The sequence below is a fragment of the Chroicocephalus ridibundus genome, chromosome 5 (genome assembly GCF_963924245.1).
Source record: "Chroicocephalus ridibundus chromosome 5, bChrRid1.1, whole genome shotgun sequence".
In the NCBI taxonomy this organism is placed as follows: Eukaryota; Metazoa; Chordata; class Aves; order Charadriiformes; family Laridae; genus Chroicocephalus; species Chroicocephalus ridibundus.
The window spans coordinates 63,272,512-63,344,600 of NC_086288.1; positions in this window are offsets into that span (position 1 = coordinate 63,272,512).

A 72,089-nucleotide genomic window follows, 5' to 3' on the forward strand; every position below is an offset into this window, starting at 1 on the left:
AATGCAGCTTATTTTTGGATTCGCTTTTTATGACTATTACTTGAACTCAATCTGGACAGCACATACCCAATGCGTATAAAATACCTTCATTTACAACCTCTGACTTTTCACCAACATTTTTTTGAAAATATTACTGAAATAAATGAAACATGTCACAACAGAACTCACCTCTTTTCCTGTAACAATAACACTGAAGATTAGACACAAAAGAAGCAAAAATAAGGATAATTTCAAAACTATGTTTTAAGTAATTTTTTTCCAAAAGTGTTTTTAGTGTTTACTTCTAAACACTTTTTTCCTCTATGAATAGATTCTGAGGGGAATAAAAGTTGCATTTTACTGCTTTTGATGTTGGAATGAGATAGGTGGGCTTAACTTTCACTGTGTGTGACTTACGTTATGGACTAGGATCCAAATAATGACATTACTGGGTCCCTATTCACATATATAATAAGGAACGTGGAGAGGATAATTTCAATAAGACCTCCATACGTGTGGTTGCAACCACCTATGTTGAGGCAAATATTACTTCTGTGCAAAAAAAATTAGTCCTCAATTAATGTACCCAGCTCCCTCAGTATATAACTGAAGTAGTTATAGGAATAGGAAATATTTTTCTTAGAATACTTTGGCCACAGAATGTATAAAAATGTCTGAAACATGTTAAAGAGATTTGCCTGGAAAGTCATTTTTCGAGCTTACATTATCAGTAAGAACATTCCTTAAAATAATTTAATCTGTTTTCTAATTTATCTTGAAGCTATTTAACAAGGACAAAATCAGGATAAAAAATTTGAAGAAAGTATGTGCTTCTTTGACCATTCCTTGTACTGAAAAATACCAAAAAACCCCTGTATTAGTAATTATTAGTACATAAGGTATGTGGCATTTCTGCTCTCTGATTGTATTAGTGTACCATCTATGAATTTTGAATTTTGTTTGATATTGGAAGCAGAAATAATAATCTAACAGATTAAAAAAAAAATCCCCTGAATCACTTTAAATGTTGTTTCTTTCTTTCTTTTATATTATATAATCTAATATTACTTGTCTGAGTGTTTATTCATAAAAGAAATCATATATTTATAGGAGGTGAAATGTTACTTCACAACACAACTGAGGAACAATATTTCAAAACCTTCTAACTGTCCTCTTACTGAGGCAATAAATGAGTCAGGTAAGAGATCTGACTGCACACTACAAAGACAATATATCCAAATGTAATTAATTACTTTGCAGAAACATTACAAGAGTAATTAAATATAAGTGCTGATTCTGGCCAGTGTATCTTGCCACAGTCTGCTCCAAGCTTCTGGGTTTTAATAATAAAAGTTTGAACAGATTTAAAGTTACCTTCTCCTGTCTATCTACAGTGTATAAATTTAATTTTTTAAAAGTCATAGTTAAAAAAGACCAGAATACAATAATCTTTTGGACCAATTATTATTAATCAATATATCTTGAATTTTTACTAGTGAATATTGTCAAAAACCATGGTATTCAGTTCTACATTGTACGCATGATCCATTGAAATAATTTTAAAAAATCTTGAAAATGTCATTAAATAACCTAGGTAATGAGTACATTCTGTGAAATCTGTTTGCAGTCATTCAATAGAAAAAAAATGAAGAAAAAGTCATTGCCTGATCAACTTCCTTGTGCTTTAAAAAGTCATTTTGAAAGACTTGGATAGCACTTTGTGCAATTATAGATGCTGAAAAATAATAAATTAAAAAAAATAAAATTTTTGAAAGATTATATGGAGCTTTCCACTTGTAATCCCAAATTGATTTTAGATAAAAATCAGTGGTAAGACAGTAGAATCATGAAGTTTGGAATTATTTGCAGCTGGCTCTTGGGCACCATGGATAATACATTTTGGTTAGCATCATGTTTCCTTTGAAGAATCTTTTGGAACAGAAATGACACCCCAGACTTCCCAGTATAGATTTCTCTTTCATGTATATAGACACCTTTTTCAATGATATTCGATGGTACATTGAGTACTACAGTTATGTAGGGATTTGAAAAGAAACAAGTCACAAAGCAATACAGAAATTTACATTACAGTACAAAAAGTTAAGTAAGGCCAAAAAAATGTTGGAGTATTGAAGTATATTAAAAGATTTAGTTTTAAGTTACAAAAAAATGTTGGTGTTTATAAGACACAATTTAATTATTAAGTAATGAATGATAGCTTTCTTTTACATGACAAAATAGGAGTGTATACGTTATAGAAAAATAAGCAAAAGCATAAAACCACTGGCAAACCAGCAACTTTGTCAGTCTCTGGGAGGCATGCACTGACTGATTTTAAAAAGAGATGTAATGAGAACTACGTGTAACATGGTGCAACATGGAGTGTTGTTCTGATCCCAGCAGTTATGCAGATGGTCTGTGCAGTGGCTCTGGCTCTTCAGGAAGCCACAGGAGAAGTGGCTGTAAGGGTGGGCAGTTCCAAAGGGATCGCACAGATGTTTCCAGCAACTGTTCTAGGGCCAGTGCGTGTGCCTGTACCCCGTCATGGAGAACAGCATAGAGATGCTCAAGCTAATGTCAAGTCAGTCATGACTGGCACAGAAAAACCTGTGTAGGAATACTAATTCAGACACTAAAATCAGTGTAGATGAATTAGCAATGCTAATTGACATAGACTGTCCCTCAATGAGGCACTTGTACTGCTTTTGGTACTGGTGCTACGATCTCTGCCAAACTTTGGTGATCGCTTGCCTCATGCCCTGGTGACAAGTGATAGGACGAGGGGAAACGGGTTCAAGTTACATGAGGGGAGGTTTAGATTGGATATTAGGAAACATTTTTTCACTGAAAGGGTTATTAAACATTGGAACAGGCTGCCCAGGGAGGTGGTGGATTCACTATCCCTGGAGGTGTTTAAAAAAAGGGTAGATGGGGCACTTAGGGACATGGTTTAGAAGTGGCTCTTGTCAGGGTAGGCTAAAGGTTGGACTCGATGATCTTAAAGGTCCCTTCCAACCGCAACAATTCTATGATTCTATGATTCTATGTGGTACCCTGAGCACAGAGTATTTGTTCAGATGGAACTTCTTTTGAATCTGCAAAACTGTGAAGTGTTTTCATATCTTTATTCAACTTTAAAACTCAATTTATAGGGACAAAGAATACTAGAAATATCAAAATAAAACTACTATCAGGGCATATATGACTGGAACTTTTAAGAAAAATTATGAAAATAAATTTTAAAAATTGGGGAAATAAGAAGAAAGTATTTTATGCATATTACATAATTAAGAAATAATATTTTTCCTGTATCCTCTATGGTCTTAGAATTTTTTTTTTTTTTCAACTTCAGTAGACATTTTACTCATAAGAAAAACTTTAAGGTATTACCTTGATAAAGTGTAATTATAATATAATTATACAGGATTTTCAACACCAATCATGCTCACCAGTCAGTAAAGTCTAATTTACTATTGACTTTGTTTAAGGCAAAGCCTGATAGTCACTAAACTGTCCACAAAGTGTTATGCAACTAAATTTCTGAAAATTTTGAACAATGAGACTTAAATTTCTTTTAAATTTTACTTCTGCTGGAGTTTTGATTCTCTGACTGTGTTTACTAATCATTATTTATTGGTATCTGTATACTGGTAACCTGATGTTCATGCTGTCTTTGAGATCTCTTTTTAGTTTTAAGCAATCTACTGCAATCTGTTTGCTTAGAGTCCCATGCCAAAGATACGCAATGAGAACAGCATGTGTTATCATGGTATATTAGAATTCAAGCAATGGGTGTTTTTCACTCCTAATCACCAAAATTTACATTTTATGAAATAGCAAAATTTTATCTTAATACCTTTCCTTATTATTATAATTGGAGTGCAACTACAAGAGTTGTGTCCGTGCAGTAGAAAACACATGAAAGCTCCCTTTATAAATGCTATGATGATTTTTTAAAGCACTCTTATGCTGAAAGATTACTGCATGTTACAGTCCGCGATCCTTGTATTAGAGCTAGTTTTGTCAGATCAACAGAGCCTTGAATGTGTTTAGCGCCAAGGGAGGCTGATGCAGGGTTCTGCTTCAGGGATTTGTGAGGCTCATTATCATACCGTATGAGTTATAATTACACTTCTTGAGAGTAGGAGGATGCTTTGGCAAAATCTCCAGGATGTATAAGATAACATTTCAAGACCTATTTGTAGCTGCGGAACAACAGACAGATACATTGAAAATACAGTATGGCTCTGTTTGCCGTGTACTACACTGGTACAGTTGTTTTTATCATAGTATCTATAGTTTCTCAGGGTTCCTATTATCTTTTCTTCTGTTTAGAGAAATTTTCGAGATGTTCCATCTATCATAATGCTTTGCAGCCCAAGTGAAATCTGTATTAAATATATTTTAAAATTAGATTCCCCCTGATGTTGTTTTAAGGCCCTTCTCCAGCATCTGATAATAGCCAGAGGTAAGAAAAAGGATATAATGACGGATTATTTTTTTTTTTATGCTCTTGATTTAGCCTTATTGCAGTTAGTGAGCATTCACCATTGCATTACCTCTAAAATTCAAGCTTTTGCACATATGTGACAGAATAAGACATGAAAGGCTACAGTTTGATAAACACTTCTTTTCAGTGCCTGCGCTGACTCAGGCAATCCCTACATATCTGGGACTCCTTATCTTCATTTCCCTTGGTTAAAAATAACTAGGGAAAATGGCTTATTTTTACTGTGGATCAATTTTTCAGTCCCACGGTACAGACTTGCAAACAGTCGTAGTAGCTTAACTCGGGAGATGGCATAAAGGCTACAATGATTGATGAGAACTCCTTAACACAGTACTGATGCTGAAAGAAATATTCTTCAAAATACACCACAAAGACATACATTAAATGCAATTCCTTCTTCTGTTGTGTGTTAATATGAATAAGAGAAAGGGAAGGCCTATTTGGAACCAACTATGCATTGATTTTTCTATCGTGCACTACTAATTTTTTGACAATCCTGATACTTGTAGAATATAGGTTTTGTTGTGTTGGTTTTTTTCATCAATAAATGAATCAGATCTTATTTTTTTTTAAAGTTCAAAACCCAAGCAATTAAGAAATGTAATCCTATTTTAACCCCAACTACTCTTCATATCCAGTAAAACTAGGCTTTATTAAATTGCCTTTTCTATGTTTGTTTATTAAATTGACTTCTTTAATTTATATCTTTTTTTCAATCTTCTGAGTGCTTATTCCTCTTTTCACTTCTTGAATTCCTATAGCATGATTTAACATGATTCTTAACATGCTTAATAAATCTTGTATATATTTTCTTAAGTATAAAAGTACTTCACTGGTAACTTATCATTAACAAAATGTACACAGGAAAATGATGGATAATAGATACACCAGAAGCCTCTGTTCTCACAGGAAAATGTGAGATGAAGCATTCTTTTTACTATTAGGTGTGCCCATCAGCTTCCAGAAGTTAATTCTCTACGACACCAAGCTGAGTGGTGCAGTTGACATTCCTGAAGGAAGGGATGCCAACCAGAAGGACCTGGACAGGGTTGTGAACCTCATGAGATTCAACAAGACCAAGTGCAAAATCCTGCCCATGGGTCGGGGCAACCCCCAGTGTCAGTACAGGGTGGGGGATGAAGGGGTTGAAAGTAGCCCTGCTGAGAAGGACTTGGGGGTACTGGTGGATGAAAAGCTGGACATGAGGCATCAACGTGTGCTTGCAGCCCGGAAGGCCAACTGTATCCTGGACTGCATCAAAAGAAGTGCAGCCAGCAGGTTGAGGGAGGTGATTCTGCCCCTCCCCCTCTATTCCTCTCTTGTGAGACCCCACCTGGAGTACTGTATCCAGCTCTGGAGTCCTCAGCACAGGAAAGACATGGATCTGTTGCAGTGGATCCAGAGGAGGACCACAAAAATGATCAGAGGGCTGGAGCACCTCACCTATGAAGACAGGCTAAGAGAGTTGAGGTTGTTCAGCCTGGAGAAGAGAAGGCTCTAGGGACACCTTATTGCGGCCTTTCAGTACTTAAAGGGGGCCTACAGGAAAGATAGGGACAAACTTTTTAACAGGGCCTGTTGTGGTAGGACAAGGGGTAATGGTTTTAAGCTAAAAGAGGGAAGATTTAGACTAGATTGAGGGAGAATTTCTTTATGCTGAGGATGGTGAAACAGTGGCACAGGGTTGCCCACAGAGGTGGCAAATGCCCCATCCCTGGAAACATTCAAGGTTAGTTTGGACAGGGCTCTGAGCACCCTGATCTAGTTGAAGACGTCCCAGCTCATTGCAGGCAGGGTTGGAACTAGATGACCTTTAACTGTCACTTTCAACCCAAACTGTTCTATGATCTTATGATTCTACATTTTGGGTTATGCTGTATTATTTCACTTCTAACGAGTCATGTTAGGCTAATGCAGCATTGTATACGGACAAAATAGATGGATACAGTTCTTTGTGTAAATTAAAGTCTAATCTAAGTTTTCCTAAGATCTTAGTTTTAAGATCTTATCCTTTCGAAGGAAAAACAGATAACAATGTCATTGATTCACTTAATTAAAGTTTCTGCCACTGAATACATCTTTACAAGCAAAATACAATAACAATTACAGTTGTGCACAAAGGAGTCCACAGACTGTGAAGGGACTATCTCAAATGCCTTCTTTTTGTAATCTCAGTAACAGAAGCAATAAATTTATTTTTGTTTAAGAGGTTTTTCAGCATTTCTAATCAATGCCAGATATATCTCTTTTTCAGTTTTTTTTTTTCCCCGGTAGGTTCCCTTTTCTTCATTTGCATGTCATCTTGATTTTTGCAAATATGATTGGACCAAACCTAAGTCTACTTTTCTGTATAGTGGTGTGCCAAGAGGATGCCTTATTGATTGTTTGCTATTCCTTCATAAGGATGTTTTTAATATAAAATTCATTTTTTTTTACAATATCAGAAAACAAACACATTCAATTTTGACCCTCAGTCTCTAAACCACTTAAGAAATATATTCATAAGATCCCATTGGAATAATAATTAACATTAGTAGGACCAGGGCCACAGAGATGAATTCTGAAATAACACACAGCTTTTGGTTGTTAATGGCATTTGCCATTCACCTCCTTGTTTTTGCCTTTTCATTTGGAGAAATTTTCTGACAACCACTTTTAGCTTCAAGAAATAGAAATTTTCATTGTTACATGAGCAGAATTAAGTCAAATTTCCTTGTAAAAGGACATTTATTCTTCTCTGTATTATTTTAATTACTACCTCAAGGGACTATTCATCCTGAATACTAAAAAAAAAGTCTTCAGGATGACTTTGGAATGAAACTGCTCATATTGTTTTTCCAATGCCAGGGTTACAAGTCATTATTCCACTGCTTAGCTTGTTACCTCTTTTCCTTCCAGGAATCTCTTTGACTTGAAATATTATTTTGAATTGACAAAATTGTATGTGGCCTATTCCTTTTAGCGCCTTGTCAAGACAGATTTGCCCCCTCAGCTCTAATCTTAGCTATTTTTATTTTAATCTTGTCTAACTTAATTTTTCTGTGTTCAACAAGTGTTTCTTCCTGTCTTGGCTACAGTGTGAGTACGTGTTTTTAAAATACCAAATTAAGAAATACTGAGCTAGCATTCCATGTTGATGATCCAATGTACTATTCATAGCTCATAATTTGAAAGAAAGTCACCTTCAAGAAACAAAGAAGTGTTTAGAGGTCAAGAATAACGGATTTGGACTTTAAGTTTTCTACAATGGATCACAGTTTAGGAGATTGATTCACAAGTATGATGGCTTTCCTGAGTTGCTGCAGAAAGTGTCAGCCCCACTGTGTGACCTGCCTTGCTCTACCTCCTTTATGCATAAACAGGTGAGCCAACACAAAATGCTGAAATATCTTTGGTTCAGAGCTTGGTATGTTAAGGAAAAATAGCTCCAATGAAAATTTCCTTCTTTCTATGAGTCTGTAGTTTGCTCTCAGTGCAAAGGAGTGCAAACCTCCAAATTGGGAGCAGAGTGTACAGCTGTGGATAATGTTTTCTCTAGCTATTTATGAATCTGTTCATTCATATATACAAGGCCTAGTATAATTCACAGATCAAATATTTTTCAAGGCCACTTACAACATTCTTCACTGGGATGACTTGAAATTCGATGAGGGGTTTTGCTGGACCTTATCTCTTTCAAGAACAATATTTCATATTTTGTAGAAAGTGGGCTTTAAAAAGTTTATTAGTAAGCTAATTATATTTCTGTCAAAATAATAACCTCTCCATATTTCTTGGTTTTATTTTCTAGTTAGTCAAATATTTTACTAGCTGTAGGCTATAATATCTGTCATTTATTGTAAGAAATGGGGTGGAGTAGAGTTCTTCCCGTCACAGCTGATGACACCTAATTATATACCAGAAAATAGAACTCCCTGGGGAAGAAAATAATTCAGATCATACTCAGGTGCAATTGTTTAAGGCTATTTTGAATGGTGTGGATATTTATGAGCTCTATTAATAATAAATGAACTAATGTTGTAGCTCTACAATTTGCAGACAACCTCATCTGACCATTGAGAAGATGTTGGCTTTCTGGCAATAATGAAAATACATAAATATTAATATCTTAAGAAAAAAAACTCTTATCACTGTATAATGGTTGAAATTACATAAAATGTAATGAAAAGTATGAAAACTACTGGGCATTGCATTTGGGGTAGCAAACTTTGTTTCTTCATTTGTGGTTTAAAAGCCACATTACATATTCTCTCAGTAACAAAAGACATTATATTTTTACCCTTCAGGCAGTTACTTAACCAAGAGTATTAATTACTTTTTCAAATACAATGCTGGAGAAATATACATATGCACAGAAACTTTGTAAGACTTTGCACATAACTTTTCGGTGTACTTTTTCTACCTGTCTAAAAGCTAAACGAATGCTACATAATTCCAGGTAAGTTAAAAAAAAAAAAAAAGAAAAAGAAATGAGCCCCATAAAAAAGGGCACTTATCATACATTCATACATGTAATTTTATGTTGACAGACAGACAGAAGCCCACACAGATGCCATTAAATGCCTTCTAAGCACTTGTTCCCAGTTTGAAAATGTTGATAGTTACAAAGCTTGTTAGCATTTGGTTTGGGGTTATTCTTACTTTGTTACGTTAGTAAATCCACAAAAATTGTACCATACCTAACAGGAAAATAATTCATTAATGCTTGCTATTGTTTATTATCATCAATATCTTGTAACACACTCCTAATTAGGAAAATAAAAAGCACTCTCTGAACTGAGCGTCAAGATAGCTCTATTCCTTCCACTTGGTTTTACAGCAGAGAAAGTTTCTGCTTGCTGAGGGACTTCTATGCCAGTATGTGATGTAGGTGCATGCTGGGAGTCCTAGACATTCTGGGAACGGGGTCAGGAGTGGAGAGAAGACACAGAGAAAGTGATAGAAAACTTTTACTATTCTGCAAGTCACATATGCTTATTTTCTTGGTGGGTCCAGCAATACTTTGCAAGCTTTTTTTCTTTGATTATCCTACAGCTAAGCTGTCAGTTATACCAAAAAGGGACAGAATATTTTCATCTCTGAATTCAATCAGCACAACCAGGGACTGTAAAAGGTTAAAAAAATTAAAAAGACAAAATAACAATGCAATTTAATTGCTTTTATCTCCTGATAGTGAATTTAGCAATTCTTTTCAGTAGCATAGACAAGTATCTTTATCATCACACAATTTCATGTGACTACTCATTTATTTATATATCAGATCTAAGGGTAAAATAATGGAAGGATCCCCTGGCAGGACAGGACAGACATAAAAGCACAAGGATATGAGCTATTGTAACCCTGAATCCAAAGTGCAAAGCAGTACCAAGGGTACCGCTATAGTTCAAAGTCTACAGTAGCAGCTACAGAACAGATCTGACTTCTTCCACAGCTTGATACAACTCTACATATCAAGACACTGTATGAGCTACACTTTAATCAAAAGGCATAGCTCAGAGAAAGATAGTCTGATAAAATTCCTTTCTTTTTCTTCCCTCAGAAAATATCCATTGTCTGTTTATTTAGGTAATTAATCTCTTTTGCATACCAACCCTCCAACCCAGAGCCTTCTCTTTCAAAAAAAATAGGAGAATCAAATACAAGAAATGTACAGGAACTAAGAATCTTTTTCTGTTTTTCTTCCTGTTGTTGGGGCTTGTTATGCAGATGCTTTTGCAACAACCTGGGTACCAAAATGCACACAGAATATAAGAAAACTTGCCTGTTTTGTAAGCCTGAGTTGGGATTTTGCTGGTTATCCCCAAGCTCACAGAGTTGGGCATTTGGTACAGAGCAGCAGGCAGTGTAAAAAGGGACACCCAGGAGCAAGTTACAAGATCTTTCTAGAAAGGACCCTGTTATTTCTTTTCCAACATGTAACAAATAATAGCCTCTCCTAGTATTGTCTTGATAATGAATAACCTGAACTGATCTTGATTTTTGTGGTACTGTTCTTTAAGCTTCTGTTGTACCCTATGTGTGGATCCACATGTGCAAAGACTACTTCAAAATTTTTCTGTTTAGAATGCCACCAGCTAAAAAGCCCCAGCTTTAAGTGGTTCTAATTATTCTATAACTCTTCTTGCCTACATACCCTTATATAGCTGCTATAATAGAACTGTGTGATCCCCAAAATTCTGGACATCCATCTCATTTCTAACAAGGCATCAATAGGGTCAAAGATTCACCCTCATTCACTGAGCAACATTAAACATGAATAATTGGAGATACTCTTGCTATTTTTAAACAGATAAGGGAATCTCTATACCAATAATTTATTTAAACCATTAGCAGTGAGATGGCAATATTGAATCCATTAATAATTTCCATTTTATGAATTTCTGTTTTACTTTTCTGAATCAAAACTGTGAACCTATCCTACTTACAGCAATTTCCAGAAACCTGAGGGACTTCTCTCTTTTCTTATAATTATGACAAAGCATGTGGTTCATTGCAGTTGACCAGTACATGTTGGAGAGGGCAAGGCATACTTTTCTTTGAGATATTTCTAATAGGAAGAAAAAGAAAATCATAAAATCTGTAGGTCAATGTTGGTATAACCAAGATCTACTAAACACAACATTCTTCATTGAAAAAAATGGTCAGGGCATCTTCAGGGCTAGGTGTAGATGTCCTTGTCCATGAAGAACTGAGTCTTATAACACTGAAGCTGATGATCCACATTTTCTTATACCACCTCCACATCTCCTTGAGGTCAAACAAGTTTCCCTCACTTGTGCAAGATGGTTTTCCATTGGACTAAGGTGCTCTTCCATACACAAAGGAATCAGAATCTGTCCAAGTGCTGTACCACATTTATTAATACATAATGAAATGTTTTCCTGGTTTTAAAGAGTTATATAAACTATAGTGCTTTTTTCCCCTCATATATTATCACCCGAATAGTCCCTTTTTCTTTCAAACCACTAGTTGCTATAGCAAATAATGTACTAAAGAGTGAATATAAATAGTATAACTGTCATCTAGATAGATAATATCTACATGCAATATGAGACCAAGGGCTTAGATTTCTGCTTTTAAACATATGATGCTTTTCTGAGTCACTAGAAATCTTTCCTGTTATCTAGCTGTGGCTTATCTCCGCAAAATGTTTCTGTTGTTTAATCGTTTACTGTCTAAAAGTATGATAAAAAAAGGCATAATTTGAAGTCGGGTTCTGACTCAATATAAGTGACAATTTTTTCACTATTAGGAGAGTAAAGCATTTGGAGCAGGCTGCTCAGACAGTTTGTGAAATCTTTGGCCTGGGAATTTTCCAGACTCAGATGGATACAGACCTGGGCAACCTAGTCTGATTGATCAGTTGATCCTGGTTTGAGCAGGAGGTTGCACTAGAAACCTCATCAGGTTCCTTCCAGGCTGAATTATCCTATCAGCATATGCTGCTAATGCAAGTAATTATTGAATACTAAGTGTATTAAACTTTTCACTTTCTAATTGACTCTTACTTAAGCCTAATGTCTCCCCACAGTTTCCCCCAGCTATACATAGAAACAGTAGGGTTAAAGCCTACCTGTGACAGGGACTATGGATCTTAGCACTAGTCTACTATCTTGGAGAACAGAAAGTACTTTCCTCCTGTCTCAATTCCTAGATGCATTTTAGGTACCCTAAATAAGACTTTGTGCTTTTTATCATGCCCCATCTCTCCCTCTAACATCCAGGTGTTTATAGAAAGTTGCAGATTTAATGTTATTTTGGTCTGCCTTGGTTTATACTTTAAAAGAGACTTCACCATGGCACTTTTGCTTTAAGGCCTAGGGATAAAATGGGGATGGACAATTTAGCATAACTTTATTTGCAGAACACTGGACATTTCTGTTGTTCAGTGTGTTTTATATGAGATTGAAAGCTACCTGTGAAAAAATAATCTCTCTGGCTTTTCACAGTTTTCCCAACTTTATCCTCAGTCTCCATGACCAATTAGTTGTTGAAACTCAAAGTTCAGATTTAGTTTTATCCTCGCTCTGCCTGTTTCAATGCTAAAACCACACTTTTATTTCCACTCTATTCTCCCTTTTGCCTTATCTGGTCTGGGTTGGATTTCACTTGAAGTGAATGGTTTCTTTCTGCTGAAGCCCAGTATTAGGGTCTCTAGAAACACACCATCAACAATCTACAATTGCTGTTTAACAATATCCTGGAGCTACAAATTGAAAAGAAACTCCTCCTTTATACTAGAATAGAGAATGTTCTGCATAAGCAAAATGTATGATGCAACAGTAGCTAATCATCTTTATGTTGTATATTAACTTTAGTTTTTGAAAAGCTTCTAACAGAGTAGATTTTCACATAGAAAACTAAAGGAATATCTTTCAAAGGCCACTCCCAACCAATTTCTAAATAACTGCTCCAAAGCCTGATGCTATTATATCTTTTTAAAAAGTCTGGAAATTATTTAACATTGACAAACAATATATTCTTTTCTGCTTTCATACTCAGAAATAAATTAACTGTTTCATAGGACATTAAAGAGAAAAGAAAAGAAAAGAAAAGAAAAGAAAAGAAAAGAAAAGAAAAGAAAAGAAAAGAAAAGAAAAGAAAAGAAAAGAAAAGAAAAGAAAAGAAAAGAAAAGAAAAGAAAAGAAAAGAAAAGAAAAGAAAAGAAAAGAAAAGAAAAGAAAAGAAAAGAAAAGAAAAGAAAAGAAAAGAAAAGAAAAGAAAAGAAAAGAAAAGAAAAGAAAAGAAAAGAAAAGAAAAGAAAAGAAAAGAGAAGAAAGAAAAGAGAAGAAAGAAAAGAAAAGAAAAGAAAAGAAAAGAAAAGAAAAGAAAAGAAAAGAAAAGAAAAGAAAAGAAAAGAAAAGAAAAGAAAAGAAAAGAAAAGAAAAGAAAAGAAAAGAAAAGAAAAGAGAAAAGAAGAAAAAAGAAAAGACGACAAGGAAAATCAATCTGAAGCAATCATTTGCAATGGAAAACATATACACAAATAGATTAAGTTTATTGATATTCTGAGCAAATTAAAGCAGTATCTTAAATGAAAATAATCAGACCACCTTAAAAATAAGTGGTATTACCACCATCTAGTAAAATATCTGTGCACATATGCTTGGAGAAATTAATGTTCACCGTTATTAAAGACCAATGTGGTTGCAGAAACAAAGCAACTGTTCCCTTTGCATTTAAATGTGATTGTGTTGGAATTACACAGTTTATGTATCTCCTGGTATTAAAATTCCAGCAATGTCCTACAGTAACCATTTCTGGAGTATTCTGTGCACACACACTGCAGTCATTTTGCTTTCAGTCGCCTTCAGTCACTGTCAGCTATGGATCATTAAATGTGGAGCATAGCATGCCATTAGAACAGATTCACTGTCTAGGTCTAGTTCTGGATGAGAATAGTTCGTATGCATTGATAAAACACTGTGGGACTTGAGATGGTGGGTAACAAGCAAAGTACTTTCAGCTTCACTCTATGCAAGGAAAATTCAAGTACAGATATAAAGAGCTGGCCTCTTTTCTAGATCTCAATCTGTAATCTCTGAGTGAGACTCTGCTCACTCAGTGCCCAATGAGTTCAGCGTGATCAAAATGTATGTCCCACAAAGAATTATGGAAATCCACAAGGTCATTCAACATATGGTCTGTCCAGAGCTGAAAATTGTCTATATTTTTACACAACCATTGCAAAGCTGAACTGAAGCTATTTTCATGACTTATTGGAGACATAAATGTGACTCACACTCCCCTTCAGTGCACTCCTGCCTTATGCATCCAATTATTTGAAAAGACTATCAGATTGCAAACTAGAAGGAATATTTGCCCGTGCACAAATGTCAAACTCCCTGGTCATGAGCATGAATCTTGTCTGCTCAGGAAGTTAGTAGTACCATCTACAGTTTATTCATGTGCTTGTGTGAGGTTCTTATACAAATTTGATAACTAAACACGGCTTGGGCTGGCATAACCCTGTCTGTGCAATTTGGATTACAATTTCTATTCCTCTTGCTTTCCCTCTTCTTCTATAGTGCACTATTTGACAACTTTCTAAACTGACATCAGAACCTTTGAACACTGGGGATTGCATCTTACTGATTCTTAACCTGCAGATGCTTTCTAGATAAATGTTGTCCTGTGTTTTCCATTTCTTAATATCTCTTTCCAACAGGTTAGCCTCCTTTATAGGGAATGGCGGCTTCTTCGTTCCTTCACTATTGCTGACCCTCTGACCAGCTACCACAGAGAGAAAACCTGTGCCTGAGCCGAGTTATCTAGAAGGGAACTCCGCCTTTTCGCTGTACATCCGAACACCAGCTTGTATAGGTGACTGTGTCAAGATGGTTGGGTATCTACAGCTGAGTGGGCATCAACTGATGTGTGAATATCAACTGATGGGTGGATATCAACTGAGGAAGCATTTAAACCTTTGCAGTATGAATTTGAATCAGCCCCGTTTGGCAAGATTGCTTCTGAGACTTGGCAGACAGGTAGATTTTCAGCATAATCCTTGCTCTGTTTTCCAGTCTGTAGATGTCAGTTAACAATCTTTCAGGTGTGGTGGTGTAGGTATCCGACTGAAATTACCCCATAAATATATAGGAGAAAAAGATTTTTCTGATGATAAAACTGCCTACTATTTCTCTATTGTCTAACAAAAACAAAATAAATTTTTCAAGAGATTTAAGAAATGGTAGACAATTTTCTTCTGCAAATACTAACTATAAAATGCAGACTCATAGAAAGCCAAAATACTTTCAAATTACTCCTATTTCAGCTCTGTACAGTAGAATAAGACCTAAGTAAATTCTACCATTCTCCCAACAACTTCTTCAGCTGCAACTTAAAATGGCCTGATTAGATAGCTGCTCAGTCTATCTAGCTAGGAGGAAATAACTTTTCCTTCTATCTCTTTTCTGAGCCTTCAGCTTCTGTTGCATACACATGAACTCCTAATGCTGTTCTCCGGTAAGCAGTCCCTTTAGGATGCAAATATCTCCCAAAATAATTCTGCCACACTGAATCTGGCTCCACTGAGTCCCACCCTGTAAGAGAGTTTATTTGTCACTTATTGGAAGTAGATATGAAAAGTATATTGCAAAAAAACAGTTCTATTTTTGATTGCTATTAACTCATTAACTCCCACAGCCAACTATATAAAGACCGTCTGCAAGGAATGTGTTGCATGGTTTGTCAGTTATTTGCTTAGTCATCCTTTGTGTTCAGTACAAACCTGAATTAGAGTAATCATAGAGTAATCAGAGTCAATAATGATGCTGGAAGGGACCTCTGGAAATCATCTGGACAAATCCCAAAATGTAACTCAGTTTTTTTAGGTTACTTCAAAACCTCTCTGGAAAATCTGTTCTGGTATTTAATAACCTTCATTGGGACTTTACTTTTTATTCTTATGCCTGGTGAAAATTTCCCTTGCTGCAACGTGTGCCTATCATCTCATGCATGTCAACTGCGAAGAGCCTGGGTCCATCTTCTTTGTAACCCTCTATGCAGTTGACATTTTCAGCTAAATCTCCTCTTATCTTTCCGTTCTTCAGGCTAAACAACCCAGCTCTCTCAGCCTCTTCTTGTGCAACGTGTGCATTCTTAATGATTCTGCACTGGACTTGGTCTAGTTTCTTCAGCTCTAGCGTTGACGACCTGAAAGCCAGATACAATATTCCAGATATGTTTCAATAAATGCTAAGTACGGTGACTAATTGTCTCTGTCAACCTGAAAGCTACACTCCTGCTATTGCAGCCCAATACGCAGTTAGCCTTCAGCAACACAAGAGCACAAGCCAATTCATTTTTTGCTTCATCTAACAGAAGCCCCAGCATTCCACCAGCCTGTGCAACTGTATGGGATTACTCAGAAAGGGTTTGGCTTTTCTAATTCTTTCCCTGTATGCCTGAACAATGCTTCTCTTGTCCACTTTGGTAGCACATCCCTTCAACTCCTTTTTTAGTGTTCAAGCTCAGAGAAGAATACTGTGTTCAGCCAAGGGGCTTGTGCCTTACCCACTCATTTTCTTGCACGTTGGGCTAGAGTCTTATGCTCTGAATAGGCTGTCTTTAGAGACAAATCTCTTAAATTGTTTCTTTTTTGCTCTTCAGGACAAATCTCTTCAGCACATCAGAAAAATCCGGCATATCAGAAAAAGCTGCACAGGTCCATGTAGAGATGTGAGGCAGCAGCAAGCTGCCTGTCCCACTGCCCCATGCAGGAAGCAGGGCAGGTGGGGGGAGGCAGGGGCAGCCCCAGCCCAGGGCATCGGGCGTCTCCCTGGGGATGGGCACGGACAAGGCCAGGCTGGGACATCAGCCCGTAGGGATAGCTGGGCAGGGTCACAGGGATGAGGATGGGACAAGGCCAGTTGTGGATGTCAGCTTGTGGATCAGGGACGGGCCCTCTGTCTGTATTCCTGGGAAATTGCCTTACTTTGTATTACTTTGTCAAGGGGGACGTGAGAGCCTCCCCTGCGGCCACCTCTGTCAACCAGTCGTCCCTACCGCTATAGCTCAGCAGTCAGGTCCTGCGGCAGGAGGTGAGACACTGTCACAGAATCAGTTCATTTGGTTCCAAGGAAGGGAGAAATCTATAAACATCACTCATTGGCACCAGGTGGCCCTAAAGCCTTGTTCACTTCAGTGGCCTACAAAAGGCAGAGAAGCGGCAATTTTATACTCCCTTCTTCTGAACTTGTCTGAAACTTCCCATAGTGCATTCTATGCCACAAGAAGGAAGAAAGAGGAATCCAAACAAACTTCTATAACTCTCAATTTACAATGACTTTTAGCACTATCCCCAGTATAAAAACCAGAATGAAAAACATTCAAGATGTTGTTGCTTTGTTGTTGTTGTTGTTGTTATTATTTAACGTATCCATTAAATTAGACCAATTCATGTCCACAATGACAAAAAAATCCTGAAAAAACTAAAATAAATGCAGTGTATCAGGCCTGTTTCAAAAATAGCAGTGATACTGAAGTTCAATGAATGCAAAAATACTGAAAGTGCTTAATATATTTTATTTGATTATTTACTATGGATTACCATAAAGAAAATGCAGTTTATAGTAGTAAGCCCAGAATAGAAATAGAAGGTCTTGAGATACAGATTCATTTCTTAATATTTGTCAAAGTACTAGGTCTGTTTTATTAAATTGGTCTCCTTTATCTTTGTCACCAATATAATATATTAATATGTTTACGCTTAATATACTTTGTGAGTTCTGCTAATACATTGTTGTAACATAGCCCATTATTTTACTACCTCATTTCTTTTTTTTTTTTTTTTAGATTTCCGTTACTTGCAAAGCACGAAAATGGAATGGTCAGTTGAGAGAAGCATAATAATAATAATAAAACCAGCAACAACACAGGGAACCATAAGAAATGGCAGGCCGTAGACCTTTTCTGGATTTTTCTGGATAATAAAAATGAAACTTGAAATGTCACATCGTTAATCTATTTCTGGTAAAATTAAAAACAGTGGGCATCCTCTGTAGTTTGGTATGATTGTGATATTACAACCCTGTTGTTCTTTCTAAACACTTTAGTAGCTTCCATTTAAAAATTAACTTAATTAGATAATTTAATTTTAATTAATTTTAATTACATAGCTTTTTAACTGTATAATTCATCACTAAGGAGGACAACAACCTAGTCTCTGAGATTAAAAGATTAAAAGTTTCTACGATGTTATTATATGCTATTTTAAGTCCACAAATGAGTTTGATGTCAGTGTATTTATATAAATGAGTCAACAGACAGGAAAAATGCAGATAAGAATCAAGACTGCCTCCTCTCCCCAGCGCGGCACAGAAAAAAGCATCTTCCTGTTCACCGGTCAGCATAACTAGTGTGTCTTGAAGACTTCTCTTACATATTCCAAGCAGAGAAAGAAAACATGGCCATCATGTTGAGAAACCTTCTGACTGATGCCCCAGGAGCTATTGTCAGGGAGAAAATTACTAGTGTCTAATAAAGACTTGAAGTTAGGAGAGGCAGTGGGAAAATAGAATAGTGTATGTGAATCCCTCAGATGTATTTGAAGCTTTCTAGTAGGTTAAGGCAAGATGACTACTGGAGGTTACTTATCTTCTTTGACTGGTTGTTATGGTCTGTATGACTTTCATCTTCTGGTTAAATGTGACTCTGAACTATTTTTGAATGGTTAGACAGGTGATACAGCCAGCATATTTTTCATCTCAATTCAGTGAGAGTATTAGAATCTTATCTTTCAAATTGTCAAGGACATATGTCAAATTGTTCAAGGAAATATTTCTACCCTCTAGCCTTTAAATCAAGGTACAATTCTTTCTGCTGACTTGCAGTATTTAAACTCACTCATTCCTACATACACAAAATCTACATTAATAATGTGTTAAAACTGTCACACAGAAAGTCTCAAGCATCTCCTTCCTTCAAACAATCGCAGAAACACAGAAGGGCAAAGGTTGAAAAGGACCTCCATCATTTACTTCAATCCTTCTGCACAAAGGAGTTTCTGCTGGAGCAAATTGATTAGGGCCACGTCCTGACAGGTTTTGAATATCTCTGAGGATGGAGACTTCGTAAACTCTCTAGGCAACCTGTCCCAATGCTCTGTCACCCTCACAGTAACTTTTTAATTTTTTTTGTATGTTTAAGCAGAATTCATGTATTTCAGTTCGTGCCCATTGCCTCTTGTTCCTTCACTGAATGCCACTGAGAAGAGTCTGGCTCCGTCTTCATTGCCCCCTCTTATCAGGTATTTATACACACTGATAAGATCTCTCCTTGAGCCTTGTCTTCTCCAGGCTGAACAGTCCAGGCTCTCTCAGCCTCTCCTCATATGACACATGAGGAGACTCATGAGGAGACTCGTGTTAATCATCTTCCTGGCCCTATACTGGACTCACTCCAGTAAGTCCAAGTCTTCCTTGCACTGGGGAGCCCAGAACTGGACACAACACTCCACATGGAGGCTCAACAGTGATGAATGGAGGTGAAGAATCATCTCTCTCAATCTGCTGTAAATGCTCTGCCTAATGAAGCCTAGGATGCTGTTGGCCTTCTTTGCCACAAGGGTGTGTCACTGGCTCATGTTCAACTGGGTGTCCACCAGGACTTGTAGATACTTCTCAGCAAAGCTGCTTTCCAAATGGTCACCCCCCAATATGCACTGGCACCTCGGATTATTTCTGCACAGGAAAAGGACTTTGCACTCCCCTTTGCTTTATGTCATTATATTCCTCTCTGCTCAATTCTTCAGCCTGACACGGTCTGCACCATCAGTTGGTGTATCAGCCTTTCCTCCCAGTTTTGCATCACCTGCAAACTTGCTGAAGGTGTCTTCTGTCCCATTGGGCAGGTCATTAATGAAGAGTCGGAACAGCATTGGACCCAGTGTTGATCCCTGGGGTACAGCACTAGTAACTAGCTGCCAGCTGAACTTTCTGCCACTGATCACAATGCTTTGAGTCTGACAGTTCAGCCAGTTTTCAGTGCACTTGACTGTTCACTCACCTAGTCTATATTTCATCGGTTAGTCTATGAGGATGTTACAGGGGATGGTGCTGAAAGCCTTGCTGAAGTCAAGATAAACAACATCGACTGCTCTTTCCTCCTCCACTGACTTCATAATCTACAAAAACTTCCAGAGTTTTGCTCCATCACCTTTCCAGGGATTGAGTTAATGTGGACAAGTCTATAGTTCCCTTGATTGCTCCTTTTTGATTTTCTTGGAGATAAGAGTGACATTTGCTCTCTTCTAGAACTCCGAAACATCACCCAAGCATCATAACACTTTAAAGATGATCATGGGTGGCCTTGCAATTACTTTGGCCAGCTCCCTCAGCATTCATGGATACAAACCCTTCTCTACTGAGGGCAAGTCTTCCAGACTCTGGACATTCCTACAGGTCTTAGGGATTCCTGAAGGCAAATTTCACTACTAAAGACTTAGGAGAAGAAGGCTTTGAGTATCTCAGCCTTTTCTGTGTTCTTCGTCATCAGGTCTCCTGCCCCATTCAGCAGTGGGCCCACGTTGTCTCTAGTCTTCCTTTTGCTGATGATGTACCTGTAGAAGCCCTTCTTGTTGCTTTTCATGTCTCTCACCAGATTCAACTACAGGTAGGTTCTGGCTTGCCCAGACCTATCCCTGCACACTGGGACAGTATGTCTATAGTTCTCTGAGTCACCTTACCTTGCTTGCACCTTAGGTATACTTCTTTTGCATGTTTTAGGAGCTCCCTCTTCATCCATGCAGGCCTCCTGCCACCTTTGTTTGACTTCCTGAACACTGGGATGGACATTTCTTGAGACTGGAAGAGCTGATCTGTGGCAATCGTAGAGCTCTCCTGGACCTGTTTCTTTTTCAGGACTGGATCCCGTGCGATTCTTCCAAACAGATCGTTGAACAGCTCAAGTGTGCTCTCATGAAGCCTAGAGCTATGGTTCTCCCCTTTGCCCTGTTCCCTCCTCTCAGAACCCTGAATTTCACATTTCATGGTGCCTGAAGCCAAGGCTGCCCTTGACCTTCACATTCTCAACTAGTTTTTCCTTGGTTTTAAGTGTCAGGTTCAGTAAAGCATATCCTCTCATTGGCTCCTTGGTCATTGGTGTCAGGAAGTCATCATCAATAAATATATTTCGGGAATACCCGAAACCTCCTGTATATATCCTGCAATACCTGCAGCAGGTATTGGGGTAGTTAAAGTCTCCCATGAGAATCAGGGCCTGAAAACATGAGGATTCTACTTATTATTTGAGGAAGACCTCATCTGCTTCTGCCTGATCAGGTGGTCTAACAGATATTGACTAAAACATCACCCTGTTCAATTGCCCACTGATCCTGACTCGTAAGCTCTCAGCTGGTTCACTGTGTATCCCTAAGCAAAGATCCACCTATTCCAGCTGCTCTCTCACATCAAGAGCGACTCCCTCTTCTTTCCTTTTGGGACTGTCCTTTGTAAAGGGCTTGTGTAGCCCTGCAATACTGCAGTCATATCAGGCTATCCCACCCTATGTCTATCTTCCCAATGAGACCAACCTCCCTCCCTCACAGCAGTTCCTCTACTGCTCCTGGAGCTGCTGCATGGCTCAGGCTCAGGCTCAGCCTTCTCAGATGCTTCACTGGATAGAGCTCCTTAGCTACTGGGGCACTGAACCTATTAAGGATGTTAAGGGAGCCACCAAATCCAGGTGTTCCAGAACTCCTGCTTCCCCCTTCTTTGTACCCGAAGCCCAGCTCATCCTGAAACCCTAGGGGTCTCTTCCTCACTTTCTGGTGGGCACGGCCGCTTATCCTATTTGCAATTTGGCCAGCAAACCTGCTGAGTGTGTATCCCAGAGAAGCATACACACATACAGACGCGCACACCACTAACACATGGCTGGCCACCCAGATTGTCACAGACAGGGCACTACTTTTAATAGCATCCACATATATCACCCCAAAGCCCACACAAAAGATAAAAGTGAAGAAAATCAAGTCCTGATCCTTCTTTCTGGTTGACCAGGACTGAAGCTCACAAGTGAAAACGCACATTCTTTCACTCTCTCAATTTGCAAGCGCACACATATTCACAGCTCCTTTGAATATCAGCATGGCCTCTACATCCACACACCATTCTCAAACCCTGGGCTCTTTACTCAGCCACTGGCTCATGCATGCAATTTTTCCAGATGTGGGGCTCCCCCAGCACACCTGCTAGTTTAGCGTGCAGTTTGCTAGTGCATTACACAGGCACACATACATATATGCACGTGCAGACACTGGAAATAGGAACAGAGTCAAGTCTTCCCAGTTGCTGGTACTTAGATCTCTGGCACATACATACCTTATAAACCAGTTCCTCTCTTTCAGGTTCATTGCTGTCTACTGAATGTGTTAAAATTAGATGTTTTGCAGATTTTCTCTTTAATGGATTAATGCTACTGAATAGGTAAAGGAATGTAACCGAATAAAAGCCCTTGTAATACTGAAAACTAAAATAGCCTCTTAATGTCCCATGCTCTATAACAGTATAGATAATTTTGACAAAAGAACTGAGGTAGAGTTTTTACTTGAAAAATTAAACAAAAATTGCAGTCTTTTTTATCTGTAAAGCCTATGTGCTTTACAGGTTTTTTGCTCACAACTTTTCTAAATTGACAAGAAGAAAATTCCCTGGTTTTGCTTGCAGTGCAACACTATTTTCACACTGCTAAACTGCAGCCAACATACTATCAAAGCTTCAAGAGAAAGTCAGCGTGCCAGGTCTTTCTTCTCAGTTTAATATCCCTGACAGTAGAGCGAATATCGATGACAGCATTAAATGTCTTCTGGCAGGGCTTTGCTAAATCTGCAAAAAAAAAATAAAAAAAATAAAATCTAACCACTCAGTAAAAACATGCATGAATCTTTAAAGTCAGTACAAGAAAAAAAAAATCTCCTTATGTGCAAATTGAAACATGAAATAATTGAAAGCTCTGTACTTTTTTTTTTTTTTTTTAACTCTTTCTGGAATGGTTAGCAATGAGGCAAAAGCTAACTGTGAATAAAATAACAATGGCAGAATGGGTAAAGTAGAAGGTGATATGCTAATTTTAGGACAGTTTTGAATTTTTAGTAGATACTTTTTATAGTATTTAAGGGATACTGAATAGAATGACAGTAAGAAAGTGGCAGGTATTGCTCTAATAACTCCCTGAACAGCTTTCTGAGGAGCACATTGAGAAACACATTAAATTTGAAGCCAGACAGTTAAAACTCCTTCTGCTGAAAAATGGATGGTTATTTTATATACTGGTTTTAATAAACACAGCAAAATACTAAACATGAAAAAGTCATCTACCCTGGTTACCGTATCTGGTGTAAAGTTAATGATTTTTCCAGAACTGGCAATCTGGACAGAAATAAAAGATACTCAATAACACTGCTCGTGCCCTAGAAGGTCATAACGCAATTTGTAGAAAAGACGTGCTCTATCCAGGACCATCCATTTGTTTTCTTTCTCTTCTTTTTTTTTTTTTTTTTAACTCAAATCCTCTGAGTAACTCCAGGAATAAATTGTGGCCCAGACCTGAGAAATACATGTCTTTTGCTTTTGCATCAAAACTCAGTAGTTGGGTGCCTTTCTTTTATTTTTGGAAGTCACCTAAACAATAATAAAAGAGCAGTATGGGAAGATGCCCCTGCATACATTCATTTTTGAATCAGAAAATATTCTGAGTCGTGAGTACAAATGCTGCCAAGTATTTAAACTACCCTCTCAAGTATTTATTCAGACTTCATTTGCACAGAGCAGGTGAGGATAGAGTTACTAGACACTAGGCAAAGCCAGAATACCAATAACATTTTTACAGGTAAAGAGGAAGATTTTTTTAGTCTTGGAGTTGCTATTGTTGATAAGGTTGTTGCTGGTGATACAGATTTATGGTCAAGACACAGGTTATTTACAGTGTTATTGTAAAATAACACCACAGTGTTACCATGATTTACCATGTAGTTTATGCAAAATACCAGGTGCTATTTTACAGTAGCTGGGGAAATAATGCCACTGTTCACTGTAGACTTCTGACAGTGACAATGATTTGTGATGTCACTTGAAGATGAGAAGTTATGGAGTAAAAAGAAGGCCTTTGGTCATGTATCTTCCCTTGGCGTCCCACTACCACTAACATGTCTGACATCCTTGACTTAAAGTATAGAATAAAATGGCCTTGCATAGCACTGGCACCATTTTTGTTATAAAATCAGTTATATTTTACCTATGGAGAAAATTTTAGCAGAAACAGATAATTAACTCATCAACATTATCCTTCATGATTTCCTAAAGGATTAATGACTATTGGCATATCCATTTTTAGATGCTTAACTTAGCACCCTGTTCAGAAACTAGGCGCGCTTCAGGTGTTATTCTTGAGGAGACCAGTAGATCTGGTCTTTCCTGTTACATCTTTCCTGTTAATACAACTTTCCAGAGACTTGTTTAACGTATGCTAGACTAGAAATAGAAGGGGAGTCAATAAGAAGCTAGCGACAAACAATATTAGAAGGATCTCTGCCAACAGTATCAAGTAACAAATGATAAAGTAGCAGCAGGTAAAGGTGAAATTCTTCCATATTTTTAGATACCTAAACAGATGGTGTTCAGAAAGACTGAATTCCTAAACTCTCAGGAACTTCAGTAATAGTCCACAGAAATAAAGATCCTTAAAATTAAAATAACAATCTAATATTTTTTTCAACCAGGAGGGCAATCCTTTGCTAAAAAGATGTGAGTGAAGCTAGCAGTGTTTAAGCCGTATGTTTCTTATCCGGCTACCTGCAGTAGGTTCTCAAATCCTAACAGACCTGTTCGTTAATTGTAATAGAAACTTCAGGTGCAAACAATATCTTTATGTAGTAAAAAACTGTTTTCTTCTGTATGTACTTATGGATCACCTACAATAAGTGAATCACCTGCAGCTCACATTGACTTCAGACGATAAGTTAAGGTTCAATACTTCTGAAAATGAAGTCATTAACCAAGCAGCTTTGACGTAGCCTGCTTTTTTTCTTTCTCCTAGGACTTTTTCTTGAGTGTCTTCCCCAGTAATGAAAATACTGTGGGTTTGTCTACTGTTTGTGCACTTACGCTTTCATCAGATTTTCTTCTTTCTGCCTCTTACCCTCCTCTAGCTCCCCCACAAAAAAAAGAGCAAACAAATGTTCTTCTTGAGATAAAAAGTTCTTATTGTTTCACTTCCAAAAAAAGGACAATGCAAGAAAAGATGAAGGAATGAAATAGGAAGTTTCACAAATAAACAAACAGTCTTGAAGCACAGAGACAAAAGACTAGTTTGAGAGTGTGATCAGCCTCATCTGTGAGGGTTCCCCTCCTCACTGACATCTTGATGCTCACTGGTTTGAGTTTGCTTGTAAGCCTTGCTTGTCTTTCACTCCCTTGGGACTTACTGTTTGGTTTATCCTAACTGCAGAATTAGACTGTATGACATATACTTAGGTTCCTAAAAGTTAACTCATAGGTCTAATATTCTGTCGTTTTGAGACTAAGAGAGTTCTGGTTAGTGAGCTCCCTTTGAATATGCAATATAGAATTTTACGGTATTCTGTCCTACGTGAAAAAAGACTGATCGAGAATTGCAGAGGCGCTAATTCACAGCCAGATGTATCTGGGATGGCTGAAGTGGTAAGCAGTCCTAGGTCTCTACCTTGACCACTTGACAAATGTTGGGGTTTTTTTTCCAAACTTATGTGTATCTATCCTGAATGGGATATTTATATCCTGAATGAGATACTTGTTCACTCCTGACATGTTTACAGCCTAGAATATTAATATAAGCTGCTTAAAGAAATTTAGGAAGCTGACACAAATCTGCCAGTGGACTAAGGAGGACCAATGCTACTTTAATATTCAGTCTGCAAACTATGATGGCCCAAGAGTGAATACATATTCTGCTTAGCCATCTCTGTCACCAGGATGGTGCTTTGTCAGATGGAGCAAGGCTTAGGGCAGTATTCACCTGAGCTGTGCCAATCAATGCATTACTAAGTATAAATCAGTTTCCCTGAATTACAAATGAATTTCAAGTAGCTTCATTAACAAATACACAGGGTTTATGGCTGAATTACAGGAAAAAACCCCAAACAAATATTGAAATACTAACAGTCATGCAATAGAAAGTGCATAAAAGAAATTAAAATTGCGTTCCATAAAAAAAAAAAAAAGAAAAAGAAAGGAATCCTCTTCTTTCCAATACTGCTTTTAACAATAGAAACTATTTAAATATATTTCTTCACAGTGCACTCAGTTGTATAGAGAACAGAAACTTTGTTCCAGAAATAGTAGTTTTTTCTTTTCTTTAAGAATACATATTAAGCTCAGTCTGCTTCCCTTCAGTTATCAGATAACTTAGCTGATAATAGACATCGTGATTTTATGGATATGATTAATGCTATAATCTGAAGAAAGGCTGTCAAGTGTAGAGAAGATATGGAGGAGCAACAGAAATTTCATTTCCCACCAAGTAATCCTCCTGAAGAAAAGTAAAATTAATGTCATATCTTCATGCTAATGGCTCAGAGTGGATCACAGACCTGAGATCTTTGAATTGGTAGATTACCGCTAGGACTGTAGGAATATGGGAATCCTCTGTTACAGACCAGGCATTTGAATTCCTAGAAGGTGTTTTACTTTCATTTTAAAATCATACTTCTAAAAAGTAGGTTTAACAGTGTGTTGATAATTTCTCTTTATTGCCTCAATATTTTTTGGAATAAGGCCATTATTCCACAATCCAGGTCTCACATCTAAAACCTTGGTCTCAATCTCAATCTCAATCATGCATTAGCAAAAGTGAACAAACGTGATGAATTGGTGATCTAAGTCAATGTTTCTCGTAAGTCAAAATACTTCTTATCTCTTTGAATCTGAGAAACAACTTCCATTGTGTCCAGCTGAATTACCATCACCAGTATAACTGACCTAACTGTGTGTAACAGGTGTGAAGCTGTTCATCTCTGAATAGGCTGAGAAGAGGATTTTGACTTAAGACATTTTAGTTAAATCACTTAATTGATTGAGTAGGAGAGAGAAGAGAATCTACTTTCATCAGTAAATCTTATTACTAGTAGTAAAATGCAGATATATGCCTCACAATAAGATCAGGATGAATATTGTTGAATTGGTAACTAAAAATCTGCTGATTAATTTTGCTGAAATGTCCCAAAATTCACAGAGTAATGTTTTCAGTTATATAAATATTTGTCTATAATTGCTCCTTCAGAGTAAAGACATATAGCATGCTGCAGGAATGAAAAACTGCCATTACCGAATTCCACTACTAGGTATATATTAATCTTTAATTACAGAACAAAGAGAAGATTACATTAAAAAAATTAATAGAGTATGGCAGGTGATTATTGATGGTGTTTGGTCTAATATGGGCACTGCTAAGCACAGCAATTGATAAAATAGAATAATTACTTTTCATAATTGGAAAAATGAATAAGGACATTGTCTTTTTATTTCATACAGTGAAACTTGGATAATAACTTAATTATTGGTATGTTCTTGTCAATACAAATGTAGTTAATCATTATTGATTCTAGCTAAAGCATATGCGTAAAGTCAGAATGATCTAACTTTTAGTTTTAGCAAAAGGCCTGTTTAATTAGAAAATACTGTCTTTCATCTTTTGGTTTTTTTCTTTTTCTAATGTGGCTTATATGTGTTTTGTCAATATATTCAATGCTTTTTCACCTCATAATAGACAATGCTATCAATAGATGATAGTATAGAAATAGACTCATGGATGTTATGTCAGAGAAATTGAATTTTCTTCCATTGTTTCATTCGCACTTCTCTCCATATATTGCAATCCTTTGTTCCTGTGTCTCTATTTTAATGCAGGAACAGATTTCTTACTTGATGAATCGGCACTGCCAAACCTCATATATTTTAATGCCTGAACTACTCTTGGAGTAGTAATGAAAACTGCCACTTCCTAACAGGTGTTTTGCTAAACCTAGTGAAAAAAGAAATTTTGCATGTGGATTTATAGGCTGCTGAAATGTATTTGCAGCTTTTTCTTGTTCTTTTTGAAATTGTATTAATAATATCATGAACACTAATTATAACAGAGTAAATTGATTTTTTTCCTTATTTTCATATCTATACTTTGAATTATGGGGCAAAAGAACTAATCTTTAATTGTTAATGCCTCCAAGCATCTAAACCATTAACTGTGACCAGTCAGCTAATCAAAACTTTTGGTGGTCCATAGATAATATGAGTGGTATAATATTTTTATTGTTTTTTTCCTTTTATCAACTTATTCATTAATCCAGAGTTGATATTTTAATGGCACCACAAAGAGAAGATGGAAGCATGACATGGCTATTTTTGGCACTGCAATATTTTAGACAAGACATTTACAGTAATGCTTCCAGATGTTTTGGAAATCCAGAGCCCCATTTGTTAAACAATACCAAGCAAATGAAAATGTTACTTAATAGTTTTGATGTGTTTGGCCTTTCAAACATTCATATGTGTAAAAGTCTACTTCTAAGGATATCATTGCCTCAATAAAAGTTCGAGAGAAAGAGGGTATTAACACCTATAACTGACTTCATATGCAAGAAGAATTTCTCATTTTCTGTAATATCTACAAGTTTTATTAGGAGCTTGTATACAGGACCTCTTATATATTCTAGTGCTAAGTCATCTGATTTAAAATAAACCTAAAATCACATAATCTTAACACAAACGTACATGAGAAATGCTTAACTGGATCAGACCAAGACGTAATAAAGGAACTAATGACCAGTGAGCTTTACCTCAGAGACTGGGAAGATCATGGAACAAATCCTCCTGGAAGTTGTATTGAAATATATGGAAGACAGGTGATTAGAGACAGCCAGCAAGACTTCACCAAAGGTAAGTCATGCTTATCTAATAGCCTTCTATGATGGAGTGACTCTGATAAGTGAACAAGGGAAAAGGCTCTGATGTCATCTACCTAGACTCCTGTAAGGCCTTTGATACAGTCCCACATAACGTTCTTGCTGCTAAATTAGAGAGATACAGGTTTGAAGGAGGGACTGTTACATGGATAAAGAATTGGGTGGATGTCTGCCTCCAAAGGCTTATAGTTAATGGCTCAATGTCCAAGTGAAAACTGCTAATGACTGGTGCCCCTAAAGGGTCTGTACTGGGACCAATACTATTTAATATCTTCATCAATGACATAGCCAGTGCGATTGGGTGGTGTCTCAGCAAGTTTGAGGATGACATCAAGCTGAGTGGTGCAATTGATACTCTGGAGGGAAGGGATGCCATCTAGAGGGACCTTGAGAGGCTTGAGCCCATTTGAACCTCATGAAGTTCAACAAGGTCTTCAATGTGCATTGAGGCAATCCCCAGTATTGTAGATTCATAGAACCGTTTAGGTTTGGAAAGACCTTTAAGATCATCAAGTCCAATCACTAACCTAGCACTGCAAAGTCCACCACGAAATCATGTCTCTGAGCACTACATCTACTCATCTTTTAAATACCGCCAGGGATGGTGACTCAGCCACATCCCTGGGTAGCCTGTTGCAATGCTTAACAACCCTTTCAGTGAAGAAAGTTTTGCTAATATCCAGTCTAAACCTCTCCTGGTTCAACTTGAGGCCATTTCCTCTTGTCCTAATTCTTGTTACTTAGGACAAGAGACCAACACCCACAGTATCAATACAGACTCCGGGGTGAATGAATTGAGAGCAGCCCTGTGGAGAAGGACTTGAGGTACTGGTAAAAGAAAAATTAGATATGAACCAGCAATATGCACTTGCAGCTCAGAAAGCCAACCATATCCTGGACTGCATCAAATGAAGTGTGGCCAGCAGGTTAGGGAGGTGATTCTGCCCTTGTGAGGGGCAGGTCTCACCTCCGCTCTGGTGAGACCTCACCTGTAGTACTGCATCCATCCCTGGGGACCCCAGCACAAAAAAGACATGCACCTGTTGTAATAGGTCCAGAGGAGGATCATAAAAATAATCAGAGATCTGGAACACCTTTCCTACAAAGAAAGACTGAGAAAGTTGCTGTCGTTCAATCTCGAGTAGAGAAGGCTCCTTGGAGACCTTATTGTGGCCTTTCAATACTTAAAGGGGGCTTATAATAAAAATGGAGAGAACCTATAGTAACAGGACAAAGGACAATGGTTTTAAACTGAATGAAGATAAATTTAGATTGGACTTAAAGAAGAAATTTTTTAAAATTAGGGTGGTGAGACACTGGACCGGGCTTCCCAGAGAAGTTGTGGAGGCCACATCCCTGGAAGTGTTCAAGATCAGGTTGGATGGGCCTTTAAGCAACCTATTCTAGTGGAAGGTGTCCCTGCCCATGTCAGAGGGGTTGGACTAGATGATCTTTAAACGTCTCTTCCAGCCCAAATCATTCTATGATTCTATGACTCTATTTTTAATTGAGTACATTACTTAATACTTTATTTATTACTTGAAACCTACCTCTACCTTGAAACTCATCTGCCCTTTTTCTAAGCTGCATTATAAGATCCTTCTGCATTGCCTTTCCATTTGCACTGCATTTGACTAACTGAAAGAAGCTGCTACATGAATGAAATTCTATATAAATGAGATTTTGATTGATTTACTCTGCGTTATTATCTCTCTAGGTCATGTTACCTTGTGACTTGAACAATTTTTTTAACCTTAAACATAACTGCTCAGATGATTTAACCCAGAATATCTCCATGTAGTTCCTATTTGTTCTTGTTAGCGCAGTTCTTGTTACACCGTTATGCCACTTTTTGAGTCCCTTGTAGCTAAAACTGCCTGTGGCAGGGTGATAATGGGTATGGTGCCTTGATGTTTTATTCACAGTTCAATGTCACTCAGTACATAAACTGGTTTGTTGCTGTTGCTGTTTATGAGACTTTCCTCAAGTTCTGTCTGTAGCTTCTTTCAGCTCTGTCAGCCCATCATCTGGTGCTTTTGACTCAGTGCTGCTAGTATGGCTGCTCAGTGCTGTCTCTGCACTTTATAGTCCATCCCTTATAAAACAAGCTTAGCTCTTCTCCTATTTTCTATAGAGCTATTCAAACCATTCCTAGCTTTATACCTCCCTTAGTCCTAGAGTCGCCTCCTTGGTCTGTTACCTTCTAGCAGCTAATCCGTGCCAATTTGACCTAGAGCTCCCATGGGAAAAGCCCTTTGCATTGTCTAAGGGCTTCTGCTAGCTATCTGCTAACTCAATGGATTGGCTAAGCTTGTGGGAGACCAATAGTTTTACAAATCTTGTGCGAACCTTTTAATTCTTGCAGCAGCGTCAGTGCCACCTTATTAGGCTGGACCAGTAAGGATCATTCATGGCTAAAAATGGAATACTTTAAACATGGAGTTAGAATAATCATTCAATAATCACAGAAAAAAAAAATAGTTGGCGGGGAACCCTGGAAAGTAATCTGGCCTCAAAGCAGCGCCAACTGCAAAGTCAGAGCAGGATTTTCAGGGCATTGGCCAGATGACTTCTGAACATCTGCAGGGATGGATATTCCTTAACATCTCTGGCAGCTTGGTTCAGTGTTTTATCACCTTCATTGTGATTTCCCCCCACCCCCTCCTAATATCTAATCAGAATTTCCTTTGCTGCAACTGTTGTCAATTGCCCTATATCCTTTTTCTGTGCATTCCTGAGAAGGAGCTGACTATCTTCTCTGTAACCTCCCACTAGGTAGCCAAAGAGAGTAATAAAATCCCCTCTTGGCCTTCATTCCTTAACCCAGCTCCCCTAGCACCTTCTTACTCTTTATGTAGTCCATCTCCTTTTATCATCTTGATGACCTTTTGAAGAACTCACTCCAGGATGTCAATGATGTCAATATCTTTTTTCTTTTTTTTTTTACTGTGAAGCTAAAAAACAAACACTGTGCTGCAGGTGTGGCCTCCCAAGTAGCACAATAGAGAGGAATGACCACTTCCCTTGGTGGGCTGGCTGCACTATTACTGATAGAGACCCATATGGGGTCAGCCTCTATTGCCACAAGGTTGCACTTGTGGCTAACTTGAAGATTGCTAACTTGAAACCTCTTGAAAGTAAGCACTGCATTCCAATACTACCTGGGAATAGGTGAGAGCCCTGCTTTTTTAAGTGACTCATGCTGTCTAAGCAGAGGAGAGGTACTTTAGACATCTAGGGATCTTTAGGCATCAAAATGCATAGCCCTACTAGATTTCTTGACGCTGAATGTGTGTCAGGATCATGACAGAGCAGGTAAGATGAATAATGAAGAGACTTTAATCTAGAGCAAGTCATTCTCGGCGTCTGAGTAATTATTAATAAATGTTACATAACCAATCATTTCTGAGTTCTTCACGTATGAAGAAATCCTGTAACATTATTTGTCTTCTTTCAGATCTCACTGTAGGCACATCTTTGTGGTAATGATGTGGCTGTGAACAAAGCGTTTACATGGGGCTCATTGGCACCATACAGACAAAGGTTATTGCCTTTTGTTTGAAGGGAAGAGTGACAATTGTGCTGCATTCCCAATTATGCAGTATCTCATTTGCCACCCTGACAAAAGTTTTAGTTGTAATACATAATGTTACATTTTCTAGCTCACAGATGGTTTATCTAACTGGAATAGCTTGATGGAAGCTCCATGAAGAAAAAAGCCCAACAACCACCAACCCAAATATTTAAATCCTTGGTGTGTCATTCCTTAATTAGGTCAATATAATTATACAAGAAAACAACAATGGTCTTTGGTTTCTTCACTAAAATAATGAACCTAAGTGTGGAAGAAGGATTTAGATTAACAGAATTTGAGACAATATTTAATCATCTTCTTTCCAGGTCACTTGAAACACCTTTTTCTTGACATTTCACCATAAAGACTTTATTTTTTTTTCAATGTCATATGAACAAATTACACATAATGGCCTTACTGTCCCTCTTCTACTTGGTGCTCTCAACAAAACCAAACATAAAATATCAGATAAACATTGTTTACAACAGAGAAAATTCTTCCTCATGGGAACAATCAGGCAGTGGAACAAGCTGCCCAGAGGGGTTGTGCAGTCTCCATCCTTGGAGGTTTTCAAGACTGACTGCACAAAAACCTGAACAACCTCGTCTGAACCTCTTTTGAGCCTAAGACTTGACTGGATAATCTTCTGGGGTATCTTCCAATCTGCATTACCCTATGAGACTACAAGCAAACTGAGAATGGTAAAATATAAAATGAATTAAAGATGGAGATTAATCATGTCGGTTTCTTAAGTTCAGTTGGACCCATCATTTTTGTAGTCTAAATAAAAAATAGGTTGGAAAACTGAAAAGTTTCAAGAAGTCCAAGTTTGGGAATATTTGTTTGGAGATTTTGATTCAGTTTATAGCTGTGTATAACTTTGGACTTTTTGGAATTATTTTCTAGTGTTGTTCTTTCAGCCCATCAAGTCGAAGAAATGGGCTTTTTTTTCTAAAACAGAAACAAAGATAAACACTTGAAAACTACGTGGAAATATGTGAGTCAATGTCTATTAATTTGGAAGGATAGTAGTCTGAACATCTTAAACATATGGGGCTTTTTAATTCAGTATAACCTAACAATAGGTGAATTGAAAGATGATTCCTTCCTCTTGTACGTGGCCAAGGACAGCAACTAATTAAAACTCATTTGTTATAAAAGATTTATAGTTATGGAAATTAAACTGACTATATCAAGATTTTTGAAGGGATTGAATTTTCCTTTTAATAAGGGGATTAATAATATAAGAAATTGAATTCAATATAAAATGCAGTGCTTTTGAATACATGCAGCAGTACTGAAAGAAAAGAGAAGCGTTTTAATGAGATAAATTAAATTTGACTGTAATAGCAGGACCAAATGTGTGTACCTTTTTCCTAATTATACTATTTTTGAGTACTTAATATGGTTCACTATGGAATATACACAAATGTAGTTTATTTTTTCTGTAATGTTAAAAAATCACTTGTCAGGAAATATCCTATAAACCTTACAATTATATATCACAGACACATTTATGTTCCCAGTTCTGTCATTGACTCAGATCCTGTGCAACTGTTAAATTGGTGTGCTCTCCTTGATGACAGTGAGATATGTAATTGTCCAGCTGAAGGCTTGGTTTTCCTGAATATGACTATTTTTGAACTTATTTGTAAAATTAGAGGTGTTGCCTGAGACACTAATGGAATGCATCTTAAGGAAAGGTGTGTTCCCCAAAACATTCAGCAACTGGGATAGACATATTATGGCAGGACTAAAGAGGGGTAAGTAAAATGATTTTTTTCTTCCCCCAAGAGCTAAATAGTAACTTAATACCATGGCTTGGATTACACTCCTTTGCCCAGTGATTTTTCTGTTAACTCATTTCATTTAAACACGTCTCTCATTCGCTTGGTTGGAAATCAGTAGCAAATGCTGATAATGCCAATGCCAAAACAACTCTCTGTAAAGAATAATTAAAAGAGTATGTTTAATATATACTGTTCCTAACAATGTTCATTCAGAAACGTATGTTCCTTATAGTACAGCTTTGTCTTTCACATGGGTGCTTTGTGATTATACCGCCTTTTTTTTTTCATCAGTGTTAGGCTGCCCACAGTGGCACCCCATACAACACAGGGATAATCACTATTTCCATACAGCCTTAGGTACCTCAAGAAAATACTCCTAAAGCAACACTCACTTTGTCAAAAATAATACTGAACATGTGAATAGTAATACAGAAATGAAAACAGAAAGGCTGCTGGCTGCCTCTCTTCAGGAAGTTTATCTTTTATTCTGCTATTAGGAGTTATCGCTAATCTTGATAAGCAGCAAGAATATAATATGAAGTACAAAACAAATCCTTATAAATATAAAACATGCTTGCAGCTTAATCATATACTAGAATCCCTCCCTCAGTACCAAATCATAGGAGTATAGAACATTTCTAATTAAAAACCACTGCAGTTAAAAATAATGTCAGCATGTTTTCACATGTTTTAAACAGGTCCAGTTCTTTTTTAAGCATCAGCAATGTCCCATAGAGATACAACAAAAACTAAGTAGAATCAATTCTTAATTACCTGTTTTAACTGAGTTATGAATGTCACCCTGGGATGATTTTTGCATCTTAAAGTAATTATGCTGAAATTGCCATCTTCAGTTTTTATTAATTCTACTGAAAATAAAGGCTTCTGGTTACCATAGGGCAGAATGGCACAATGTGTTTAGCTACAACCACACTGTGCTAGAAGGAAAGAATGCAGCACCACTGTAGTTAAAAAATGAGATTTCCTCTGAGTTCACGTACCCTTCAAGCTAAAATGTGGTTTGATGTCTCATGGTCAAATCATGTACTGGGGATTAAGTTAATTAAGAGTTGCCCTAGTCTATTAAGGCTCCCCGTAGACTAATTATTAAAGTGCCTTGGACCATTACAAACCTACAGCAACAGAAAGTCACAAAAAGGGGTTTTTATATTATGAGCACTTCAGTACCCAGTAGATTATCTTTTCCACTAAAGAACTTCCACAATAGAATTTTTTGGAGATTGGCTTCTCCTCTGCTTTGCTGCCATCTAAGGAATAGAAAAATGCACCAATAGGAAATCTGCATATTCTTTAGTGTTTTCTTTTTATACGTTCATATCCATATGCTTTTATCACTTGTCAAATTCCTGATAGGTGGAAAAGATGCTCTTTCTAATTTCCTATTTTTGCTTTCTTTTTCTAGATTGAGTTAACATATATACAAGGCTTAGGGATCTTAAAGCTCTAATTATGAAATAAAAAATAAATAGAACTATTAAACAGAATTTCTTACAGAAGTGCTAAAGCTGTCTACAAGGTCACTGCTTAGAAATAGCAGGACTTTTTCCTATATAGCAGAACTTTTTCCTTCATTTTTTTCTGTCCTGTCTTTTAAGAAACCACAGAAACATGAGGACTCTAGGCAAGTGATTCTGCGATCTCACCCCAGTTTCACACCAACACAGCTCTGCTTATTTCACTTAAGGTTATCCTAGTTTAAAACCATGCCACAGACAGAGCAGTAAGACCAATGAAGCAATAGAAGCAATGACATGGACAATACTCTTAAAATCTAATTTTTTTTACCATATCTACATATTTCCTCTTAATTCATAACTGAACTGAATATCTCCTAAGTATAGGTGCATTATGTTTCTCACAACTGATTTTCCCCAATCGGGCTGACTGTACTTGCCTGCTAGCCACATAAGTTTATCAGATATTTCAGTAGAAGCATCCAGGGCAACTCTGTGCTTTTCAATATCCCCCTTTGGATTTCCCCTAAAATTTCTAGCCATAGGTACAGCTGATGAGGCCACTTAGCATGAAAACAGATTGAGAGAGTAATTATGTGGTCTTTCTTAAAGGGAACACTCATCTTCAAGTGCATTACCAGAACAGAGAAACAACCTTGTACATAACATAGTACACTAGAAGTAACTAGCTTTGAAAACACTGTTCAGTATAATTGACTTATTCTTGTGCTTTTCTGTTGTACTATGTGATTTAACCGTTCTGTTTACTTGATAAATATGGGCCATTTAAAATTGTACCATATGGATGAGAATGTCCTCTCACAGGCACACACAGTGAACAAGATGAAAATAATTTCATTTCATGGCCTGACTATTTAATTGGAGATGCAGAGAAAGAAACTTCTGTATTTAAAATACAAATTACTTTTCTGATCTTTCTATAATATCATCTTATCATTTAATTATTAATAGTCTTTGTTAATCATAAATTATGTATTATAAATTATGCTTTTACAGTTTAAAATAGATACAGTATCTGATTGATTTGACAAAAATAACCCTCTTACCTTTAATTGTGGATTTGCATAAATTTGCAGTAGAGAAATATTTTACAGTAGTTCATTAATCAATAGCGGAGACAAAATCTGCAATAGTATAGCTGAATGACATAAGACTAAATTTAGTAAATTACCGCCATCTCTATATGCAAAGGTGTATCCTGTTAAAACTATTTCCTTCAGATTTAGAATTGTTGAAAAACTCACCTAGGACAATTCATATAATAGATCTGTGGAGTCTTACACATGCAGACCAAAAGCTGACAAATCCAGTTCAAAGTAGAAATTTAGAATCAGATTTGAAATAGAAAGAAAGAGGGAGTTATAAACAATGCAGATGTTCTAAGCCCAAGAGAGCAATTCTGAAGCTCTCTGTTAAGCTACTATATAACAGTAATTTAGGCCATTATATCACAGTCATAGAACGGTTGAGGTAAGAAGGCAGCTCTTGGTATCATGTAGTCCAAGCCCCATGCTCAAGTAGGGTCAGCTAGAGCAGATTGTAAAGGACCTCATCACATTGGGTTTTGAATATCTCCACCGCAACATCTTCGTGCAACCTCTATGACCACTGTCTTATGTTCAGATGGAATTTCACATGTTATAACTTGGCCCATTGCCTCTTGTCCTGTCAGTGGTCACTACTGAGAAGAGTCAGGCTCCCTCTTCTTCATTCCTTCCCATTCACATTGATAAAATGATAACACCTCCCCTGAGTCTTGCCTTACCTTGCCTTCTCTTCTCTTCTCTTGGATAGAGTCCCAGCTCTCTCAGCCTCCCCTCATGTGACACATGCTACAGAATCTTAATCGTCTTCACGATATTTGGCTGAATTCACTCCAGTATGTCCATGTCTCGTTGTACTGGGGGGCCTAGAACTGGACACCGCTCTCCAGATGGGGGCTCATCAGTGATGAATGGAAGGGAAGAATCACCACTCTCAATCTTCTGTCGACACTTTGCACAACGCAGCCCAAGATGCTGTTGGCTGCCTTTGCCACAAGAGCACATTGCTGGCTTATGGTTTTACTAGGCTTACTAGTAGAGATTGAAGGAAATAAGAAATTGAGAATCCTGGCATTCTGTGTCATTTGTCACTAGATCCCCCTGTCCCATTTAGCAGCAGGCCCACATTTTCCCTTGTCTTCCTTTTCCTCTTTATGTACTTGTAGAATTCTTTCTTATTGCCCTTCACATCTCCGGCCAGATTAATCTTGACTTTCCTAACCCCATCCCTGCATGTTTGGCTAGCACCTTTATACTCTTCTGGATCACCTACCCCTACCTTAATTTCTTGTAGACCCCTTTTTATGTCTTAATTCAGTTAGGAACTTCTTGCTTATCCATGATGGCCTCCTGTCATCTTCCTTTAATTTCCTGAACATTGGTATGGACTTTTCTTGAGCCTGGAGGAGGTGATCCTTGAACATCAACCATCTCTCCGGAACCCCTCTTCTCTCCAAGGCTGTATCCCATGGGAATCCTCCAAGCAGATCTCTGAAGTGACATCCTGAAATCCAGGGTTGTGATCCTGCTTTTTATTCTGTTCCCTCCCCTCAGGATTCTCCACTCTACCATTTCATGGTAACTGCAGCCAAGGCTGTCCATGACATTCATATCTGTTACCATTTCTTTCTCTGTAAGTATGAGATGTAGCAGAACACCTTTCCTTGTTGGCTTGTGGATCAGCTGTGTCAGGAAGTTGTCATCAATGAGCTCCATGAATTTCGTAGATTGTTTGTTGCCTGCTGTGTTGTCTTTCCAGCAGATATCAGGGTGGTTAAAGTCTTCTATGAGGACCAAGGTCTGTGAACGTGAGGCTTCTTCTGGTTGTTTGAACAATTTTGACACTAAAGCTCTCACCTGGCTACTGATTGTCCCAAGGCAGATCTCCATACATTCCAGCTGCCCTCTCACATAAAGGACCACTCCATGCCTTTGCATTCCCAGCCGTCCTTCCTAAAAAGCCTGTATCTCTCCAACACAACAATCCACTCGTGAGCTATCTCACCACATCTCCATGATCCCAATAATCTCATAGCCATGTGTGGGGCTAGCATTGCTTTACATGGTATTTCTGGGCACCGTGCACACAACCAGTTGTGGGGTTAGTATTGCTTTATATGATATTTCCTTACACTGTGTACACCAAGGACAGCACTGGCACAGAAGGGGAGCAGAGTTAGTATTGTTTAACAAGTCCGGATATTGCTTTCATGGTTCAGAAGTAAAAGAGGACAACCTGATCAGGGAATCTGGAATTCGCTGAGCCTGTGGGCTGGTCGGAGTCACTCTTCCAAAGAAGAAGTAATGACCTGCTTCCTTCTAGCCTGCCTGATAACCTTGGCTATGTAAGTCTTTGCATGTTAAGATGTAAGTTTAGCCCAGCGTTAGTAAATTACAGGATTTGTTCTCACTTCAACCAGGATACTTCTACTACTGAAACAACCCAGGTAATTGTAATACTGATTTGTATTTGTGTTTGTTACTGGACTGTTATTTGGTGAGAAATTATTTATCCCTAAAACTGTTGCTCTGGTGTCTGTTATCATGTCCCAAATCTGTAACTTAGTGGGGCAAACTTAAGTCCTTTTACCCTGTAACTGCAGATTTCAGTCTATCAGTTCAGTGTTACATTCTCAGGTGCCATAAAAAACTTAGATAGATAAGACACATAATGCGTCTTTTGGAGATTTCTGTAATTGTGTCATTAATGTTAAAAACAACAACAACAACAACAACAACAATAAAAATTTCTATGGTAATGAAATGTCCTACTAACTTTTTTTTCTTTTTATGACAGAATAGCTGTGGTTTTAATTTCTTGCGCTAAAATAAGCATATATTTGCCATTTTGGAGGATACAACAGCAGACATGTGATGTAACAATTTATACATTATGTATGGTAATATTACAACAGTCACCATTGTTAACATGTTTCTAAAAGTTGACAGAATGATATAAACACCCACCTAATAGTGTAGTTCAGAAACTATGTGGCATGTACCGTACAAATCTAAAAGCAGATATTTCCTGCATAAAGATAATGAAAATCCCTTCTGCCCAGTTGCAGAATTAGTGAGAGCTACAGAATATCAAGACCGTTGCCTGTTGTCACAATGGTGATAAAGTATCATTTTGTTTACTTTTGTAAACAGTGTCCACACTCATCACACAATTGACCAAATTATTGTAAAGTTCTGTGGGAAGATAAGCCTTCAGAGCAAGGAACAGAAAGTGTCCAAGGGCAAGAGGAGCAAATCGGAATGCTAATGAAGCATTCTGCTAGGATGCTAAGAAGTTGGGAGTGAAGTTGAGCCTAAGAAGAAGGGAGGTGGGGGAAGGTGTTTTTAGATTTGTTCTAAACTTGTTCTAAACCTTAAGTCTGTTCTTTTTTTAGACAGCACAAAGGAATCAACTATCCCTATTGAAGAGCTCCCAGCTCTCAAGCGAGTGGAGAGATTTATATATTCAAATAATTCTTAAAAAAAAAATTAAAAAAATAGGCAATAACTCCATCTTTAAGGCATTGTTTAAAGTCATCTCATCATAACATTATGCATCCTGCAGTTAACCTGCTGTATCACACATGGACTATAGCCTCACCCATGGCGGCTTGGTCAAGCCACAAAAACTCTGAAGGGGAAAAAAAAAATCCAAACAAAAGGAGAAGCAGAGGAAAGCAACAAAGAGGCAAGTACTTGCCTACTGTTAGTGACTGTAGTCTATTTCAGTATTTAAACTGGTATGGAGTCCCTGTTTTTAAAACTTTTTCTTTTCAGAATGTGCTGTACCTCTCAATCCAGTGATCCAATGGTTACCATAGGAACAGCTGAAGACTTTCAGGTTTTGGAGGTTGAATCTGTAACAGTTTCTATATATGGCTCCAGGAATAGGTCTAGCCTGATCCTGTAAAGAGATATCTATGACTGTTAGCCCCTTCTGACACCCTGTAAAGCTACCTGTATGCATAATAATTAATAAAGAAAAAGATGTGAGAGAAAAACCTAGTGATTACAGGAGGAAGGCTATCTAGTTAAATGAAAGACTATGGTAGATCAGCAAAGCAAATGAACCCAAAAGGAATGCCATAGGAAAGACTCAGAAAAGCCAGCAACTTTCTAAGCATATTAATGGGAGATTCTTCTGTTTTCTTAATTTCTAATAAGGTCTCTATATTTTTTAGATCCTCTAAGTTTTATTTCAGCGGCACAATATTCATAGTCGGATAAGTATGTGTAATCTGTTGTGCTTACTGACGGCTGTTGCACTTTTTCACATTTAACGCTTTTAAAAAATAGTGGGAAAAAAGCAAATGTGAAGAATGGCAAAACACAAATGTGCATTCCTATTCCAAAAATGTATTTCACTCTTTAGGGAGCTGTGAGCCTTAGGATTAACGCACTTATCACCCTACTAAGGCACCCAAACAGCCTTTGCTGCCCCGACTGGCACCAGATGGGAGGAGAAGGATCAGCCTTTGCAGCCCTCTGGACAGAAGTCTCTGTGTTGCTTATCTGGCGTCATCCACTATCTCGGTTGGCGCAGATGACTTGATCCAAGGATTCCTCACTGACCTGACTACCCTTCCTTGCTTTAGCATTTTATACCCTTCTAATGCTGGTATTTCCTTTCTGAATCCTCCTGCACCAAAGAATTCCATTTTAACAACCCCAGCTCTGTAATTTTGCCTTTCTTATCTCTCCACAGACTTTCTCACAGCTCTTTCTTAGCAGCGCGAATCAAGGATGGGAAGCTGTGTCTTATCAGTCAGTCCTCGGAGCCTTGGATCCCCAACTACTAAAACAGGGAAGAAGGGAAAGCTTAGAACAGGTAGTGACAACACTCTTTCCCAAATTATTTATTAAGTAGATGATAGAAAGCACAAGTGAGGAAACGAAGTGGAAGTAATAGTTGCCTTTGTGTGGAGATATGAAAAAAAGTACAGTGTCCACTGTTATCTTCAGAAGTGTTTGGTCCCTTAGTCCGTCATCATAATAAAATCTTTAACAAAAGGATATTGTTCTCAAAAGAAAGATGGGACAGAATTTTAGGAGAAAGTAAGGAGGCTGAAAATCCTTAAGGATAAAAAAGAGACGAAAGGCAGTCTTTATTTTTGTAGTTCTTTGAATGTTATATGTAGATTTTAGAAATCTAAAATATTCAAGAAATAAACAAATAAGCCAAGCTTACAAAACAAAGTGCTAATGATTTATGTCAACAAATCCTGTGACAATCTAACATCATATTTTTGTGTGACTGCTTATCTATTATTCTGTTTATTCTTATTAAAAAATGTTGCTCTATGTTTGTGTGTTTGTGATCTATGTATGAATTCAGATGAAAACTAGGGCTAAGATTTTAGAAGGAAGGGTAAAATTGAAATATTCTTTTTTAACTGTTTTATTAAAATATTCAATGTGAACAGTAAAACTATACGTCAGGAGGTGTGAGCTATGATTAGTTAGTCAGAACTTGAATTTCCTGGTTTTTAGCTCAGGATACTGAGTATTCTGTTGCCCACATTGCCCTACGTTTCTGTGTTTCTTTGTTATGCTGTGTCTTACAAAGTCTACAGAAATTGCATTTCACATCCATGGTCAAATCTTCATAGGCAACGCCTTATTACCTGACAAAAAAATCTTAATATTGCTGATTTTACTTGGACTTATTGCACAACTTATTTTCAATTTCTAATTTTTTTAATTCTGTTGGAGAACCTTCAGGAAATGCAACCACTCTAAAGAGACAGTAGGGCTTCACAGTCTAATTCTTAAATGCTAATGTTGACTCTTACATTGACAAGAGAACTCCTGAGGTCTAACATTGCCCTTTTTGTTGTTAGACTGGTCTTTAAACATTTCTGTGTTGTTTTCTCTGTCTGTAAAAATCTGACTAATCTCCATCTGTGGATAAATTTTTAAATTTTGACATTTAGTTCAGCTACATCAGAATTGCTTTTCTGCTTTGAGACCCACAATTTGAGCCAGTGTAGGCAGTCATAGGAGTCCAAGGTTATTACTGTTCTTCTGGGCATGTAAGCATACAAGAAAAAGTAGGGGTACTTCTCAGGGTAGTCATAACGGTGTTAGAGACCACCTGAACAATCACTAGGGTGTAACAGTTCTACAGTCATACTCTTAATTTTTCATGGATCAAAGCAGCAGCTCTTAAAGCAGCTGTTGCTCCTGCTATGAACTCTGAGTTTACCAAGGTAAATATGTTATTGTCTTGCAGAAATACCTATCTCCATCCATTAACGTTGAAAGAGTCTACATAGTTAGCTTAGACTTAACTTATAGACATCTAAAGTTCAAGTAGATGATAATTACCCTTAGTGGCAAACCAGAAAAAAAACAAACCCAAATCTGATTTTGCGGCTGACATGACCCCTTTCACTAACTTTACTAGAGTGTTGAGAATTAAAAGGAAATCATTATTTCATTACAGATATAACCCCTAGTGTTTGAGAGTTAATGCTGATCCAGAAAAGCCTGTATCTCACTACTATTTTTTGATAAATTTTTTATCAGATTTTCTGTGCCTACTGTTTTTGCCAGTGTTACCTGGGGTGGGGTTTTTTGCATTATAGTTAGGGTTGAATCAAACCAGTTTTGAAAGGCCAAGGTAGCTTTGAATGTATAGGGTTGCATGGCACCTCTTTTCATATCCAGACATTACCTGTTTTATAGAAGTGAGTCAGAGATACTGGTAATCACTTTCACAATAGCTGTGTTGTTATTAGTTGAAAGCTGAGAAATGTCTTTTGTCCATGGTGGATTTACTCAAATCAGTTGAGTGCAGGATTACAAATACAGTCTTTATTTATGGCAAAAGACAGTATGCTTTGATTCAAATGGAGCCTAATTCTCTGTAAAAGACTTTGATCTTGACATGAAACAAATTATTTTGTTCACTGCAAAATAAATTGTTTTCTAAAGCACTATGAAATCTAAAATAAACAAAAAAATCCAGGTTTTTTTTTTCCCTATTACTATGGTTAAGCTAGGGGCATATTTCTCCTATATGGTCAAACCTTTATTCTGATCACCACACTCTGCTCGTCACATCATGCTACGGCTTAAACAAAGACTAGTCTCCACTCATGAAAGTTTGTAAAAGCTCTGGCTCCTCAGGAATGAGGCATAAGGGACACATTCTGTACTCACTGATTCTTGAATCAAGACTTATTATGCTTAAGTCTGGTTCACCCTCTAAAAGAATTTTCAACCTTGTCTCAAATACGTACTTCCTATTTTTATCATTAATCATCCTATAGCTTCTAGATCAGCCATTACATCATATCTTCTTTGCTAAATACAGCCTTCATTGCTTTTTAGTCTATTTTTGATAAACTCATTAAATTTGGTTTAGTAATATCCTAAAGGGCAAGATGTACAATTACTAAACATTTTGAACACTTCACAAATTTTCAGTAAAATTTGCAGTGTAGAAATAGGTTAGTAAATTGATAGTATAAATGGTATCTTTTGGGGATTCTAAAGTGGAGAACACAGTTTCTGGAATAGTAGACATTTTCATAGTGCAAGTAAGGAATTATGGTAAAAATATAAATATGATACTTTAATAACAACCACTGGTAACGCTGCCTGCTATCAAAAGGCCAAACTTCTGGCATTCTGCTCAATGAAATGTGTTACTTAACAGTTGAAAAGCCTACAGAAGTTATTAAAATTTGCATAATTAAGTAAATTAGTTAATATACTCTTACCTGAGTTATTTATGCAAACCTTTGGATAGAAAGTATATATGAACTCAAGCGTACAGAAGAAAAGAACTGAAACTACCTTCAAGAACTGAAGTTTGGAAATGCTGACAAGAGTGTTCCTGTCTGCCCATTTTTTGAAATGAAATAAAGTCTTATTAACTGTTATAGAAAAAGCAATGTGAAGAAGCAATGTGAAGTATTTTAGCTGTTCTCTGAAACCTTAAAAAATAATATGTTAATAGAATAATTTAAATATTGGTTAGAAATTATTTCAATCTTAAATGTTAGAATCCAGATACATTTTGCTCCATTCCCCAACTAGTATACAATCAGACTGCTAAAACCTGATGGCTTTAATATCAAAAGCATATTTTATGCTGAAAATACCTTTTGAAAGAAATCCAGTATTTGATTTAAATGTTTCACCATTAATTATCAAGACATTTATAATAAAATATAAACCTCTCTTCCTTTTTTTTTAGAGATAACAACAAAATTAAATAACTCTTCAGCATATGATAACTTTGCCTAAACATATAAACACTATCAGCTTCTTGCAATCTTTTGCTTTTTATAGGTCCTTTATTCCCAGAAAAGATTTCTGATGCATTTAGGTAATCTGGAAAGATCTTCTTTTCTTTTGCCTTTTACTTTTTTTCAACAGACCTTAGAAATACCAAGAGAAAAAAAATCTCCTGCAGGGAATGTCATAAGCCAAAATTTAATACTCTGAAAATCTGGTACATAGGGTACATTTCTAAACTCAAACAGAATCATAGAATCATCCAGGTTGGGAGGGACCTTTATGTTTGTTGAGTTCAACCATTAACATAACACTGCCAAAACCACAACTAAACCATGTCCCTCAGCACCACGTCTACCTGTCTTTTAAATACCTCCAGGGATGGTGATTCAACCATTTCCCTGGGCAGCCTGTTCCAGTGTTTGATAACCCTTTCTGTGAAGAAATTTTTCATAATACCCATCCTAAACCCACCTCTTCCTGAAACTTGAGACCATTTGCTCTTGTCCTGTCAGTTGTAACGTGGGACAAGAGACCAGTCCCCACCTCGCTACAGCCTCCTTTCAGGTAGTTGCAGAGAGTGATAAGGTCTCCCCTGACTGAATTTCAGCAGTACTTTCTATACAAAGGGTTGCAACAACAAAAATAAGAATTATTTGGCAAGGAATAGCTAAATTCCTCTAGCTGTTTGATGTTCATGCTGATTTTAAGTTAACAAGGACATCATAAAAAAATGTCATGATGGCACTGGTGAAATAAAAAAAGACTGGCAATTAATGGACAAAGTTTAGGTAAAATTAAATTTAATCTGTTTCCATCCATCACCTGCTGACTTCTCCCATCTCATTTATGGTGCCATTTATTGGCAATAGGATTTTATGTTCCTGATCTCAGTGTCATCTTTGAATCAGATTTGCTCTTTAGGAACCACACCACCCTTATAGTTAAGATTTTACTGCTCCGTTTCAGAAATTTAGAAAAATTATGATCTTGGCTCTCCTGGTGAAATGCTGAACCTTTGTTGATTTATGTAGCATCCTAAACCTAAGACTGCATTTCTGTGGTGCCTCCTGGGCTTTCTCCTCCATGAAGGATGTTCAGTTGACAATGAGAGCCTGAAAACAGGCTTTCCCTTATATTCAAGCAGTTGAAAAAATAGATTCCTTGTTATTTCAAAATGGATTTTAAATCATATTTTTTCAGTTCCTTACCATTAAAGAGCAACTTTGTTGAATGTCATGTTACTGATGTGTGAACTCTTAACATATTAGTAAATTCTTTGTGATTTCTTTGGTAAACAAAGGAAAAATAAGTTATATCTGTAAAACAACTACTCTCCCAATTGCTCAGTAAGTCTTTAACAGGATAGAACTTTCTAATGTATTATTAAATTTCAGCATGGGATTACCTATCCGAAATGATGGAATTCGACACATTCTGACATGAGAGAGAATGGATGAAGACCAGCACACAGTAAAAATCCACTGTGTAAACTTCATGCTGGACATATCAGAAAAAAAGACACAATACTTGCAATGTGGTCAAAGTAATCCACAGATTTACTGTGGATACAGATGGGATCTACTACCAGTAGTTCATACAATCGATGTCATGATTCCTTCTTGAACTACTTACAGTTATGGTGTTTTTCTGGGCAGCTACTGAGTCTGACTGGGGAAATAGCAATGGTTTTGGTTTTGTTAGAAAATGCTAATTTGACAAAAACAGAACTTCCATTCAAAATGAATAACTTATCTTCAAATGAAATTATAAAACCTTAAAATTTTCTTTTTATCAGCTTTAACTGGAATTAATACCTGAACAAAAGGTATTAGTTGGTAGGGTCTGTAGGTGAAAGAAGCATAAATAAGAATGTTCACTCCACAGGTTTGTTTTGGTTTGTTTTGTGGTGTTTTTTTCTTACTTTTCTTCAATTCTTTTATTTCTTACTGATCCCTTTCCCTCCCATTCCCTCAGCACTAAGTAGTAAATGAACATATGAATCTCTTGATCTCTACAGATAATTAAAATCACAATGCTGAATTAATTTTATAATAAAATATGCACATTTAGATTCCAACTTGTTAAAAAACAAGAACTGTTTTTACTTTTGTTTTGTTTGTTTAATATGAAAGAACTTTAAAACTATTTGAACTGAATTTTCCAACTTAAAATATTGCAAAATACTTGCAATTTTGTACAGTAATATTTTTCCTTCTTGTCTTTTTTTCTTGAAGTAACTTATCTCAATACAAATTGACTGATTGCTATCTAGTTTGAAGATTATTTTATAGAGCACATATGTACTTAACTGCAAGTGTTATGACTTCCCCAGAGAAAACATAAATCTCAAAATGGAGCAGTACAGAGCAAAACAGATTCTGAAGAAATATAAACCAATCTCTACTCTGCCCTTAATATCCCCTCTGAGAGCCATTCTTTATGTGGGGTTTAGCTTGCTCTCACTTGAGCTGTATTATATTTCTTTTTAGTTAGTGCACAATATTTTCTTTTCCTAATACAGAAACTAATGAACAGCGATGAATGATAAATTTGGACATGTGCCAAAAAGAGGCTTAGGAGAAATAAAAGTAGTAAAGCGTCAGTGAAAAACTCAGTTAAATATCATAATCCTATTCGACTCTACATACCTGTGCCCAGAGGAACAAGTCCAAATCAGAATGCATTTACAGACTGATCTGAGCACTGTTTATGTTTTACAGTCAGATGCAAAGGGTCATTCAACCTCAAATGTTCCTCTAGTTGCCTTATAGAAATACCATTAAGGCATTATTTCTAGAAGTCTTGTTTCAGTGACAGAAAAGTTAGTTGTTTCTTTTTTGACATAGCTTCTGTACATTTCCACTAATGGGACCCATCACTGAAAATTCATATCTATACTGATGATTAGTATGTCTAGAGGCACAACTTACCTAAGGACATACAGAAGTTAATTAATCACTGAAACTGTAGACAAATCTTGAGTTTCCTCAGTGGCAAATGTTGTTTTTTAATTAGCATTTTATTGCATTTCTTGGAAAGGAATAGGGAGAATGCAAATACTAAATAATGCAAATCTAATATACCATAGAGCATATATGGTATTGCTACAATTCAGTGAAGACTATTAAAAGTTCATTAATTTTTAAATATTATTTCTGTGTTTGTTAAACTGTCAGTTAAAAAGTATGATGGACTTGTTCCATAACTTCAGCTCATCTTGGTAGGAATTCAAACTCCCTTCCTGTGCTTTGACACCTCCATAAGACAATAACCAGTCTGAAGAATTCATATCATGTTACCATTCTGTGCAGCACCTCAAAGGTACTCCTGAATATGTACTGCTTCTTTCACAGTTGATAGCTCCAAAGGAGGAATGTCACAATCCCCAAACAATAATATCTCTAAATACATTTATGTCTCAGCCTTTCCCAAAAGAAAGAAAGTTCTTGAAACAAATGCTACTAATAAACTCTGCAATGGTTGCATCAGTTACAAGCTGTGGTAAGCTTAGATCTCTTTAATGGAGTTTTAAATCATGATCAGGCAGAAAGTTATGACAGCCTCTAGGAAGCAATTCCACAACTTCCACAAGAGCATGAACAGAAAATATTTAATATCATCCTAATTTGGATATCACTGATATCCAAAAAATACAAAAAAATGTTATAGTGTTGTAGTGGTAATAGGTAATTATAAATTAGTCTTATATTAAAAAATAAATTATTGGAAACAAACTTTTATATGTTACAACTAAAGTGCTTAAACATTAAACAGATGGCTATGACAAAGATTTAAGCTGTTGCCTTTTAGATGAGCTATAGACCAGAAATGCCAAGATGTGAAATGTGTGATAATCTACCCCTGAAGTAACAAATCTGTTTACCAGTCTTTCCAAATCATTTACATTGAGCAAGGATCTCAACCTGGCAATATTTCTTAGGTAATAAGAAATATTCCATTAACAGATTAAAAAAATGTGTCCATAGGCAAAGCAGAGCACAGTGTACGTAGATCTTTTATTCAGTCGGCAAATGTTTGAAGGAAAAAAACGCCCAAACTCTAATTTAATTTAGGATGATTTTTGTCTATTTGTTAAATTTTCAATCAGTATCATATAAATAGTGACTGGAGTCTAGCTAAATGCCTTTGCACAAATAATGGACAAATAAAGAAGGCAATTGATCAATTTAACAGTAAATGACATCTGTACAGTTATAAAAAGTAGATAATACTATTTCAAGACATTTTAAATATCCCATTTATTTTAAAGATCTATTAAAATACACATAAATGCACAACTTGTCCAGAATAGCAACAAATTAAATATCTTTTAGGTCAATTAACATTTTATATTGTTCTGTATCCCTTTGGATTTCCTTTCAAAGCTTCTATCTGCTTTGATGCTTAAATATATTATGAAATGCATTCATTATTTCAGGAGCAAGTCCACTTTCATTGGAGTTACATTAGGATTCTCATCTGTGACAGTACTTTGATGCTGAAGCCATAAATTGATACTTAGAAATGTTACACAGGAAAATATAAGGAAAATGTCTCAACCTGATAGTAATGGAGTCTTTGAGAAAGGTGCTATCTTATTTCCTTCACCTGTACTGGTATCCCTACTGTTTGGGGGCTTTTTCTACTTCTAATCCAGTTAATCACTGTCACTAAAGACAAAGGAGTGCCATCATTTCCAGGTAAGAATCCTTTCATTAGAATTCATTTAAATCTTTTGAGAATTCTATGTGATGCAGGCATTTTAATATCTGTGTTGACGAGACAGTAAAAAACCACAGAGACTGAAGTCTACAGAAAATATTCCTATGATGCCAGTATTGAATAGCATACAGAATTTGATTTTGTTTCTTTTCTATAGGTCATAGATCCAAATTAATATACTGAAGCTAAAAGAAATTAAATGTTTCAAGTACCATGATACATAGAGCTAATGGTATCTGCCACACAGGTACACCAAGAATTAAATTACTAGCTGGAATTTGTCTGGTTTCATTTGTTTGAAAACTCATTTGCAGTATGTGGCACTTGGCAATCTGCCTGATTCCTTCAAACCTGTAGTTATTCGTTACATATGGTTTGTTTCCTAATGGTTCCTATTCAATCAGAATCTGTATTTCTGAAATGCTTTACGTTCCTCAAGACAAATGAGGTACAGTGCCTGTAATACATATTTCTTTACTCACTCTTAGTCAGAGCTCTCTGCTTTTACTTGGATGCAATTTTGTGAAGGGTTCTTTCCTCCCTCCCCTTCCATCATATAGCCCCTGCCCTTGAGCAGTGAGGGTCCACCAACCTGATTCTTTTCTAGAGAATACCTCTGCTTTCTATTACTGCATATGCTCTTAATGATTTTCTTCTTACAGTCCAGCACTTTCCAGATCTTTCCTGCTGCTTGTTAGTGAGAAATCTGTTTGTGTAATAACTGGTAAAATCAAATGAAGGATGCAGAAAACATAATTACATTTCTATTCTCTTTGATATCAGAACTAATTACTCAGTGCTGTTTGCCTCTATGTCTATTTTGGTTGTTCTGAGTTATACAGGGCAGTAGAAGTACCAACCAGCTTTCTAAGGTATATCTAAATGCAAACAAATATTATTCTCTTTAATGGAGGATCTTAACACTTTTATTTTTAGCCATTATTATCCTTTTTCATCCATTTATTTCTTAAAGGAATAAAAAGGACTTGTTCCTTAACTCAAAAAAATAAGGGTGTAATTTTAGTTCTTTAGTCTCTTTAGTTTAGACAGACCTACCACTTGTTGATCACAAAACTGTATTTAAGTTGGAAGGCTCTCTGGAGATCTTCTAGCCCAACCTTCTGCTCAAAGCAGGGCTAATTTCAAAGTTAGATCAGCTTGCTCAGGGCAATATCCAGATGACTTTTGAAAATCTCTAAAGATGAAGATTCCCCAGCCTCTTTGGACAACCTGCTCCAATACTTCATCACCATGACTGTGATGTGCTTTTTTCCCAACCGGATTTTCCCTTACTGCAGCTTTTTACCATTGCTTCGTCCCACTGCCTTTTGCTGCACACTTCAGTATCTGGTTTCAGCTTTTTAATATGATCCCCTGCCTCCTTTTTGGACCACTGTAATTAGTTTGCTCTCCCTCAGTTATCACTGCAGGAAAAATAAACTCAGCTCCTTCATCATCTTCCCATATTACATGTGATCCAGGCTCCTGACAAGCTTAGTGGCACTCCACTGGACTAGAGTTTGTTTATGTGTCTCCTACCGGGAGCCCCAAATCTGGACAGTGTTTCAAATTTGCCCTCATGAATGCTGAGTAGAAGGAAATAAGCATTTCCTTTCAGGTGTTGTTTATGTTCTTGTTAACACAGCCCAGTAGGCAATTATCTTAAACACACATTGCTGACTTGTTCAGTTTCTCGTCCACCAGGACTCATAGGCCCTTTTCTGAAGAGCTGCTTTCTAGCCAATCTGCAGCCTGCTTTAATGCATAGAGTTGTTCTGTTCCAGATACAAGACTTTCACACATCTGCTGAATTTCATGATGATCCTGTTGGGTCATACCTCCATCTTGCTGATGTCCTTCTACATGGCAACCTTGCTATCCCATGTATTAATGGCTCACCTCAATTATGTGTCACATGCGAACACGGTAAGCGTGCATTCTGTCCCATGAACCAAGTGCTCAGTTAGACAGAAATGACCATATATTAAGGGTACAATTCTCTTTATTTTTAGGTTTTAAGGAATGAGACCTTCATCAACTATAGATAGATCAACGTAATGTATATTTCTAATATTGCAAGAGCATACTCCCTGCAATCACTGTTGAAGTCCTGGACAGGCACATAACTAATGATCACTTTGGTTCAACAGGACTTCCTAAATCCCAAGAGAGGATCCTGCTAGTAAAAACACAGTACTTTCTTTATCTAAGCAGAGTAATCCTTGAGGTGCTGTCAGAGATAATGCCTAATGAGGGAACATCTCTCACACTGAGCAAGTAACATCCAAGTTACCAACAGCGAACCTCCCCCTCTATTAGTTTTTGGTGCAACAGCTTAATCCTCCCCAGCAACAAATAGTATCACAAAATCACAGGATTGTAGGGGTTGGAAGGGACCTTCAGAGATCATCTGGTCCAACCCCCTGCCAGAGCAGGGTCACCCAGAGCAGGTTGCACAGGAACGCATCCAGGCGAGTTTTGAATGTCTCCAGAGAAGGAGACTCCACCACCTCTCTGGGTAGCCTGTGCCAGTGCTCTGACACCCTCAAAGTAAAAAGTTTTTGCTCATGTTGAGATGAAATTTCCTGTGTTCCAGCTTGTGCCCATTGCTTCTTGTCCTGTCACCAGGCACCACTGAGAAGATTTTGACCCCGTCCTCTAGTAACCAGCAAACATTCCCTTAATGTTTTGGATCATTTTCTCTCTTGCTCATTCATTTGGTAGCTACCATCCTATCAACATACTGTTGCCATAAGTAGTTGGTCTTAGGAGTGTGAGGACCCTATCCATTCTTGCTTAGTAATAAATCTTGTGGAAATCTTGTGAAAAGGGGTCTTATCTCACCATGCATCAGTATTTTTCCTGGTTTTGTAAAAATTATTTTCAGTAGAGTTAAAAAATATGCCAAGTTATTTCAGAACCACAGTGCTACCTTTGACATGCCAAAATGAAACAAGAACTGTGTTTTTTAAAGAAAGAACTGTGTCAGAATTTATACAAAATCAAAGTCTAAATAACTTCTGAAACATGCAGTTTTTGCAACTATCATTCAGTCTCTGAAATTAATAAGAATATTTTTTATTAGCGATGAGACTGACAGATGTAAGCATGCAAATTTTAATCAGAAATAAAATCATGTTTTGAATGTAATAAAATACTAATATTTTTTCAAAATTCTCTAGAATAGATCTTAAAGTATTTTATAAGTTAAATTCTGGATTTAAATTATATATATATATAAAATCTGCCCATTTATCCAAACAATGGGCAGACTCTTCAGTAACTGAAATTGGTAAGATCTTCTCTGATTAACTCAGAATCAAGTTGGTAGACTTAAATGTATTAAAATGTATTAAAATCTTCCTATTTTACACTTTATTTTTCTTACCGAGTTCAGTAAGTTCAGTACAACCTATCAGGTCAAAGTGGAAAGTGATTTTTAAACTCAAATGTTAAGAAACTACTGTAGCTGTCACTGCACATATTACAGAAATATCTAAGCACTTCGGGGCAATAACACTGTATCTGATGGAAAAGGGAGGGAGTCAAAAAGTCAAATCAGGCAGACACAAACAGCTAAGCTTAATTTAACACCATATGTGAACTGAGAAATATTGACTAGCATGTCATGAAAAGAAAATGCCTGAGGAAGTCTCTTTGAATACAAGTCACTTTACTTACCAGTAGTGGCTCATCCACAAGTTTCATGAGGTTTTTAGTTCATTATCTTCGCACTGAAGGATTTACAAAAAGCTTGTTGGTCTTAATATACGAGATACTTAATATAATAAAATTTCTAATTTATGGAAATTCTAGATTCTGGATTCTTCAGTGCATGACTCATGTCCCACCTAAAAACAGTCTGGTGATCCTCATCCTGCTTTTGTATAGGTAAGGTGAAATCTAAATATATTTTTTCAAGAAGACTGAATTGTCATACTCTATGGGAAATTTTCTACGCTTTTTAATACTCTTTGCAACTTCCACATGAAAATGGGCATAAATGGTGAGCAAGACACCTTACAAGAACATTACTTGGGCATACATAGTATAGTTATTCCTTATGCATTTCTTCCTTATAATTCTTTTGAGGAAGACAAATCAGAGGTATGTGGTTCAGATCCTTGTGATATAATTATTTCTGATTTTAATATTTACTGTAATTTTTCAAGTGTCCAAGTTCCTGAGATTTCAATGTAGACTTTTACTCTCTTCTCTGTTATCAAGAGAGGAAAGTAAAAAAATAAAGCATGCAAATTACTATTACGTGTCTCCTTTTTTCTTCCTTTCTCCTTAACAAGTATAATGCCTCCCCAAAATGACTAGGAAGCAGCTTGCTTCCAGTAAAGGTTCTGTGAATCTTCAGCTCAAAAAGGCTGTTACCTGCAGAATCTTCTGAAGGATATTCTGCTTTGAATACACGAGTTCTTTGGTCTTCCTCACCATGAAAAAAAACACTGGATCTTTGGTGCAGTTCAGGCCATGTACTCTGGCAATCCCAGGCACAAATACAGGTTGGGCAGAGAATGGCTTGAGAGCAGCCCTGAGGAGAAGGACTTGAGGGCGCTGGTGGACAAGAAACTCAACATGAGCCAGTAATTTGTGCTTGCAGCCCAGAAAGCCAACCATATCCCGGGCTGCATCAAAAGAAGCATGTCCAGCAGGCTGAGGGAGGTGATACTGCCCCTCTACTCCACTCTCGTGAGAACCCACCTGGAGTACTGCATCCAGCTCTGGAGTCCTCAGCACAAGAAGGACATGGACCTGTTGGAACGGGTCCAGCGCAGGGCCATGAAAACGATCACAGGGCTGGAGCACCTCCCCTATGAAGAATGGCTGAGACAGTTGGGGTTGTTCAGCTTGGAGAAGAGAAGGCTCTGGGAAGACCTTGTAGCAGCCTTCCAGTATTTAAAGGGGGCCTCCAGGAAGGATGGGGAGGGACTCTTTATCAGGGAGTGTAGTGATAGGACGAGGGGTAATGATTTTAAACAGGAAGAGGGTAGATTTAGATTAGATATTAGGAAGAAATTTTTTACTGTGTGGGTGGTGAGGCACTGGAACAGGTTGCCCAGGGAAGTTGTGGATGCCCCATCCCTGGAAGTGTTCAAGGCCAGGCTGGATGGGGCTTTGAGCAGCCTGGTCTAGTGGGAGGTGTCCCTGCCCATGGCAGGGGGATTGGAACTAAATGATCTTTAAGGCCCTTTCTAACCCGAACCATTCTATGATTCTATGATTCTCCATATTAAGAAGCAGTTTTTCTTTAGGTTTATTTTTAAAAAATATCACAGATGAAAAGCTAGGTCCTCATCTTAGACAGTTAAAAAGATCTTCAAGTATTCTGAGCAGACATTATCATGCAACTCTTCTTGTATTTGCCTGTAGTCTGGTATTTACATTCTAGTCACTATATCGCTGTTGTTTGTTTTATAGAAGTCAGATAAAAATATGATTAAAAACATATCCTATTCCAGTGCAAACTACAACAGATGACTTTGCATCCCAATGCTTAACTAATGAATGGGACTTACAGCCAGAATATTTATAAGATATGCTGGCAGGGGTGGGAGGGGAAATCTTTCTTAAAAAAAAAGAGATTGTCAGCAAAATAAAGAAATCATTAAAAATGTCCTCATAAAATGATCCTTGAATTAAACTTCATGAATATAATATAATTCTTTCTATAGTGTTGCTATAAAATTCAAAAGGTGGAGTACTTTAGGGGATTAGCCATTTGCATTCAAGATTCCAATAGGAGAGTTTTATTCTTTTCAAATTGGAAGCAGAGGAAAGTTAGCCCAATATCCATTTAGTCTCATTGTTCTATTTCTGACATACAGGAAGTCTACACAGCTAACATGCAACACAGGAAAATCTACTACTACACCTTTCTGAATTATTTCATCAGATAAAATGTTAATAGAATTTAAGCACACATATTTTCACAAGCTGTTGTGAAAATACTTTATTATCTGTGAAGTTAATGACGTACATATTTCATCACTGACATTTGTCAATGGCCTAGATTTAGCAGCGTCATTATCATAGTTATTAACAATTTAGAATATTTTTGAAGCTAAATTATAGATTTATGTTTACATTTAAAATGATTATTTCTGTCAGACAGAGCTAACCAAAATATATTTCTAATGAACACGCAAATGTGTCACTACTTGTAAGGTGGGAGGCACCTTAAAGGAGGCTGAAGTGCTAAGCAAAGTGAGAGAGTGGAGAAAATATTATTTGTGTCTTCTGTATCACACTTTATGTACAATTCTTCGTAAGGAGACTTCTAATACAACTTCTTTTCTAGAGCTGTGTCTTATAGGAAATCCTGATGCTTTTCCCCAGAGAGTGAGAATACCATTGGAAACAAAAATTGCAGTTTCACACCGACATCACCATCAAGCGTTTATTTCACTACTTGTGCTATACCAGGAGAAAACATTTTTTTTCAGCCCTGAACCATATCTAAGATCTCCTCATCAAACAATTTAATTTTGTGGAAGTCCATTTTGAGAAACATCTTTATTTTGTGAACAACAAACAAGATACAAAAAAAAACCTCTTCTCATTCTTATTTCTATGAAGGACTTGTCCGTTCTATTTCATAGAATCATACAATCATTGAATCGTTTTGGTTGGAAGGGACCTTTAAGACCATCAAGTCCAACCATTAAACTAGCACTGCCAATTACAACTAAACCATAGAATCCTAGAATGGTATGGGTTGGAAGGGACCTTGCCCCTAAGTATCATATCTACAGGTCTTTTAAATATGCCCAGGGATGGTGACTCAATCACCTCCCTGGGCAGCCTGTTCCAGGGCTTGACAACCCTTTCAGTGAAGAAATTTTTCCTAATAGCCAATCAAAAAAACCTCCCTTGGCACAACTTGAGGCTGTTTCCTCTTCTCCTATCACTTGTTACTTGGGAAAAGAGACCAACCCCTATCTCACTACAACCTCCTTTCAGGTAGTTGTAGAGAGTGATAAGGTCTCCCCTCAGCCTCCTTTTCTCCAGGCTGAACAACCCCAGCTCCCTCAGCTGCTCCTCATAAGACCTGCGCTCTAGACCCTTCGCCGGCTTTGTTGCCCTTTTCTGGACACGCTCCAACACCTCAGTATCAGTCCTGTAGTGAGGGGACCAAACCTGAACACAGTACTTGAGGTGCAGCCTCACCAGTCCTAAGTACAGAAGTACAGTTGCTTCCCTAGTCCTGCTGGCCACACTATTTCTGATATTAGCCAGGATGCTATTGGCCTTTTTGGCCACCTGGGCACACTGCTGGCTCAAATTCAGCGGGCTGTTGACCAACACCCCCAGCTCCTTTTCTGCCAGGCAGGTCTCCAGGCACTATTCCCCAAGCCTATGGCACTGCATGGGGTTGTTGTGCTGGACCCTGCACTTCGCCTTGTTGAACCTTATACCATATCCTCACATATATAGCCAAACTTTTTTTTTTCTTTTCCAGTCCTGTACATACTCAACACAGAATTTGCAGAAGATTCTACACAAAAGAAAAAAACACCCCAACTTATCATTTTAATATACTAAATTTACATGTATTCATTTCTGTTACCATTTGTAAAGGATGGCAGATGAACAGCAGAGCAGTAAAGCTTGGAGGGAAAAAACCACATGTATGTTGTTTCAGTTTTTAGTATTCTAGAGCTACCACTAATCACATAGCAGCAAAAATATCATGCAGTCACTACTAGAGAAAATAAATATGAACAGTGGATATTGATATTTATCTGATGATATTCTACCAGAATTGTAGAAAAGGAACTTCCGTTACATACCATCTTGCCCCAATTTGCAAACTTCAGAAAATTAGGCTGTTCATTTTAAAGCACAAAGATGTGGTCTGATTTAGCTTCTACACCATCCAGAACATGTATATAAAGAAAATAAATGTAACAGAGATTTTTTAAAGAACAATTTAGGTAGGGTTGAAGTGACAATGACAGAACTATTATTCTCACATTAATGCAAACTGACATATTAGCTTGCTTTCTTAACTGATTTTCAGGCGTAGGAATGTAGTAGATACCATTTTTTTTCATCCAATACTACACAAGAGAATATAACTAAAGTAATAGAGACTGGCCAAATATCTTTAGTGTGGAAACTAGACAAAAAAAAAAGCAGAAAGAGGTAGAGTGGAAAGAGGAACTTTCAGGCTTAGATGAGATTACTGATGAAGTTCCTCAAGATTAGTCTTGGGACCAATCTTAGTTAATAAATTTATTAGTTATATTGAGATAAAAAAGTGTGAGTACAACAGTGAAAGCTTATAATGACAAAGTTAAGTGATATTATTAATATAGAACATCAAGAAACAACTGGTGACATAGGGAAATAAAATAATAAAAATGGCCTGAAATTCAATTATAAATAAATTTAATACAAATTCAATAAAATGAAACCTCCTTCAGGATTAATAACAAGAAATTTCACTGTGAATGTGTGACTCACCTTCCGGAAACAGCAGACAAGAGAAGATAGAGGAGTACTATCTGATCACAGTTTCACTTTGCAAATCTTGTGCGAGGTACCTGTTTGGCAGGAAAATGCAATTGATGTAGGAGCTAAGTGTTACCAGGAATAGGGCTGAATTATCTCCAGGATAGACAGGAAAATATTTATGTAATTTTTTTCTAAGTGTTTTTGAGACCTTTTCTGGTGTTCTTCTTTGGAACAATCTGTACAATTCTTATTTAATTTCATAGGAAAATGCAGTTTTTAGGAACAGTGATAAGAAATTACAAAAAATTCTCAGACATTCTGAAAAAAGCTTTCCAGTATGATGATGCATTAATAAATGAATAAATATGTAAATAAAACTAGTTCATCTTTAGTTTGAGCATCTTATGAAAATAACGTTATGGGGTAGTAGTATAAAATAACGAAAGGGCCAAACCAAATGACCTGGGATATATTTTACTTCTATAGTAACTTTTCAAAGTTACACATTATCTAATGATCCCAGCAATTTATTTTACGCTACCGTTGTATAATGCCTAGAAAACAGTAAAGCATTGAAAAAGTTTGCTTACTTAGGAACATTGGAAGTGCTCTTACAATCCAAAGGCCAGATGAAGATCATGCTCATTAATGACAAAACTGTGATCTTATGTACAGTAATTTAAGCTAATATAAGTGGACACAAACAATGACAAATTTACCGACAAATTTAGTAAAAGTGAAATCTTTGAGGGGTTGGATTTGGTGCTTTTTGATTTTTACTGGCATTTTGTATTTTCTGAAGAAGGTAAAATGTAGAGTCTGACTGTTGATGAGAAATAGGGAAAGGTCTGCATGATAAGGCTAACTTTCACTGACATTATCATTGCTGATAATGTGAAGCCAACAATGCTAGAAAAGTAGACCATCTACCAGTATTTTTTTAATGACTATTCTTGTGTATAATTGTGTTGTGTTAAATGCCGAGTGTGTAGCACATGGAAGGACCCAAGGAAAATCAGATTATATTAATAGGACAAAAACCTCAGATGACCCTAATGGTAAGAAATAAAGCTACATGGATTTACATGTATGGAAAATCTGTAAATAAACATGCACAATTACATATACATACACACACAAATATAATAATTTCACACCACATTGAAACTTAATAAATCCTAAGAAAATTAATCTAATTTCTTTAAATATGAGCATTATCAAAATATGAAAAACAGAATTACCAAAGTAAAGAATTTGCCTATACAGAATTTCCCATAGTTAGCTATTCCATACAGACACACTCTCCATATGTGCACGCACTTTAAGTATAAAACATACACTAAATCATGTATTTATACCTCTTCTATATATGATATATACATAAATATGCATACACAGAGTAAATATACACACACACAAATAATGATATATCTACATATATATCAAATACAGTTGCAACTATAGGTACTTTTAACATGCTTTGCTGTTTCCAACAGTCTGATGGAAAGCTTTTCAAAGCAGCAAAGGATCTTGGTTCATTTTGAGCTTGTTTCAGTGGGAAAAAACAGTGTCCATGTGCTTCTCCAATTTGTACTCATCATCCTGCTAGTAAGGAACAATTTTTTTAGATTAACATCTCATACTAGCCTTCTACTAAAAGAACAGTCCCACACGAGTAAAAACAATGTTTTACCACTGACTTCAATGGAAAGAGAACCTACTTATTTTGTTCAGAGAAAATCTAGGTGTTTTACCATCTGCTACATAGATCATTCATAAAAAAGTGTGTCCAAGAGGCCGTTCAGATGGTCAATTATTTTAATGTTGCAATTTCAGCACCAAATAGAAACAAGAACATTCTTTTTGCAGAGAGCAGGAGGAATACATTCTTGTAGGAAAACATATCAAGATCTAATTTTTGCAACGTTCCCTGGTGTTCTTGTAGTTGATGATCTGTCAGTGTTTTCATGTATCATATTAGTTTTATTTTTAGATATTTATAAATCAGGTTGAAAGATTTACTGCGGGCTGAAATTTAGAAAACAAAGTTCCAGACAAAAAACCAGTTTATATATTACATTCTGTTAGAAGAAGTAACTTAGACAATTTTGCATGAACACAACATACAGCTCCTCATACATCTGATACGTAAAACAAGAGGAAAATACAATTCCCTAATTGTTCTCACTCCTTTTTTTTAAGGTCATTAATTGGTATGTAAGTTTTTGCAGAACCTTTCCAGATGATAATGCGAGTGCCATTACCTTCAGCAAAAAAAGAAAGTCCTTACAAATTATTTGGTTGATGAGAAGCTCACCATGACCTGGCAATGTGCACTTGCAGCCCAGAAAGCCGGCTGCATCAAAAGAAACATGTCCAGCAGGTTGAGGGAGGTGATTCTGCCCCTCTACTCCACTCTCGTGAGAACCCACCTGGAGTACTGCATCCAGCTCTGGAGTCCTCAGCACAAGAAGGACATGGACCTATTGGAGCAGATCCAGAGAAGGGCCATGAAAACGATCACAGGGCTGGAGCACCTCCCCTATGAAGAATGGCTGAGACAGTTGGGGTTGTTCAGCTTGGAGAAGAGAAGGCTCTGGGAAGACCTTATAGCAGCCTTCCAGTATTTAAAGGGGGCCTCCAGGAAGGATGGGGAGGGACTCTTTATCAGGGAGTGTAGTGATAGGACAAGGGGTAACAGTTTTAAACTGAAAGAGGGTAGATTTAGATTAGATATTAGGAAGAAATACTTTACTGTGTGGGTGGTGAGACACTGGAAAAAGTTTCCCAGAGAAGTTATGGATGCCCCATCCCTGGAAGTGTTCAAGGCCAGGCTGGATGGGGCTTTGAGCAGCCTGGTCTAGTGGAAGGTGTCCCTGCCCATGGCAGAGGGTTGGAACTAAATGATCTTTTAACATCCTTTCCAACCCAAATCATTCTATGATTCTGTGATTCTAAAGAAAACATCCATTTATGTGGTATAGTTTTCTTGATGCATTTGTGTAACAAAGCTTTAAATGGAGTGGTCCATCAGAAGAAAAAAAAATGCTATCTGAAGAATATTCAAAATGATCACAGATAATTAAAACTAAATTTTAAAGGAAACTACATGCCTAGAAGAATGCTTAAAAGCTATCTGAGTTAAGAACTGTTGGAAACAACAGTTCTGAGTCAGAGATTGCGTATGCAAGCTAGATATCTAAAGATTGGGATTTTCACAATCCAGTAGTCAGAGGACTTTCCAGCGCTCCCATAATATCCAGAGTCAACAGAGTTACCTTCTCCAGAGTGGATTCTCACAAAAAAACCCAACTTTTGAAAGTGACTGTACAATCCAGGTTTTCACATCCCATGAAAAAGTTAAACATAAACTCTCCCAAATTCTTTCATTTCTTCAAAGAAAAAGAATATCTCATGAATATTTATTTTTTGTAAAAATTGGAACAACTTCCCAGAGGATTCTAATAAAGACTCAATGCAGAGTATCCACATACCTGACAACAAGTGCTGCTGTCACTGCTGTTGTGGCTGTATTTAACATAATTTATACTGTCTCTACTAAAATATCATTCCAATTTCTTTTCCATGCAGGCTGATTTGTTGAAATGGCCCCTAGATTGGACAAAAAAAGAAAGACGCAGTCTGAGGAATTCAGAAGGCCTTAGACAGGCACTGAATGAGGGCTCAGCAGCCAAAGTCAGAATTCTCAGGTGCTGTACTAGATCCTCAAACATTTTAAGCCTGGTCTTGTTAATCAAAATATTTGCAGTAATAGCCAGCTACTCAAAGATATTTATCCAATTCACTCTCAACAAAAATGAGTATCTTTGAGGATCAGGATTATAAGGACGTCCACTAGGTCAAGCATCAAAAGGTGTGAATAGTTTTGAAGGTATTAAAGGACCAGAATGGCAGTTAGACATTTGTACACAATGAGTCTTTAGCATTCCTCATCAATAACAATACCAAACAACAAGGGCACTGTTCCTCCTTTCCATATCTAGTAATATTTGTCACATTAATAGGAAAACTTAATATAAAGACTGTGAACAGAAAAAGTCCATAGGACAGGAATGGGAGGTAGAAGACAGCAGTGGATTGCAAAATACCTTGTATTATCTGTGAACTGCAAAATGCCCCTGCAGGAAAAACATTGCACTGGGGCTTCAAAGCGACAAGATGATATGAAACGAGAAGGACTATAAAATGTGATAGGCAGGGCTGTCTGTAGGCACTTTTGGTTGCCAAGGAATCTTGCAATCTTTAGCGTGTTCCCAAGAGAACATTTTAGTCACTCATTTAACATAAGCTGTGGATAGAGTGTGATGGGTAACAGTGACAAAGCTGTGCTATTAGAGAGTTTGTTCTCTCACCTGTAACAACATACTTACTGCCTCTGCCAATAGCCTGCCCTCCCCAGTCTAATATAACACTAAATGGAGCTTACTTAATGTTGTGTTCCTTTAGGTTTATTTATAATGGACAACTTAATACACTTTCAAGTCAGACCAGTGTTTTCTTCACAATATCCTTCTTGAATAATTTTGTATTTTTTTAAGAAAATACCTATACTTTAAAAAATACATTCTATTCGAGCCTGTTAAGAATTTCCACTAGGGCTTACTAGTAAATAATGAAACAGGGTATGCTTGTGAGAGTATTCTTTTTTAAAATAATTTACCTATCTGTGTGTAGTTAATGCATCTAAAATGAAAAAAAAAAAAAGAAATACATAGGACATAGTAAAACTGTTATGAAAGAAAACATAATTATCTACAATATACATAACAGGTAATTATCATAGAATCATACAATAGTTTGGGTTAAAAGGGACCTTTAAAGGTCATTATGTCCAACCCCTCGGCAATGAGCAGAGACAGCTTCCACTAGATCGGGTTGCTCAGAATCCCGTCCAAGCTGACCTTGAATGTTTCCATGGTTGGGGCATCTACAATCTCTCTGGGCAACTTGTGCCAGTGTTTCACCATCCTCATTGTATAAAATTTCTCCCTTCAATCTAGCCTAAATCTTCCTTCTTTTAGTTTAAAGACATTACCCCTTGTTCTGTTGCAACAGGCCCCGCTAAAATGTTTGTCCCTATCATTCTTGTAGGCCCCCTTTAAGTACTGAAAGGCCACAATAAGGTCTCCCCAGAGTCTTCTCTTCTCCAGGCTGAACAGGCCCAACTCTCTCAGCCTGTCTTCATAGGAGAGGTGCTCCAGCCCTCTGATCATTTTTGTGGTCCTCCTCTGGACCTTCTTCAACAGATCCATGTCTTTCCTGTGCTGAGGACTCCAGAGCTGGACACAGTACTCCAGGTTGGGTCTCATAAGAGCAGACTGGAGGGGGAGAATCACCTCCCTCAACCTGCTGGCCATGCTTCATTTGATGCAGCCCAGGATATGGTTGGCTTTCTGAGCTGCAAGTGCCCATTGCTGGCTCATATTTAATTTTTCATCCACCAATACCCCCAAGTCCTTCTCAGCAGGGCTCCTCTCAATCCCTTCATCCCCCAGCCTATATTGATGCCTGGGTTTCCCCGACCCACGTGCAGGACCGTGCACACAGCCTTGTTGAATCCAATGTTGAACCTTGAGAACCCACTTCTCAAGCCTCTCCAGGTCCCTCTGGATGGCATCCTGTCCCTCCAGCATGTAGACCACTCCACACAGCTTGGCGTCATCTGTAAACTTGCTGAGGATGCACTCGATCCCACTGTTCATGTCACTGAAGAAGATATTGAACAGTACTGGTCCCAGTATGGACCCCTGAGGGACACCACTTGTCACAGATCTCCATCCAGACATTGAGCCCTTCACCACTACATTACACTCTGGATGCAACCATCCAGCCGTTTCCTCATCCACCCATCAAATCCATATCTCCAATCTAGAGAGAAGGATGTCGTGGAGGACCATGTCAAAGGCCTTACAGAAATCCAGACAGAAGATATCCGTAGCTCTTCCCTTGTCCACTGATGCAGTCACTCTATCACAGAAGGCCAGTAGGTTGGGCAGGCAGGACTTGCCCTTGGTGAAGCCATGTTGCCTGTCTTGAATCACCTCCCTGTCCACAGATTTGTTCCATGATCTTCTAAGGCACAGAGGTGAGGCTGGCAGGTTGGTAATTCCCAGGGTCTTCCTTTCTACCCTTTTTAAAAATGGGTGCAATTTTTCCCTTTCTCTAGCCAGCAGGGACTTCACCTGACTGACGTGACTTTTCAGATACCATGGAAAGTGGCTTGGCAACTACATCAGCCAATTCCCTCAGGATTCTGGGGTGCATCTCATCAGGTCCTATAGACTCCTGTACGTTCAGGTTCTTCAGGTGGTCACAATCCTGATGTTCTCTTACAGTCCCTGCCTTGTGGTCCACCTACTCGAGAGTTGTGGGGAGAAAGGTTGACAGTGAAGACTGAGGCAAAAGAGTTGTTGAGTACCTCAGCCTCTTCCTTATCCATTGTTGCCAATTTGTCAGTCATGCTCATCAGGGTAGCTTCTATGTAACAAAATATTAAATAATTTTATTGAGATCAATTTAAAAACACAAATCAAAATTAAGATAGGAAATAATTGATGTAACCTGAAACTTTTGTTTTGCAAAATGGTGAATGGTTAAGCTGAACTGCAGGTTAAAATTGTATTTATCTTCTCTCCTATTACCTTTAAGTCAACCAATACCTTTCGACATTAACACGATTTTGCAAAACATACAGAAGTACAAAAGGAACTTAGAGCTACCCATTACAAAGCATAAAACAATATTTGGGGGGAACAAAATGCTATTAACTGTTAAAATATGGTAACAATTTATACTTTTCACATCAGAGAATATTTCTGCAGGTGGATATAGTTATAAATCCCATTAATAAAAACTAAATCTCTCACAACAGAGATCCTTTTCTATTAGTCTGTCTCCTGGGTGTTACAAAGTAACAAATAATAAATTTAAGTTTATTATAGGATTGGAAGAACAGGCCCCTAGGGAAGACCTCAAAAGACCATGCGGTCAATCCCTCTTCACTAAAGTAAGATTACTTATATTCAGAATCAACCTCGAGAGCATCCAAGGAATTTTCCTTTAAAGGCCTTCTATTTAAAGATATTTCTCTGCAGGGCCATGTAGCCTATTCCACTCTGCACCAACATTACAATTAGCGCATTTTTTCTTACTATCAAACTGAAATATTTGCTGTCATTTAGTAAGCTTTCTTTTTCTGCCAAGATGTTTCCTTTTTAAGGACAACTTACATTTTAGAAGACTATGCCCTCACTTTTCTCTCATTCTATACATCACCCTTTTTTTCAATGTTAACATACAGTTCCTTCAACCTTCCTTCATTGATTACATTTCTAAAAAAAAAAAAGGGAAACTAAGGCATCTTTGATTTTTCTCATTAGTACTATACTCAGTTTGTCTGGGATTTCCAAATCACGCAGTTTCTTAATCACAGCAGTATGTCCAATGGCACTCTTTGATGTCAGACAGTCCCAGACATAAGGGTACGCGTCCCATTTGCTTATTCAGAACACACGTGGTATGGTCAACATGAATAATAATTCCTATTTAGACAGCAACAGTGGCCAAATGCAAACAGAAATGTTATCCTTCACATGTGATACAAAATACTTCTCAAGAGAAAGTGAGTCTTGGAATGTAACTGCCTTTTTGCCACAACAACACACAAAATCTCTTTTAATTTGTGGCCCCACTGCAGTTGTACATTCTTTTTGGCAGCACTAATGCCTAATGCATAGACAGATAATTTCATTTCATATTTGTAGACATTTTATTTATGCCTCTTAATTGTGACATTTCATACTTTGTTTTTATTGATGATTTCAGATCAGTTTTCCATTTTCTCAAGATCATACTGAATTCTGATCTTCCAAAGCACTTATAACCCCTCCTATCTTGACGCCATCTGTACATATTATTGTGTATCAACATCTAATTCATGAATGAAAATATTAAACAGAATCAGTCATAGAACAAACCCTGGAAGGACCTCACTTGAAATCTTTCCAACAGACAGTGAATCAATAATAAATACTGAGTGTAGGTTTTCATCCAACTGTACACCAATTTTATACTAATAAAATATGAACCATACTTCCTGAGGTTGCTCATGAGAGTATATTATATAGGAGAGTCCCCAAAACCTTGGTCAATATTGCAGTCTTTTCCCCACCCCCTCCAAGTTTAAGTGCCTTTTTCTTTCTTTCAGAAGTTCTCAGGCATGACCACAGGTTTAGGTTATTCCAACATTTTTCATGTAATGGTTTCTTTAGTTCCTCAGTTCATCAAGCACTGAAGACTTGAGCTAAAGTATTCCTCAATGTCTTCTTTCTATGTTCTGGCCTACAGTCCTATTCCTGTGCTAAGATTAGTGTTGCTATGTGTTTGGACACAATTAATTTTGTACAGACTGAAGCCCTTTCTACTTGAGCCTCCTTTGTTTAAATTATAAGTTGTTCTCTTTCCCATAAGTAATTAACCTATATATTTTACTTTGTTCTATAATACATTCATAAAAATTTCTTTTTATCTTTTCCTTCCATTACAAAGAACTCATTTTGTCTCTTAGTCTTTCTAATTTTATCCCTTTTTTGAAGAGGTACATTACATAATGAAGGCTATCCACTAAGGAACAATGAGTTATGAAGAGCCACATATTGTAAATGTAATGAGTCAGACTGTTTGACTGGACTTTCCATTTGAGTAGGATGATGGAAGATGTGTCTGTGAGAACAAAGAATAGATTCAAAGGGAATGGAAAGAAAAAAATAAAATTGCAAAAGAACGCACATTTGAGAAAATCTCCATCATCTGCACCAGCAAACAGGATTCTGAAATCTTATTACTGCTCTGCTGTGAGCAAGTATCTGTGAAATTTATGAGCAAATATCGTCAAGTTACCCCTTCTTCTCCATGTAACTGATGAACATGCACTATTACTACTTTCTTTTAAGGAACAGATGTCTCTGTGATGGATGGAAAGCTGCCAACCTGAATAATAATATTTAGCAGTTGTAACTCTCAAATTTCATAGGCAGACATGGTCTTGTTCAGCCTATGCTCCGAAGACAAGTGAAACCTTGTCAACACAACACTTACCACCAACCTCTATGTTACCAAACAGTGCTATTCTGTGGTTGGATATATTTGCTTCTGCTCAGTGCTTTGTTAACTCTGCTCATTGTTCTTGGAGTTTAAACACACATGAAGCTCACACATGTAGTTAAAGACATTGACACACTTAAAATAGCTAAGAAGTCCATTTTTTCTTGTGAATTTTCATAGACTTTTTCAATTAATAATCCCTTCATGCATACATTAAGTTTTAATAAAGATTCTTAAACTTGAAAACAAAACCTCAGATGCTGTTGAAATCATAGATAGAATAATACAACACCAGGCTGGAAGGGACCTCAGGGATCATCTATCTAGTCCAACCTTTCTTGGCAAAAGAACAGGCTAGACAAGATGGCCCAGCACCCTGTCCAGCTGAATCTTAAAAGTGTCCTACGTTGGGAATCCACAACTTCCCTGGGGAGATTATTCCAATGGCTGATTGTTCTCATTGTGAGATTATCTTTTTGTGTTCTATTGGAATATCCCCAGGAGTAACTTGCACCCATTACCCCTCATCTTTTTCATGTGTCTCCTTTTAAAAAGGGAGTCTCCATTTTCTATGTAGGCACCCTTTAAATACTGGAACGTGGTGATAAGCCTTTTCTCAAGGCTGAAAAAAACCAATTATCTCAGCCTTTCCTCATATGCCAGTCTTCCCAGTCCTTCGATCATTTCTGTGGCCCTTCTCTGGACCCTCACCAGTGGGTCAGTTTTAGGTAGAGGACATGCTTTGATTCAAGATCAGATAAATAGGCAGCATAACCTGTACTATATTTTGGTTTGGGTTTCCACCTAATTGCACTTATCAATTTAACGTATGCTTTACATATGGTAATTCTTGAAATGCAGTAAAAGTATGTTCTCACTAATGAAAAAAATCTGGCCTAAAAATTAATCATTCCTGTTGTGTAGCTTGCAATTTTTCCTGCAAATAAGTAACTGACAGACCAGTTCATCTTAGAACTTAACAAAACTGAACTCGTTATATTATAATTTGCCTGCATCTGCTCAGATCTATTTTATGGTTTTATTGAGGGACAAATATGGGAGAAATATTCTTTGTGGATACTGCAATGTATAATGAAATATCCATATGCCATTTTCTGTCCCCTGTGAATCTCAATCTACACAACTCCAGAACATTGTCCCTCTCAAAGAAGAGTCAATCTTAGCAGCTGAACAATCTTCCTCTTTGGGTATTTTAAGACTTCAGAGAGCCACATTATTCTGTCTAATACTTTCTACATTACATGACTTTATGGCTATAGTTCTTCAGTAATGCCCTGGGGAGGAAAAAAAAGTACATATACCATTTTAAAGCTTTGAGAGTTTATAGCTAAGCATATTTTTCAATGAGAAAGATAAAAATTATGATTCCTTTCAAAGTTAGCCAGATTTCAAATACAAGGTAGACAGAAATAATGTTTTGATTTTACACAACAGCATTAGTCACACAGCGGAAAATACACTTAATATCTTTTTCTGTAATCAGCTTTGCTAGAACATAAATACCTGGACTGGTTTGACTACATTGTGTTCTCTGAGAAAACTGCTTCAATTATCAACCACTCTTGCCACTCTTTCCCTCACAGTGCTGTTTACAACCATTGATACTGTCTGCTACCATCATGAGCACGGCCATTTAATGATGGTGTGCAATACAAAATATATTTTCCTTCCCCAATACTAAACAAACATGCAGGAGTTAGGCAATTCTGAATGTTCAAAGTTTCAATGGCTTTGCACAGGTTTCAGTTTCAGCAGAAGGTGAATTCATTGTGAAAAGGAATGAAGAGGAAGGAAAGAACAAACAGATCCTTCACATCGGAGATTTGCTCAGCATAGCTTGGGAAAAAAAATATGTGGAAGTTGAAGTTCTTTTATCCCAATGCACAACGTTTTCATTTTATTAAAAAAAAAAAAAAAACCACAACAAACTTTAAAAATCAAAACCTAAGCTTATACGGTGTGGGTTATTTGCAGGAAGTTTTTGTTTGGTTTTTTTTGTTTGTTTGTTTTTTACTATGGCTTTAACCTTCCTTCCAAGTTAACTTATGCTGGTTTTGTAATCATACAGTACAAAGCTGTAACACCTACAAATGTTCAGCCAGTCACAATATATGGCCAATTAAACTTTTTGATGATATTCTCCTGTTGTTTTAAGAATAGTAAAGCTATTAAGTTGTTATTTATTTTTACATAATTCAAACCCTTGGAAACAGGAAAAGAAAGGCTTCATTAAATATAAGGTTAGTCCGAACAAACATTAACATTGCATTTATACTGTACTATTTACAATGAAGTTGTTCTGTTTCATGAAACCAGAGAGTGGCAAATGCTGAATCCAGATTGAAAAAAAGAACCTATGAAATAAAATCATGTGTCTGCTATTGTAATGTTGTATCCAATTATTCATTGAAGCTTTTAAATAATTTACCCTGAGTGAGTTTTCAGCCTATAGTTTTTCCAATTCAGTTGTCCTAATGAATATGTTTGTCAAATTATTTTCTAGCAGGAGAACAAGTCTGGAAAAACAATCAGAGGACACTTTGAACTTCAAAATAGCTCTGAAAAACAGAAACCAGATACTGTAAATCTTTCGCTAATCCAATCACACAGTTCAATCAAAAGATCTATAATTTTATATTTCACTTCCCAGACTGGGAATATTATTTATTAAAGATTCTATTTCATTAATAGTTTAAAATATACTAAAACAAAGCTTTCATCAAATTTTTTCAATAGACATAAATATGCATAGAAAAAATATAGAAAATGTCTCTCTCTCTAATGTTTATTTTGATGACTGGAAAGAGAGAGTAAACCAGAAGCTATTGTAAAATATGTGTTGCCTTTTTTGTGACTTTACAAAGCTGGAGAAGTGCAACTGCTAAATGTCTAGATGATTTAGATGATATATTACATGCACCGTCTGGGTCAAAAAACTTCCCTTTTGTGAGATTTGTGTTTTATAATTTCATATTCAAATATGTGTCACAGGAAGACAAAATCAGCCACAGTCAGTAAGTTTTACTGTTATGAAAATTGATTACATATTATATAACTTTAAATCAATGTTTCATCTAGGAATCTTTTTTTTTTTTTTTTAATTGGATGTTGAGCTTTGGATGGAAGTTTAATGACAGGAAAAATGCACTGCAATTAAATGTTATGGTGGAATTTTCAAAGGCAAAAGGGGCAGTTAGATGTTTAGATTCCACAAGAATGACAGTCCTATGAATGTGCATGTCCCCCATTTCAAAATAAACTACAATTTATGAAAACATATGGATATATGACTGTCTATACTAAGCCCTTTTTTAAATGAGCATACTCCTTAGGGCATCAAACAATTTCCTTAAGGGAAATACAACTAGTGGTACTGTAATAGTATATTAGATAATCTTTGAAGGTTATGCTAGATTAACTAAACCTTCATATCTTCCTCTTCGCTTTTTAGCTAGACTTTGAAACAAACAGGTCACATCATAGAATACATTTCAAAATTTTATTGAAATTTAAATGTTTGAACAATAAATGAATTCTCACACAAAATGGTTTCTCTGGTATGTACACCCCCTTATTAATTGCTTGAGATTAATTTTGTATGGTCAACGGAAAATCCGTATAGTTATAGATGCATTAAGCTATCCATATTCCAGGCATCAATATATCCTTCAGCGAATGATTACAAAAATAGTCAAAATCAGACCTAATAGGGTTTAAAAATATTCACAGAGAGCTTTCTTTAATCATCATGAAATCCTGAAATAGAAAGCAGACAAAACCAATGAAAAAAAATCTTTGAAATATGAATATAGAACACAGAGCAAATATTGAATTTCCTAATCCAGTGCAGAATTTTTCTATGGGGGAAAAAAAAGGAAAAAAAAAATGTTTTTAAGTTAAACTCTTCCAGCTCTTTTCACTTTATAAAAGGAAATGGGAATATTTTTAACCACTACTTTCAGTGAACCATGAATTTTCTAAATTCCTTGACTTGATGCATCTTTCTTGGGATGACCTGTCGTTACACCCCATTAAAAAAGAACATTGTGTTTCCTTGCATAATGCAGCATGCTGACATAACAATGAACTATATATCATTCTGATGACCCTTCAGGACTGAGAATTTTGAGAAGCTGTGGTTCACTGAAAACCAGGATTTAAACAAACTTTATTTTATTAACATTTGCAGTGCCATGATTTTGTGATAGTTAATATAGATTGCATATGCTACATGAATTTCCAATATTGCTTCTCAGAAAATTATTCTTTACTTCTGAATATAACTAATGAAACTGTATAATGTATAATTCATACTTACTTTAACAGTTGAGCCAGCTCTGAAGAGGTGTACTGCAAACACTTTCCAGGATATGTAAAATCAAAATCTTATTCAATAGCATTGGTAGCTTCATGTTTGGCACAAACCATTGTTGTTGCTTCCTGTCTATTCTATAATGGTCCAGGGTAATTCTGTTGCCAGACCTATAAATATGCAGCATGCTAACTCGTGACACACAAAGCCAGCTTGCAACATATCAAGTTTTACTATCAGATGATGATCCATAATGGCCAAAAGCCAGGTAGAAGCACATGGATTGAAATTAATCTGTGATAATGTTCTAAACAAATCTTGTATTTGAAATGTCTATTTGCAAAATTCACCTTTTTGTACTTTGAAC